General features: G+C 45.7%; 3 protein-coding genes across 4 annotated transcripts; 2 read left to right on the top strand and 1 right to left on the bottom strand.

Annotated features, from left to right (window-relative positions):
- Positions 1 to 18,843: 18,843 nt before the first annotated feature.
- On the top strand, positions 18,844 to 43,362 carry PAPOLA (poly(A) polymerase alpha). 2 transcript variants are annotated; one of them, XM_073638569.1, is made up of 22 exons: positions 18,844 to 19,054; positions 22,824 to 22,991; positions 23,615 to 23,681; positions 23,951 to 24,032; positions 24,186 to 24,295; positions 25,127 to 25,180; positions 26,560 to 26,671; positions 27,136 to 27,225; positions 27,304 to 27,442; positions 27,554 to 27,626; positions 28,205 to 28,325; positions 28,481 to 28,565; positions 33,552 to 33,605; positions 34,302 to 34,421; positions 34,511 to 34,620; positions 34,701 to 34,822; positions 36,612 to 36,754; positions 36,840 to 36,922; positions 37,011 to 37,237; positions 39,026 to 39,094; positions 39,657 to 39,716; positions 41,231 to 43,362. In XM_073638569.1, the coding sequence occupies exons 1-22, from the start codon at positions 19,047 to 19,049 to the stop codon at positions 41,324 to 41,326; spliced, it is 2,193 nt and encodes a 730-aa protein (XP_073494670.1). In that variant the 5' UTR covers positions 18,844 to 19,046; the 3' UTR covers positions 41,327 to 43,362. The 2 variants fall into 2 exon arrangements, with proteins under 2 accessions (XP_073494670.1, XP_073494669.1); XM_073638568.1 differs by having other exon boundaries at positions 36,837 to 36,922.
- Positions 43,363 to 49,383: 6,021 nt separating this feature from the next.
- Positions 49,384 to 50,741, bottom strand: RPS29 (ribosomal protein S29). Its single transcript, XM_073637506.1, has 3 exons — positions 50,585 to 50,741; positions 50,082 to 50,181; positions 49,384 to 49,505 (listed from the first exon to the last, which is right to left on the bottom strand). The coding sequence occupies exons 1-3, from the start codon at positions 50,644 to 50,646 to the stop codon at positions 49,497 to 49,499; spliced, it is 171 nt and encodes a 56-aa protein (XP_073493607.1). The 5' UTR covers positions 50,647 to 50,741; the 3' UTR covers positions 49,384 to 49,496.
- A 5,141-nt stretch (positions 50,742 to 55,882) lies between these two features.
- On the top strand, positions 55,883 to 71,079 carry LRR1 (leucine rich repeat protein 1). The gene is made up of 4 exons (XM_073638567.1): positions 55,883 to 56,229; positions 59,906 to 60,004; positions 64,745 to 65,472; positions 69,781 to 71,079. The coding sequence occupies exons 1-4, from the start codon at positions 56,044 to 56,046 to the stop codon at positions 70,034 to 70,036; spliced, it is 1,269 nt and encodes a 422-aa protein (XP_073494668.1). The 5' UTR covers positions 55,883 to 56,043; the 3' UTR covers positions 70,037 to 71,079.
- Positions 71,080 to 72,089: the final 1,010 nt, after the last annotated feature.

The raw sequence follows: 72,089 nt of genomic DNA, 5'->3' as shown, positions 1-72,089 counted from the left end.
ATGATGGGGTACTATGACCGGGCACTGCTTCTATGATGGGGTACTATGACCGGGCACTGCTTCTATGATGGGGTACTATGACCGGGCACTGCTTCTATGATGGGGTACTATGACCGGGCACTGCTTCTATGATGGGGTACTATGATCGGGCACTGCTTCTATGATGGGGTACTATGACTGGGCACTGCTTCTATGATGGGGTACTATGATCGGGCCCTGCTTCTATGATGGGGTACTATGATCGGGCCCTGCTTCTATGATGGGTTACTATGATCGGGCCCTGCTTCTATGATGGGGTACTATGATCGAGCCCTGCTTCTATGATGGGGTACTATGATCGGGCCCTGCTTCTATGATAGGGTACTATGACCGGGCACTGCTTCTATGATGGGGTACTATGACCGGGCACTGCTTCTATGATGGGGTACTATGACCGGGCACTGCTTCTATGATGGGGTACTATGACCGGGCCCTGCTTCTATGATGGGGTACTATGACCGGGCACTGCTTCTATGATGGGGTACTATGATCGGGCACTGCTTCTATGATGGGGTACTATGATCGGGCACTGCTTCTATGATAGGGTAGTATGATCGGGCCCTGCTTCTATGATGGGGTACTATGATCGGGCACTGCTTCTATGATGGGGTACTATGATCGGGCCCTGCTTCTATGATGGGGTACTATGATCGGGCCGTGCTTCTATGATGGGGTACTATGACCGGGCACTGCTTCTATGATGGGCTAGTATGATCGGGCCCTGCTTCTATGATGGGGTACTATGATCGGGCACTGCTTCTATGATGGGGTACTATGACCTGGCACTGCTTCTATGATGGGGTACTATGATCGGGCCCTGCTTCTATGATGGGGTACTATGACCGGGCACTGCTTCGATGATGGGGTACTATGACCGGGCACTGCTTCTATGATAGGGTGCTATGATCGGACCCTGCTTCTATGATGGGGTACTATGATCGGGCCATGCTTCTATGATGGGGTACTATGACCGGGCACTGCTTCTATGATAGGGTACTATGATCGGGCCCTGCTTCTATGATGGGGTACTTTGATCGGGCCCTGCTTCTATGATGGGGTACTATGATCGGACACTGCTTCAATGATGGGGTACTATGACCGGGCACTGCTTCTATGATGGTGTACTATGATCGGCCACTGCTTCTATGATGGGGTACTATGATCGGGCCCTGCTTCTATGATAGGGTACTATGACCGGGCACTGCTTCTATGATGGGGTACTATGACCGGGCACTGCTTCTGTGATGGGGTACTATGATCGGGCACTGCTTCTATGATGGGGTACTATGACCGGGCACTGCTTCTATGATGGGGTACTATGATCGGGCACTGCTTCTATGATGGGGTACTATGATCGGGCACTGCTTCTATGATGGGTTACTATGACCGGGCACTGCTTCTATGATGGGGTACTATGATCGGGCCCTGCTTCTATGATGGGGTACTATGATCGGGCCCTGCTTCTATGATGGGGTACTATGATCGGGCCCTGCTTCTATGATGGGGTACTATGATCGAGCCCTGCTTCTGTGATGGGGTACTATGATCGGACCCTGCTTCTATGATGGGGTACTATGACCGGGCACTGCTTCTATGATGGGGTACTATGACCGGGCACTGCTTCTATGATGGGATACTATGACCGGGCACTGCTTCTATGATGGGGTACTATGACCGGGCACTGCTTCTATGATAGGGTGCTATGATCGGGCCCTGCTTCTATGATGGGGTACTATGATCGGGCCCTGCTTCTATGATGGGGTACTATGACCGGGCACTGCTTCGATGATGGGGTACTATGACCGGGCACTGCTTCTATGATGGGGTACTATGATCGGGCACTGCTTCTATGATGGGGTACTATGATCGGGCACTGCTTCTATGATGGGGTACTATGACCGGGCCCTGCTTCTATGATGGGGTACTATGACCGGGCACTGCTTCTATGATGGGGTACTATGACCGGGCACTGCTTCTATGATGGGGTACTATGACCGGGCACTGCTTCTATGATGGGGTACTATGATCGGGCACTGCTTCTATGATGGGGTACTATGATCGGGCACTGCTTCTATGATGGGGTACTATGACTGAGCACTGCTTCCATGATGGGGTACTATGATCGGGCCCTGCTTCTATGATGGGGTACTATGATCGGGCCCTGCTTCTATGATGGGTTACTATGATCGGGCCCTGCTTCTATGATGGGGTACTATGATCGAGCCCTGCTTCTATGATGGGGTACTATGATCGGGCCCTGCTTCTATGATAGGGTACTATGACCGGGCACTGCTTCTATGATGGGGTACTATGACCGGGCACTGCTTCTATGATGGGGTACTATGATCGGGCACTGCTTCTATGATGGGGTACTATGACCGGGCACTGCTTCTATGATGGGTACTATGATCGGGCACTGCTTCTATGATGGGGTACTATGATCGGCCACTGCTTCTATGATGGGTTACTATGACTGGGCACTGCTTCTCTGATGGGGTACTATGATCGGGCACTGCTTCTATGATGGGGTACTATGATCGGGCCCTGCTTCTATGATGGGGTACTATGACCGGGCACTGCTTCTATGATGGGGTACTATGATCGGGCACTGCTTCTATGATGGGGTACCATGATCGGGCCCTGCTTCTATGATGGGGTACTATGATCGGGTCCTGCTTCTATGATGGGGTACTATGATCGGGCCCTGCTTCTATGATGGGGTACTATGATCGGGCCCTGCTTCTATGATGGGGTACTATGATCGGGCCCTGCTTCTATGATGGGGTACTATGATCGAGCCCTGCTTCTATGATGGGGTACTATGATCGGGCCCTGCTTCTATGATGGGGTACTATGACCGGGCACTGCTTCTATGATGGGGTACTATGACCGGGCACTGCTTCTATGATGGGATACTATGACCGGGCACTGCTTCTATGATGGGGTACTATGACCGGGCACTGCTTCTATGATAGGGTGCTATGATCGGGCCCTGCTTCTATGATGGGGTACTATGATCGGGCCCTGCTTCTATGATGGGGTACTATGACCGGGCACTGCTTCGATGATGGGGTACTATGACCGGGCACTGCTTCTATGATGGGGTACTATAATCGGGCACTGCTTCTATGATGGGGTACTATGATCGGGCACTGCTTCTAAGATGGGGTACTATGACCGGGCCCTGCTTCTATGATGGGGTACTATGACCGGGCACTGCTTCTATGATGGGGTACTATGACCGGGCACTGCTTCTATGATGGGGTACTATGACCGGGCACTGCTTCTATGATGGGGTACTATGATCGGGCACTGCTTCTATGATGGGGTACTATGATCGGGCACTGCTTCTATGATGGGGTACTATGACTGGGCACTGCTTCTATGATGGGGTACTATGATCGGGCCCTGCTTCTATGATGGGGTACTATGATCGGGCCCTGCTTCTATGATGGGTTACTATGATCGGTCCCTGCTTCTATGATGGGGTACTATGATCGAGCCCTGCTTCTATGATGGAGTACTATGATCGGGCCCTGCTTCTATGATGGGGTACTATGACCGGGCACTGCTTCTATGATGGGGTACTATGACCGGGCACTGCTTGTATGATGGGATACTATGACCGGGCACTGCTTCTATGATGGGGTACTATGGCCGGGCACTGCTTCTATGATAGGGTGCTATGATCGGGCCCTGCTTCTATGATGGGGTACTATGATCGGGCCCTGCTTCTATGATGGGGTACTATGACCGGGCACTGCTTCGATGATGGGGTACTATGACCGGGCACTGCTTCTATGATGGGGTACTATGATCGGCCACTGCTTCTATGATGGGGTACTATGATCGGGCCCTGCTTCTATGATAGGGTACTATGACTGGGCACTGCTTCTATGATGGGGTACTATGACCGGGCACTGCTTCTATGATGGGGTACTATGATCGGGCACTGCTTCTATGATGGGGTACTATGACCGGGCACTGCTTCTATGATGGGGTACTATGATCGGGCACTGCTTCTATGATGGGGTACTATGATCGGGCACTGCTTCTATGATAGGGTACTATGACTGGGCACTGCTTCTATGATGGGGTCCTATGATCGGGCCCTGCTTCTATGATGGGGTACTATGATCGGGCCCTGCTTCTATGATGGGGTACTATGATCGGGCCCTGCTTCTATGATGGGGTACTATGATCGAGCCCTGCTTCTATGATGGGGTACTGTGATCGGGTCCTGCTTCTATGATGGGGTACTATGATCGGGCCCTGCTTCTATGATGGGGTACTATGACCGGGCACTGCTTCTATGATGGGGTACTATGACAGGGCACTGCTTCTATGATGGGATACTATGACCGGGCACTGCTTCTATGATGGGGTACTATGACCGGGCACTGCTTCTATGATAGGGTGCTATGATCGGGCCCTGCTTCTATGATGGGGTACTATGATCGGGCCCTGCTTCTATGATGGGGTACTATGACCGGGCACTGCTTCGATGATGGGGTACTATGACCGGGCACTGTTTCTATGATGGGGTACTATGATCGGGCACTGCTTCTATGATGGGGTACTATGACCGGGCACTGCTTCTATGATGGGGTACTATGATCGGGCACTGCTTCTATGATGGGGTACTATGATCGGGCACTGCTTCTATGATGGGGTACTATGACTGGGCACTGCTTCTATGATGGGGTACTATGATCGGGCCCTGCTTCTATGATGGGGTACTATGATCGGGCCCTGCTTCTATGATGGGGTACTATGATCGGGCCCTGCTTCTATGATGGGGTACTATGATCGAGCCCTGCTTCTATGATGGGGTACTGTGATCGGGTCCTGCTTCTATGATGGGGTACTATGATCGGGCCCTGCTTCTATGATGGAGTACTATGACCGGGCACTGCTTCTATGATGGGGTACTATGACAGGGCACTGCTTCTATGATGGGATACTATGACCGGGCACTGCTTCTATGATGGGGTACTATGACCGGGCACTGCTTCTATGATAGGGTGCTATGATCGGGCCCTGCTTCTATGATGGGGTACTATGATCGGGCCCTGCTTCTATGATGGGGTACTATGACCGGGCACTGCTTCGATGATGGGGTACTATCACCGGGCACTGCTTCTATGATGGGGTACTATGATCGGGCACTGCTTCTATGATGGGGTACTATGATCGGGCACTGCTTCTATGATGGGGTACTATGACCGGGCCCTGCTTCTATGATGGGTTACTATGACCGGGCACTGCTTCTATGATGGGGTACTATGACCGGGCACTGCTTCTATGATGGGGTACTATGACCGGGCACTGCTTCTATGATGGGGTACTATGACCGGGCCCTGCTTCTATGATGGGGTACTATGATCGGGCCCTGCTTCTATGATGGGGTACTATGATCGGGCCCTGCTTCTATGATGGGGTACTATGATCGGGCCCTGCTTCTATGATGGGGTACTATGATCGGGCCCTGCTTCTATGATGGGGTACTATGATCGAGCCCTGCTTCTATGATGGGGTACTATGATCGGGCCCTGCTTCTATGATGGGGTACTATGACCGGGCACTGCTTCTATGATGGGGTACTATGACCGGGCACTGCTTCTATGATGGGATACTAAGACCGGGCACTGCTTCTATGATGGGGTACTATGACCGGGCACTGCTTCTATGATAGGGTGCTATGATCGGGCCCTGCTTCTATGATGGGGTACTATGATCAGGCCCTGCTTCTATGATGGGGTACTATGACCAGGCACTGCTTCGATGATAGGGTACTATGACCGGGCACTGCTTCTATGATGGGGTACTATGATCGGGCACTGCTTCTATGATGGGGTACTATGATCGGGCACTGCTTCTATGATGGGGTACTATGACCGGGCCCTGCTTCTATGATGGGGTACTATGACCGTGCACTGCTTCTATGATGGGGTACTATGACCGGGCACTGCTTCTATGATGGGGTACTATGACCGGGCACTGCTTCTATGATGGGGTACTATGACCGGGCCCTGCTTCTATGATGGGGTACTATGACCGGGCACTGCTTCTATGATGGGGTACTATGACCGGGCCCTGCTTCTATGATGGGGTACTATGACCGGGCCCTGCTTCTATGATGGGGTACTATGATCGGGCCCTGCTTCTATGATGGGGTACTATGACCGGGCCCTGCTTCTATGATGGGGTACTATGATCGGGCCCTGCTTCTATGATGGGGTACTATGATCGGACTCTGCTTCTATGATGGGGTACTATGACCGGGCACTGCTTCTATGATGGGGTACTATGATCAGGCCCTGCTTCTATGATGGGGTACTATGACCGGGCCCTGCTTCTATGATGGGGTACTATGATCGGGCCCTGCTTCTATGATGGAGTACTATGATCGGACCCTGCTTCTATGATGGGGTACTATGCCCGGGCACTGCTTCTATGATGGGGTACTATGACCGGGCACTGCTTCTATGATGGGGTACTATGACGGGCCCTGCTTCTATGATGGGGTACTATGACCGGGCACTGCTTCTATGATGGGGTACTATGACCGGGCCCTGCTTCTATGATGGGGTACTATGATCGGGCCCTGCTTCTATGATGGGGTACTATGATCGGGCCCTGCTTCTATGATGGGGTACTATGATCGGGCCCTGCTTCTATGATGGGGTACTATGATCGGGCCCTGCTTCTATGATGGGGTACTATGATCGAGCCCTGCTTCTATGATGGGGTACTATGATCGGGCCCTGCTTCTATGATGGGGTACTATGACCGGGCACTGCTTCTATGATGGGGTACTATGACCGGGCACTGCTTCTATGATGGGATACTATGACCGGGCACTGCTTCTATGATGGGGCACTATGACCGGGCACTGCTTCTATGATAGGGTGCTATGATCGGGCCCTGCTTCTATGATGGGGTACTATGATCAGGCCCTGCTTCTATGATGGGGTACTATGACCGGGCACTGCTTCGATGATGGGGTACTATGACCAAGCACTGCTTCTATGATGGGGTACTATGATCGGGCACTGCTTCTATGATGGGGTACTATGATCGGGCACTGCTTCTATGATGGGGTACTATGACCGGGCCCTGCTTCTATGATGGGGTACTATGACCGGGCACTGCTTCTATGATGGGGTACTATGACCGGGCACTGCTTCTATGATGGGGTACTATGACCGGGCACTGCTTCTATGATGGGGTACTATGACCGGGCCCTGCTTCTATGATGGGGTACTATGACCGGGCACTGCTTCTATGATGGGGTACTATGACCGGGCCCTGCTTCTATGATGGGGTACTATGACCGGGCACTGCTTCTATGATGGGGTACTATGATCGGGCCCTGCTTCTATGATGGGGTACTATGACCGGGCCCTGCTTCTATGATGGGGTACTATGATCGGGCCCTGCTTCTATGATGGGGTACTATGATCGGACTCTGCTTCTATGATGGAGTACTATGACCGGGCACTGCTTCTATGATGGGGTACTATGATCAGGCCCTGCTTCTATGATGGGGTACTATGACCGGGCCCTGCTTCTATGATGGGGTACTATGATCGGGCCCTGCTTCTATGATGGGGTACTATGATCGGACCCTGCTTCTATGATGGGGTACTATGCCCGGGCACTGCTTCTATGATGGGGTACTATGACCGGGCACTGCTTCTATGATGGGGTACTATGACCGGGCCCTGCTTCTATGATGGGGTACTATGACCGGGCGCTGCTTCTATGATGGGGTACTATGATCGGGCACTGCTTCTATGATGGGGTACTATGATCGGGCACTGCTTCTATGATGGGGTACTATGATCGGGCCCTGCTTCTATGATGGGGTACTATGATCGAGCCCTGCTTCTATGATGGGGTACTATGATCGGGCCCTGCTTCTATGATGGGGTACTATGATCGGACCCTGCTTCTATGATGGGGTACTATGACCGGGCACTGCTTCTATGATGGGGTACTCTGACCGGGCACTGCTTCTATGATGGGGTACTATGACCGGGCCCTGCTTCTATGATGGGGTACTATGACCGGGCACTGCTTCTATGATGGGGTACTATGATCGGGCACTGCTTCTATGATGGGGTACTATGATCGGGCACTGCTTCTATGATGGGGTAGTATGATCGGGCCCTGCTTCTATGATGGGGTACTATGATCGGGCACTGCTTCTATGATGGGGTACTATGATCGGGCCCTGCTTCTATGATGGGGTACTATGATCGGGCCGTGCTTCTATGATGGCGTACTATGACCGGGCACTGCTTCTATGATGGGGTAGTATGATCGGGCCCTGCTTCTATGATGGGGTACTATGATCGGGCACTGCTTCTATGATGGGGTACTATGACCGGGCACTGCTTCTATGATGGGGTACTATGATCGAGCCCTGCTTCTATGATGGGGTACTATGACCGGGCACTGCTTCGATGATGGGGTACTATGACCGGGCACTGCTTCTATGATAGGGTGCTATGATCGGGCCCTGCTTCTATGATGGGGTACTATGATCGGGCCCTGCTTCTATGATGGGGTACTATGACCGGGCACTGCTTCTATGATAGGGTACTATGATCGGGCCCTGCTTCTATGATGGGGTACTATGATCGGGCCCTGCTTCTATGATGGGGTACTATGATCGGGCACTGCTTCAATGATGGGGTACTATGACCGGGCACTGCTTCTATGATGGGTTACTATGATCGGCCACTGCTTCTATGATGGGGTACTATGATCGGGCCCTGCTTCTATGATAGGGTACTATGACCGGGCACTGCTTCTATGATGGGGTACTATGACCGGGCACTGCTTCTATGATGGGGTACTGTGATCGGGCACTGCTTCTATGATGGGGTACTATGACCGGGCACTGCTTCTATGATGGGGTAGTATGATCGGGCACTGCTTCTATGATGGGGTACTATGATCGGGCACTGCTTCTATGATGGGTTACTATGACTGGGCACTGCTTCTATGATGGGGTACTATGATCGGGCCCTGCTTCTATGATGGGGTACTATGATCGGGCCCTGCTTCTATGATGGGGTACTATGATCGGGCCCTACTTCTATGATGGGGTACTATGATCGAGCCCTGCTTCTATGATGGGGTACTATGATCGGGCCCTGCTTCTATGATGGGGTACTATGACCGGGCACTGCTTCTATGATGGGGTACTATGACCGGGCACTGCTTCTATGATGGGATACTATGACCGGGCACTGCTTCTATGATGGGGTACTATGACCGGGCACTGCTTCTATGATAGGGTGCTATGATCGGGCCCTGCTTCTATGATGGGGTACTATGACCGGGCCCTGCTTCTATGATGGGGTACTATGATCGGGCCCTGCTTCTATGATGGGGTACTATGATCGGACCCTGCTTCTATGATGGGGTACTATGACCGGGCACTGCTTCTATGATGGGGTACTATGATCGGACCCTGCTTCTATGATGGGGTACTATGACCGGGCACTGCTTCTATGATGGGGTACTATGACCGGGCACTGCTTCTATGATGGGGTACTATGACCGGGCCCTGCTTCTATGATGGGGTACTATGACCGGGCACTGCTTCTATGATGGGGTACTATGATCGGGCACTGCTTCTATGATGGGGTACTATGATCGGGCACTGCTTCTATGATGGGGTAGTATGATAGGGCTCTGCTTCTATGATGGGGTACTATGATCGGGCACTGCTTCTATGATGGGGTACTATGATCGGGCCCTGCTTCTATGATGGGGTACTATGATCGGGCCCTGCTTCTATGATGGGGTACTATGACCGGGCACTGCTTCTATGATGGGGTAGTATGATCGGGCACTGCTTCTATGATGGGGTACTATGACCGGGCACTGCTTCTATGATGGGGTACTATGATCGGGCACTGCTTCTATGATGGGGTACTATGATCGGGCCCTGCTTCTATGATGGGGTACTATAATCGAGCCCTGCTTCTATGATGGGGTACTATGATCGGGCCCTGCTTCTATGATGGGGTACTATGATCGGGCACTGCTTCTATGATGGGGTACTATGACCGGGCACTGCTTCTATGATGGGGTACTATGATCGGGCCCTGCTTCTATGATGGGGTACTATGATCGGGCACTGCTTCTATGATGGGGTACTATGATCGGGCACTGCTTCTATGATGGGGTACTATGACCGGGCCCTGCTTCTATGATGGGGTACTATGATCGGGCACTGCTTCTATGATGGGGTACTATGACCGGGCCCTGCTTCTATGATGGGGTACTATGATCGGGCACTTCTTCTATGATGGGGTACTATGATCGGGCACTGCTTCTATGATGGGGTACTATGATCGGGCACTGCTTCTATGATGGGGTACTATGATCGGGCACTGCTTCTATGATGGGGTACTATGATCGGGCCCTGCTTCTATGATGGGGTACTATGATCGGGCACTGCTTCTATGATGGGGTACTATGATCGGGCACTGCTTCTATGATGGGGTACTATGATCGGGCACTGCTTCTATGATGGGGTACTATGATCGGGCCCTGCTTCTATGATGGGGTACTATGATCGGGCCCTGCTTCTATGATGGGGTACTATGACCGGGCCCTGCTTCTATGATGGGGTACTATGATCGGGCACTGCTTCTATGATGGGGTACTATGATCGGGCCCTGCTTCTATGATGGGGTACTATGATCGGGCACTGCTTCTATGATGGGGTACTATGACCGGGCCCTGCTTCTATGATGGGGTACTATGACCGGGCCCTGCTTCTATGATGGGGTACTATGATCGGGCACTGCTTCTATGATGGGGTACTATGATCGGGCACTGCTTCTATGATGGGGTACTATGACCGGGCCCTGCTTCTATGATGGGGTACTATGATCGGGCACTGCTTCTATGATGGGGTACTATGACCGGGCACTGCTTCTATGATGGGGTACTATGACCGGGCCCTGCTTCTATGATGGGGTACTATGATCGGGCCCTGCTTCTATGATGGGGTACTATGATCGGGCACTGCTTCTATGATGGGGTACTATGACCGGGCACTGCTTCTATGATGGGGTAGTATGATCGGGCACTGCTTCTATGATGGGGTACTATGATCGGGCACTGCTTCTATGATGGGGTACTATGATCGGGCCCTGCTTCTATGATGGGGTACTATGACCGGGCCCTGCTTCTATGATGGGGTACTATGATCGGGCACTGCTTCTATGATGGGGTACTATGACCGGGCCCTGCTTCTATGATGGGGTACTATGATCGGGCCCTGCTTCTATGATGGGGTACTATGATCGGGCCCTGCTTCTATGATGGGGTACTATGACCGGGCCCTGCTTCTATGATGGGGTACTATGAACGGGCACTGCTTCTATGATGGGGTACTATGACCGGGCCCTGCTTCTATGATGGGGTACTATGATCGGGCCCTGCTTCTATGATGGGGTACTATGATCGGGCCCTGCTTCTATGATGGGGTACTATGACCGGGCCCTGCTTCTATGATGGGGTACTATGATCGGGCCCTGCTTCTATGATGGGGTACTATGATCGGGCCCTGCTTCTATGATGGGGTACTATGACCGGGCCCTGCTTCTATGATGGGGTACTATGATCGGGCCCTGCTTCTATGATGGGGTACTATGATCGGGCACTGCTTCTATGATGGGGTACTATGACCGGGCACTGCTTCTATGATGGGGTAGTATGATCGGGCACTGCTTCTATGATGGGGTACTATGATCGGGCACTGCTTCTATGATGGGGTACTATGACCGGGCCCTGCTTCTATGATGGGGTATTATGATCGGGCACTGCTTCTATGATGGGGTACTATGATCGGGCACTGCTTCTATGATGGGGTACTATGATCGGGCACTGCTTCTATGATGGGGTACTATGACCGGGCCCTGCTTCTATGATGGGGTACTATGATCGGGCACTGCTTCTATGATGGGGTACTATGACCGGGCACTGCTTCTATGATGGGGTACTATGACCGGGCCCTGCTTCTATGATGGGGTACTATGACCGGGCACTGCTTCTATGATGGGGTACTATGATCGGGCCCTGCTTCTATGATGGGGTACTATGATCGGGCCCTGCTTCTATGATGGGGTACTATGATCGGGCACTGCTTCTATGATGGGGTACTATGATCGGGCCCTGCTTCTATGATGGGTTACTATGATCGGGCCCTGCTTCTATGATGGAGTACTATGATCGGGCCCTGCTTCTATGATGGGGTAATATGATCGGGCACTGCTTCTATGATGGGGTACTATGATCGGGCCCTGCTTCTATAATGGGGTACTATGATCGGGCACTGCTTCTATGATGGGGTACTATGACCGGGCCCTGCTTCTATGATGGGGTACTATGACCGGGCCCTGCTTCTATGATGGGGTACTATGATCGGGCACTGCTTCTATGATGGGGTACTATGACCGGGCCCTGCTTCTATGATGGGGTACTATGATCGGGCCCTGCTTCTATGATGGGGTACTATGATCGGGCCCTGCTTCTATGATGGAGTACTATGATCGGGCCCTGCTTCTATGATGGGGTACTATGATCGGGCACTGCTTCTATGATGGAGTACTATGATCGGGCCCTGCTTCTATGATGGGGTACTATGATCGGGCCCTGCTTCTATGATGGGGTACTATGATCGGGCCCTGCTTCTATGATGGGGTACTATGATCGGGCCCTGCTTCTATGATGGGGTACTATGACCGGGCACTGCTTCTATGATGGGGTACTATGATCGGGCCCTGCTTCTATGATGGGGTACTATGATCGGGCCCTGCTTCTATGATGGGGTACTATGATCGGGCCCTGCTTCTATGATGGAGTACTATGATCGGGCCCTGCTTCTATGATGGGGTACTATGATCGGGCACTGCTTCTATGATGGGGTACTATGATCGGGCACTGCTTCTATGATGGAGTACTATGATCGGGCCCTGCTTCTATGATGGGGTACTATGATCGGGCACTGCTTCTATGATGGGGTACTATGATCGGGCCCTGCTTCTATGATGGGGTACTATGATCGGGCCCTGCTTCTATGATGGGGTACTATGACCGGGCACTGCTTCTATGATGGGGTACTATGATCGGGCCCTGCTTCTATGATGGAGTACTATGATCGGGCCCTGCTTCTATGATGGGGTACTATGACCGGGCACTGCTTCTATGATGGGGTACTATGATCGGGCCCTGCTTCTATGATGGGGTACTATGACCGGGCACTGCTTCTATGATGGGGTACTATGACCGGGCACTGCTTCTATGATGGGGTAATATGACCGGGCCCTGCTTCTATGATGGGGTACTATAACCGGGCACTGCTTCTATGATGGGGTACTATGATCGGGCACTGCTTCTATGATGGGGTACTATGATCGGGCACTGCTTCTATGATGGGGTAGTATGATCGGGCCCTGCTTCTATGATGGGGTACTATGATCGGGCACTGCTTCTATGATGGGGTACTATGATCCGGCACTGCTTCTATGATGGGGTACTATGATCGGGCCCTGCTTCTATGATGGGGTACTATGATCGAGCCCTGCTTCTATGATGGGGTACTATGATCGGGCCCTGCTTCTATGATGGGGTACTATGATCGGACCCTGCTTCTATGATGGGGTACTATGACCGGGCACTGCTTCTATGATGGGGTACTATGACCGGGCACTGCTTCTATGATGGGGTAATATGACCGGGCCCTGCTTCTATGATGGGGTACTATAACCGGGCACTGCTTCTATGATGGGGTACTATGATCGGGCACTGCTTCTATGATGGGGTACTATGATCGGGCACTGCTTCTATGATGGGGTAGTATGATCGGGCCCTGCTTCTATGATGGGGTACTATGATCGGGCACTGCTTCTATGATGGGGTACTATGATCGGGCCCTGCTTCTATGATGGGGTACTATGATCGGGCCCTGCTTCTATGATGGGGTACTATGACCGGGCACTGCTTCTATGATGGGGTAGTATGATCGGGCTCTGCTTCTATGATGGGGTACTATGATCGGACCCTGCTTCTATGATGGGGTACTATGACCGGGCCCTGCTTCTATGATGGGGTACTATGATCGGGCCCTGCTTCTATGATGGGGTACTATGATCGGGCCCTGCTTCTATGATGGGGTACTATGACCGGGCACTGCTTCTATGATGGGGTACTATGATCGGGCCCTGCTTCTATGATGGGGTACTATGATCGGGCCCTGCTTCTATGATGGGGACACTTTGGCTGTGATGAGGCACTGTGAATGTCATAGGGCACAGTATTAATAATGGGGGCGCTGTGTCTGTGCTTGGAGCACCATGACTTTGATAACGACACTGTGATTGTGGCAGACACTCTAGCTGGTCTGCTAATGGGTTACTACTTTTTACACGATTTTATTACTGAACCGTGTACATAATACCACAATCTATTACTCCTCTATGACCGACAAGCAAATGTCACACAAAAAGCCATCAAGGCCCCCGAATTACATTTCCCATGACTCTTATAAAAAACATATTCTAGAATCCATGCAGTGACGTCGCTTCTCCGGATTTTGTATCTGCAAACACTAGATGGCGACATAACAACTGTTTTTGATTGATGCACATTTTGGACCCTGTGCTGCCCCTGGTGGTTGATACCTTTAATGGCTAAGATTGGCCTCTTGTCTGCTGGCAGGTATCATCTCCCAAGGACGCTCAATTTTTAATATTTTTCTATCTACTGGCTGACACGGTGCAGATATGTTTTTCCTGGAGTCGGCACAGTGTGGACACTAGGTGGCGCCACAGTTTTATCTGTAACACCTACTAACTGAGAAGGAGATCGCCCATTGTGACCACTGGGTAGTTAAAGGGATTTCTCAGAATTTATTTTTTTTATTGTTTAACCCCTTCCGGACCAGATAATTTTTCATTTTGCACTGTCATTTTTCTTTCCATACAAGCTTGTGTTTTTTTTTTCCAGAACGACTTGTACTTTTGGTTGACGCCATTTATTTTATCATATACAAAAATAGTGAAAAAAGGGTAAAAATAAAATCCCAAATATGGAGAAATGGGGAAAAGTAAATGCAAGTGTTAATTGTACGGGGAACAGGAGCAGGTAACGCGAGTATGGCGCCCCCCATTGATGGCAGGGGGCAGAGATGGTCGGCCGAGCGCTGCGATCACGTTATGAGATCCCGGATTTACTACGTTACACATTATGGGATCAGCCGGACGCGGATCTTGTCGTCTCATGTGTGTCCCTAAGGGTTAAAGGGTAAGTCATCGGCTGGCGGCCCCTTAATGTGGATCTTGGCATCGCTGGTGGTCGCACCCTCAGCAGATAGAGAATAACTTGATTTGGGTGGAATAAGTGGAATACGCCTTTAATTCATGTAGCTGTATTTTCTTGGCTGCATTGGACCTCATTCACACACCATTTTATGCATACAAGAAAAAACTGCTTCGATTATCATCCACTTTCGGTCCTTTTTTACCATCAGTGTTTCATCCATTTTTTTTTCATATGCAAAAACAAATAAATACCCATCCAACTAATACCCACCTCCTCAGCTATACTAACAGGAGCTCTATGGAACGCTCGCTCTGTCTGCAACAAACTTTCCTTCATCCACGATCTTTTCATTACAAACAAACTCTCCTTCCTCGCCATCACTGAAACCTGGCTCACCCCCTCTGACACAGCCTCCCCAGCTGCCCTTTCATATGGCGGATTCCACCTTTCCCACACCCCCGCCCCAATGGCAAACATGGTGGAGGCGTAGGTTTCCTCCTATCGGAACTCTGCGCTTTCACCAAAATCCCACTGCCACCCTCCGTTACACTCCCCTCTTTTGAGGTGCACTGTGTGCGCATCTATTCCCCCTCCAACCTCCAACTGGCCGTCGTTTACCGACCCCCAGGGCAAGCCACCACCTTCTTAGACCATTTCACTACCTGGCTGCTTCACTTCCTTTCCACTGACATCCCCACTATCATAATGGGTGACTTCAACATCCCCATTGACACTCCCCACTCGTCTGTCTCTAAGCTCCTATCCCTCACCTCCTCCTTTGGACTCACTCAATGGTCTTCCACACCCACCCACAAAGATGGCCACACACTGGACCTCATCTTCACCCGCCTCTGTTCCCTATCTAACCTCTCTAACTCACCACTCCCTCTCTCTGACCATAACCTCCTCACATTCTCTACCCTCTCCTCTCCGGGTGCACAATCCCCACTCCACAAATTCACACACCCTCGCAGAAATCTCAAACACCTTGACCTACACTCTCTCTCTGAATCCCTCCTTCCTCTCACAGACATAAATTCCTTGCACGATGCAGACGTTGCTGCTGCTTCATATAACACCACAATAGCTGCAGCTCTAGACTCGATCGCCCCTCTCACACACACCACACCTCGCACATTCAACAGGCAACCCTGGCACACTAAACTTACCAAAGAACTGCGCCGGGCCTCCAGGGTTGCGGAGCGGAGATGGAAAAGGTCTCACTCCATCGAGCACTTCATCGCATTCAAGCAATCCCTCACTAATTTCAAGTCCGCACTCACTACAGCAAAACAAACCTACTTCTCATCTCTCATATCCTCCCTATCTCACAACCCTAAACAGCTATTTAACACTTTCAACTCTCTCCTTCGTCCCCCAGCACCTCCTCCCTCTTCTCTCATCTCAGCCGACGACTTTGCCTCATTCTTCAAACAGAAGATTGACACCATCAGACAAAACTTTGGCCTAAAGTCCACACAACCCCTCCTCATATCTACTCAACCATCCTCCTCCAAACCCCACTTCTCTACCATTACAGAAGGTCAAGTCTCCTCTTTACTCTCCAAATCACACCTCACCACCTGCGAACTTGACCCAATCCCATCCCACCTCATCACTAACCTCACCTCAGTCTTCATCCCAACCCTAACCCACCTCTTCAATCTATCACTAACAACCGGAGTCTTCCCCTCATGTTTCAAACATGCTGCAATCACACCCATCCTCAAAAAGCCCTCCCTTGACCCTTCCTCTCTGACCAGCTACCGCCCCATATCACTTCTCCCCTTTGCCTCAAAACTTCTAGAACAACATGTCCACCTTGAACTGTCCTCCCACCTCTCCTCCTGCTCCCTCTTCGACCGTCTACAATCTGGCTTCCGACCGCATCACTCGACCTAAACTGCCCTGACCAAAGTCACAAACGACCTACTAAATGCCAAATCCAAGCGACACTACTCCATCCTCCTCCTTCTGGACCTGTCATCTGCCTTTGACACAGTGGACCATTCCCTCTTACTCCAGATTCTCTCATCTCTTGGCATCACGGACTTGGCTCTATCTTGGATCTCCTCATACTTAACAGACAGGACATTCAGCGTCTCCCACTCACGCACCACCTCCTCATCTCGCCCCCTATCTGTCGGTGTCCCCCAAGGTTCAGTTCTAGGACCCCTGCTCTTCTCCATCTACACCTTCGGCCTGGGACAGCTCATAGAGTCTCACGGCTTTCAGTATCACCTCTATGCTGACGACACACAGATCTTCCTCTCTGGACCCGATATCTCCTCCCTACTAACCAGAATCCCACAATGTCTGTCCGCCATCTCATCCTTCTTCTCCGACAGGTTTCTAAAACTCAACATGGATAAAACAGAGTTCATCATCTTTCCACCCTCTCATTCACATCCCCCATCCGACCTATCCATCAACGTCAATGGCTGTTCACTCTCCCCAGTCCCACAAGCTCGCTGCCTTGGGGTAACCCTGGACTCTGATCTCTCCTTCAAGCCACATATTCAAGCCCTTTCCACCTCCTGCCGACTCCAACTCAAAAACATCTCCCGGATCCGTGCATTCCTCAGCAAAGACTCTGCAAAAACACTAGTGCATGCCCTCATCATATCCCGCCTCGACTACTGCAACCTCCTGCTCCGTGGCATCCCTTCCAACACTCTTGCACCTCTCCAATCTATCCTAAACTCTGCTGCTCGACTAATCCACCTGTCCCCCCGCTATTCCCCGGCCTCTCCTCTCTGTCAATCCCTTCACTGGCTCCCTATTGCCCAGAGAATTCAGTTCAAAACTCTAACCATGGCATACAAAGACATCCACAACCTGTCTCCCCCATACATCTGTGACCTAGTCTCCCAGTACTTACCTGCACGCAACCTCCGATCCTCACAAGATCTCCTGCTCTACTCCCCTCTTATCTCCTCCTCCCACAATCACATACAAGATTTCTCCCGTGCTTCCCCCCTACTCTGGAACTCTCTACCCCAACATATCAGACTCTCGCCGACCGTGGAAACCTTCAAAAGGAACCTGAAGACCCACCTCTTCCGACAAGCCTACAACCTGCAGTAAACACCACTGCACGACCAGCTCTACCCTCACCTACTGTATCCTCACCCATCCCTCGTAGATTGTGAGCCCTCGCGGGCAGGGTCCTCGCTCCTCCTGTACCAGTCGCTGACTCGTTTTGTTAAGATTATGTAAATGCTTTTGTTATGTATATCCCTATCACATGTAAAGCGCCATGGAATAAATGGCGCTATAATAATAAATAATAATAATAATAATAATAATAAATAAATCTAAACTTCTCCCACTCAGTGAAAATCAGACAGTAAAGAAAGGTAATTCCAGCAGGTGGCGGCAGGTGTCGCTGCTGCGCAAAGAACTACATTTCCCATGATGCCTGGAACCAGTCGTGGGCGTGGTCATGCTGAGGACGCACAGTCGTCACGACGTTGACGCCATCCAGAACGTTGCTGTGGTAGCGACGGGCGCCATGTTGGGACAGACGGGAAGCGTTTAGGCGGCAGGTTCCGGTCGCTCATTGTTGTCCTCCGAAGCCGGGTTTGTTGTGGCGGATTCCGGCTTCCTCATGCCCAGAGTCGGTGGGCGGCGGCGGGAGGAGTGAGGTCACCATGCCTTTGTGAGTACTGGGCTGTGGTGGATGAGCGGGGGTGACGTCATTCGCGGGGTGACCCGGCGCTGAGGTGAGCGGTCATGGCGGTCCCCGGAGGCCTCGTCATGTCTGTACCTGTGCGCTGAGCCGTGTGAGGGATGTGATGGCGGCTCCGCCCGGCTGCGAGTCTGCGGCCGCTACACAAAGGGCCGTTATCAGGAGATCAGCGCTGTCCGTGTGTGAGTTGTTAATAAAGCTTATTTTATTATGAGAGCTGTGTTTACCTCCTGCCGCCAAGGAATAAAGACACAATGGTGTGCAGAGAGCAGATCCCTCCTGTCCTGATGACTGCTGGCTCCAATCACTGACAGCATGCAGGGTGGGCGACCAGCTCCTTCCCTCAATCCGCTAAGATTTGGGGGGCTATCATTGTGCCCCCCACCTACCGCCACTACATTTGACTGTGATACTGTTCTTTGTTCACTGACAGCAAGCAGTTATATCCTCACATCATATTTAGATAATGTCACCATCAGAAGGACTGAGAATGAGGGGTCCGCACTACGTCGGCCCTGAGGATTGTGGGGGTCCCAGAGAATGGACACTCACTATTTATGAAGTGCTGGAATGAAGGGGGCGCTGTAGCCCCTCCACGTAGCCTCTGTTCACATGTCCAGTGATCACCTGTTAGAGCAGATCCCGCAGCAGCCGCGCAGGCTCCACTTATATGTCCGGCTAAAAAAAATGATTTTAAACGGATCCTTTATTTTTTTTTTAAACCATTGAAGTTGATGGAACATTGATCCAATAATTAACCATCCGTTTCAAATGAAAGAAAGCGTTTGGCTAATTAACGATTCCATTGTCCATAGACTTCAATTTTTAACAAAAAAAGATCCAGTTAAAAATCAGGGTTTTTTAAGCCGGACAAAAAAATGGTGTCTGCGCAGCTGCTGGATCTGTTGTGAACATAGCCTTACCAGGGATCTGCTGCCCCCGGCTCTATTTACTGGCACTGGAGGGGTGCAGTGCAGAATCAGCATTGCAGACCCTTCATTCTCTGGATCATTCAGACTCCCGCCAATTACATCACTTTATATGAAGGAAATTATCCCTTAGGCTTAGAGGTATTTTCTAGCTTTGCACTTAAGGATATATGAATAAATGTACCTTATTCCAATTCTCTTTTTGTCCTACCCAAAGTTACCCCCCCCCCCAGAACATTGGGCAGTAATACTGATAAGGGAACTATACGCTGCCTGAGGGGTCTTCTGCTGCAGCAACTGTACTTTTGCCTTTCTACATCTAATGTTAACGGGCTCTTTGAATGCATATAATTGTCCCATGGTGGGTGTTATTTAAAACAAAAATCAGCATCTGATAAGCCCTGTTAGCAGTTTCAGTTTCTTTCTGTTTTCCAGACCTTCACACAAACACAAGCACTTTCAGTGTAATTGAGCGTACATATGTTTTGAATAGTGAGAGGCGATGCCCTCCTCCATGAGAACAAAGCATGAGACATGTGGAAATCCATGTGTCTGATTCATCTATGGGAGGCTCCCACACATTAGTAGTTGTTTAGCCCACAGATGATCAACTTATGCATATTAAAAGGGTTACCTGGCCTTTTGTTATTGAGGACCGGCCTTTTCAATAGCTTTGTTGTATTCGCAGCATTGTGCTGTGATTTCCAGTCTCTGTTTGTTTACTTTTGGACTTGACTTGTTTTTTTTAGCCTTTTTCAATTGAATCTAGTCTAGGCCTCCTGTATATATACCCCATGCCCTTATCACCTCCAGAAAGGACAGAGCACAGCTCAGCATCATGTACCATTCACTTACTTGTTACTGTATTGGTTACGGATTTTTATTGTGAGAATCTGCAGGTAAAATCTTCCTAATTTCCAACAAGGATGGGTCGATTCTCATACTACGTTCCCACAAAGAGATTTTGGTAAGTTTTTGGTATTGCAGAACTTCTGCACCTATTATGTACATTAGGTGACTTGGATTTTGAGTGCATATTTTTTTACATGGGTTTTTGTCTGGTTAGTCATGGTTTATATAAAGTTGCTTTGTTGTTGCTGCTTCCTGGTATTTGGCTTTGCCAAAGCTTAGGTATAGTCATGTGCGGATTACATGTGTTTATGACACATTTTTGTCGCAGAAACGCACTAAAAGTACACGTGTTTTTTTTTTTTTTACTTGCGGATTTTTTGTTTATGGGGAAAATCTTCACATATAATTCAGTATCTCCGCAAGAGAAATTGACGACGTGGATTTGAAACACATAGTGGGCAGGAGATTGCTATAAATCCTATCCACTCTGCTGGAACTGTAAGATGTGTATTTTAAGCAGAAAAAATAGTGTCCAAAGCTCATCGTGATCACACAGCCGAAGTCTTCTGTGTTCTATTGATAAATGATCTATTTTTTGAGAGATTTTAGCAATAATAACTAATGTTGATTTTCACTTGACTTTTTTTTTTGACCAATCGGGACAACTCTGCAGTCGTATGTGGACTCTATCTGAAGCAATACGTCGCACGTGACCTTATGTTTTGTGTCTGGATTTTGTTGTGTCTGAGAGTGTTTCATTATATTGTATGTGACAGTGGAGACTTGTAATATGAAAAATAATAGCTTTCTGATTTATCAACTGGTGATAATGTGAGTAGACTGCCGAACGCACTGCATTGTGGATGGGAGAAGTTGGCTTTTTACCGCTTAGGACTTGGTCACGATGATTTGATTGCTTCTCTATGATTCCTTATTCTGGCATTTTGCCCTTTCAGTAGTTGAGGAGCTGAAGTTTCTGTTCTTTTATCTATTGGTTATTCACCTACAAAATACAATCCAAAGACTGACAATGATTATAGTATATGGGGTATATTCCCACAGTGTGGCTACTCAGTGGTACATGGCAGCACTGTATTTATATGCTTCTTATAACTGTATCTGTATAAAACAGAAAAATGTCCTAAAACACCTGTTTTGCCGTGGTTCTTGTGCAGGTGCAGCAATTATTTTGTAAATGCCTTTCTGTGTAGTTGCACAAGTCTGCATTTATACAACTTCTTTATTTAGTAAAGGCCTAAAGCTTAAAGGCTCTGCCATTTTATTGCCTGTGTAGTGTAAATATACTGACTAGTGATGAGCGAGCAGGCTCGGGTACTCGTCGGCGTGCTCGGCATTTCAGTTACAGCCGCTGCGGCTGTTACATCTGTGCCACATGTAGGGATTACCTGTTTGTCAGGAAATCCCTACTTGTGTAACAGCCGCGACACATGCAGCCGCGGCGGCTGTAACTGAAATGCAGGGCAGGCCAAAACTACTCGGCGAGTACCTGAGAGTGCTCGTTTAAAGGGTTAAACCCTTTTGTCACTAATACACGCCCCACATCATCTTTCCCCAGTTCCCAGCACAACTCTGGGCCTCATCTGGTTCACTTGACTTCTATTCAGACTCGCTGGATAACACAGGGTTTATGCCTGATCTTACAATGTAAGTCTATGGAGCCTTTTTCTGACTCTCCATCTACTTGCATTGTAAAAGTGACTTCCAGTATATAAACAGCAATATAACGAGACGGAATAGAAGCCATGTGAGAGGAGGACCGTGATCGGTGCGCATGTAACCGCACTTACACTATATTACATACACATCCTTTACAGTCTCATAGGGAAATTGCTGTATTACCAGAACTATCTACTATGGTCTTGTTTTGTTTTTATACCTTTGCTGTGTTTAATTCTGTTCTTGTGCTTTATTCTCTATTGTTGTATCTTTTACTTTAGTCCACTGACAAACCAGGGAACACAGCCGCAAGCGCAGAAGAACTTTGGCATCACCTCCCCGATCAGTTTAGCGGCTCCGAAGGAAACTGATTGCACCCTCACCCAGAAACTCATAGAAACCTTGAAACCTTTTGGTGTGTTTGAAGAAGAGGACGAATTGCAGAGGAGGTGAGATCGGTCGCAGTGCGACTTGTGCTGCTGCATATATGTAAAATATTCAGAAACTTATATTAGGACTTGGTATAATAAACTGTCGGGTCTAGGATGGGCCAGGGGAATCGTCCTGCATATGCTGGTTTAGGTAACGCTATAATAAAATTTGAGTTTTTCAAACATTGCAAGACCCCCTTCGTCCAGTAATGAGAAAGATTAAGCAAACCTCTGTTGGGATATATTCACACTGGCATTTAAAGTAGTTTCCAGGACTATATTATATTATTGACCTATCCCTAGCATCTGACCTTGGGGGTCTGACACTTGGCACCCTCGCTGATCAACTGATAGCCGGTAAAGTTGAAGCTGGAAGTAAACGGTGTACAGAGCTGAATGGCACAGCTCCATTCACTGTGTAGTGGCCGTTCTCACTGTGCTCCTATTGAAGTGAATGTGCCCAGTGTAGTGACTGCCCTCACAGCAATGTGAACAGTGCCTTATGCGAAGCAATATGTTTATACAGGTACATGATATAATCAGGCTATATGGTAAGTAGTGTCACCTGCTACTTGTGATGATTATTTTATTATAGACTATGCATTTGTCTGTGATTCAACAATGTTTTTTCTTTTCTACAGAATTTTAATTTTGGGGAAACTGAACAATTTGGTTAAGGAATGGATTCGTGAGATCAGTGAAATCAAGGTAAGGTCTAAGATTTCAGGTACCGCAATGTCAAAATCAAATGCTCTGGTGAGTCGTTTGCTTTCTTCTTCTACATTAATGCTTTCCAAAGAATGAGAGCTGGCAAATAGGCCACTTATCTTCTATAGTTTTGGCTGCACCTTCCCACTCCACTATGTTTGCATTACTTGACCGGTAGCAGAGATTAATGTGTCCGTTGTAGGGTACTTAACCTTTGCAATGTATAATTGCATTTCCTGTGTCTTAAGATTTTCTTTTTACCTCCCCAGAATTTACCGCAGTCTGTAATTGAGCATGTGGGAGGCAAAATATTTACCTTTGGGTCATACAGATTGGGCGTCCACACAAAAGGTCTGTACATTTTATTTGAAGCTGGATAACGACCACAAATGCTTACTATGCTATCTACAAATCTCATTAAACACTTACAGGTTGATGTCGTTTTCTACTATTGTATTCTTGAGTTCCCATTGAATCAGTATTGTGTATTCCTTCTGGTTCCAGGTGCCGATATTGATGCCTTGTGTGTGGCACCCAGACATGTCGACAGAAGCGACTTTTTTTCTTCCTTTTATGACAAGTTGAAGCTGCAAGATGAAGTCAAGGACCTTCGTGTAAGTGTGGCTCCCCTACTTTGCTATTATTAACATTTTTTCGATTGAATTTAGTTTAATGTATCTACCCCTCGTCTGATATGCAATAAGAAGACTCTTTTCTTTAAGTCTGGATTGTCCTTTTGGAAAAAGCTCTTTAGAGCAGATCTGTCTCCTGTTTTCGCAATACAAACTACATACATTAATAGGTCTCAGACCTGATAAGGCTGATGTATTTACTGTGAAAATTTGTCAGAATGATTGTAAAATCACGGTTGAAAGTTCAGACTTAGTCTCCACCCTCCTAACTGGATTGACAGCATCAGTGTCCTTCCTCACTGCTGCTGTTGCTGCGATCTAACTGCTCCGTACAAGCTGCAGCTGTCTGTCGGGCTGGGTGGAGATGATGGTAAGATAAAACAGCCTCTCTGTGCCTAAAGTGGTGACTGAACCCTGGTCCGGCGCCAGTCCTGTGACTGAAAGGGCGAGGCTGCGGGAGAAATAAAGTTAATTCCCTTCCAGCAGCAGGGCTCTCAGTGCGGGCGCTAAATGGTGTCAGAACGCTATTAACCTGCAGCTTAGCCCTGTATTTGCAGGTTAATAGCGTTGGGTTCCCTTTAGGCAGGTCTGTAGACTCACTCGGTGAATGCATGCTGCAGGATATGGCGGCTTTATAAATCAAAGATCATAAATAATTAGCGATCTTTGCTACTGGCAAATGTGCAAGAGATCAGCTTTAGTATTGCGCTTCTCAATCACTTGGTTTTTGGGCAGCTTTATACTATTGTGGTCACCATTAACGTCGCTACCAACCTTTATGGTTTTATTAAAAATGTTGTTTTCTGTTGTTAGGCTGTGGAAGAAGCTTTTGTACCTGTGATCAAGCTTTGCTTTGATGGGATAGAGGTAACCATTGTTATTGTCTGTTGCATAGTTATTGTGACTTCTGTAAATACAGAATTTTGATACAAATTTTTAAGCCAGATGTGTGTAATGATGAAACTGTTCTGATGCCTTATTGTAGAGATTTGCAGGACCCTGGTCCTGTGCCTACTTTGGTTGTCCGTTGCAGCTGGACCAGAAGTCTGTGAACCTCCTCCTACCTACTGACATAACTAGCGCCTCTTTGCATGAGACCTGGTGCAAAGTCGTCATTGTGGTGTGACGCATAACGTTATGCTGCGCCTACTAATCAGAACAAATACCAAATTAGGAAACACAGCAGCACCCAGTATGGGCCAAGATATATGCAAACACTGGAAACATGAGATTAAACCACATTGTTGCTAAATAAAATGTACTTACAAAAAATGAAGGTTCTTAGCGCATAAATTGGCCAATTCATGTATGCCCATCAACCATGGCAAGGTGACCTCCCTCTGATGGGTCCCTATCCTCATGCCACTCTTGGGCTATAAGCCTACAATTTTAAATAGGAATGGCAGGGACCAGCACTAATTAAAAGCAACCTTGGGCTGATTGATGGAGTGCACAGTCAGAAAAGGAGGCAGTCACAACCTCCAGTGACAAACTGCAAAAAAAACAAAACGTGACCAGCACCTCCATATAGTGTGAACAGGTGCACGCTGCAATGACTGCATAACTTACAAAAAGAGAACACAGCAGCACTCTGTATAGGCCAAGATATATGCAAACACTGGAAACATGAGATCTAAACTACATTATTACTAAATAAAATGTACTTACAAAAAAGGAAGGCATGAGGATAGGGACCCATCAGAGGAGGTCACCTTGCCGTGGTTGATGGGCATACATGAATTGGCCAATTTATGCGCGAAGAACCTTCATTTTTGTAAGTACATCCTTGGCCCATACATGGTGCTGCTGTGTTCTCTATGTATGTTATGCAGTCATTGCAGCGTGCACCTGTTGACACTATTTGGAGGTGCTGGTCAGGTTTTTTGGTGTATTTTTTTTCAGAACAAATACCGAGCAGGTGGTAGGTTCACGGGGCTCTTGTCTGTTGCTTCTGTGGCTGCTGGACCCCGGTGGCCTGTGACTTTTACTTAACACTTCAATATCTGCATCATTTGTAAAAGTTAGTCCGTATGCTTCCCTGAAAATATTCAGTTCATTTTGTAGTAATTACTGAGGAGTTCTAGTATGATAAAGGTTCTCCTGTATTATTGCTTCTCCCGTCTTATTCATCAATATTGTTCTTAACCGAACTGTGTGAATACGAATGTAACTTTTGATGCTTCATATGTACAATTTATATTTCATGAATTTGTTGAATCTTTGCAATTTTTTTTTTTTTTTCTCAGATTGATATTTTATTTGCAAGACTTGCACTTCAGACAATTCCTGAGGACTTGGACCTACGAGATGATAGCCTGCTGAAGAATTTAGACATAAGGTGTATACGGAGTCTTAATGGTGAGTCCTGTTAGATAATTATAAAATAAGCCTTTTTAATATTGTCAAGGGAAGAGTGATTTAACTATTAACCAAACATTGCTAACAAAGAGATGAGAGGAATAAACTGTCAAACCCGGGCGCTGGTGCAGGGCATTAAGAGTGCTAGAAGTGCGCTGGCAGGTCCCAATGCAGTTGCAGATAATGTGCATATACCTTTTTTTTTTTAGAAATTCCTTTTGACAAGTTTCCTTTTTAACTTTTGCAATAAGTTTTTAGTCTTTTTGCTAGAATTAAATGAATTTCAGTAACTCTTATCTCTACAATTTGCTCCTTTCCCTATTTAGTTAATTGACCTTACACAGTTTAAATATATTTTTTTCTTCAGTTTCCAAGTCCCATTAGAAGCGACTGACCGTGGACGCCCACATCAAAGCCCTCTCTTTTTCTGCTTGTAATCAGTTTCTCGTTTATTTTTTCCCCAGGTTGCAGAGTAACCGATGAAATCCTCCATCTAGTACCGAACATTGATAACTTCAGGTTAACTCTGAGAGCAATCAAACTGTGGGCCAAGCGTAAGTTACTCAGCCGAGCTTAATGTTCTTTGTACCGGCTGCTAGAAACCTTGATAATGTTGGTTTTCTTTTTTGTAGGCCATAACATTTATTCCAACATCCTAGGATTTCTTGGTGGCGTCTCCTGGGCTATGTTAGTGGCAAGAACATGCCAGTTGTATCCAAACGCAATAGCATCCACACTTGTCCATAAGTTTTTCCTGGTATTTTCCAAATGGTATGTGTTTATACACAATTACTTTTTTTTTTTATAGTTACACTGTTGTCATTGTTTGATATCTCTCCGTGTATTGTTATAGTGTGCTAATCTTTTGTTTTTGCAATGCAGGGAGTGGCCGAATCCAGTTTTGTTGAAGCAGCCAGAGGAGTGTAACCTTAATTTACCTGTGTGGGATCCAAGGGTCAGTAAACAATGCTAATAATTGTCAACAAATGGTTAATTGTGTTTTCAAGGTGGTGTTGTGCAGCACCTCTCCTCCTTTCCTGATATTGAGCATGCTGGCGCTCGCTGGGTGGGATAGTGATCTTCTGACGCTCAGCGGGTACTGTGCACTTGTCCTGTTTGGGGCGAAGGGCTGTTCTGTCGAGTCGAGCTCTGCTGCGACATTCAGTCTTGAATGCGGTATTTGCCAGCTTTCATTATTGCCATAGACTTTGAATGGAGTTGAACATGATGACATTACAGGGGTATTCACAATGTGAAAAGTATCACCTGTCCATGCCGTTCTTTCTCTGAGGAGTGTTTGTCTATCTCTGGCAGTCCAATAAACTGAATAGAGGGGGTCGTGTGAATGCTCAGCCATTCTGATTCGGCATTTACGAGCCCCCTTTAGGAATCGGTGGAGGGTCCTAATGGTCAGAGCTCCCACTAATCTGCAAGTCAGGATGGGTGGTAACTTTTAAATATCTTGGTGTTCTCCCAATTTAAAGGAATAGACTACTTAATGAACGCTTCAATTTTTTTTTTTGTTTAATGAAGGTGAATCCCAGTGACAGATACCACCTCATGCCCATCATTACACCGGCCTACCCACAGCAGAATTCCACCTACAACGTGTCTGTGTCCACAAGGATGGTCATGGTAGAGGAATTCAAGCAAGGTACGTTCAGATTTAATGATTCTTCTTCCCTCTGTAGTGGTTGTATTCCCCTCCTTACCCATATTCGTTCATTCATTCTCTAAAATCATTGATATTTGAATGACATCTTTTATTAATTTCATATTTATTTATTTTGTTAACTCCTTCTCCCCTAGGATTGGCCATCACAGATGAGATCTTGCTGGGTAAAACAGATTGGTCCAAACTTTTTGAAGCTCCAAACTTCTTTCAGAAATACAAGTATGTATATTCTAATCTGTCTGCCACGTTTGGTGGGGGCAGAAAAAGTGATCTCTGATAAAGCGATCGACAGGTTGTCTATCACATTTTTGTCTCACCCTAAAAAAAAAAAAAAAAAATCCCTCTAGTCAAGGCTGCTGGTGTCTTCCCCTCTTTCTGACTTGCTGTCAGTTGTCAAGTGTAATTTATCTGAAGCAGCAGAAACACAGAGGGATTGTAGGAAGTGGGGGCTGGGGTGGGGTTTTGTAACAATCCAGGAAGTGGGGGCTGCTTTTTTTGTAGCTCTACAGGAAATTGGGGGCAGACTTGTAGTTAAGGGTGGGCAATCCATTTAACTGGGAATGTAAGGAAAGAAAGTTGCAGCACCTATAGTGCTGGCAGAATGCTGATAGAGCGAAATCACCCACTCAAGACCAATGGATGTTAAGTAACAGAGCATAAGAATCTGGACAGTTCCTTGACATTAGATTGGTAGATGTGATTCCATCAGTGTTACCTTGTTGGGGGGCAGTAAGACCATGCTTCCTAAAAGCTGTGTGTAAAGACTGTTAACACTTCAAGGCAAGAGTACAGTAGTGTGCAGCTTCTTGTTAGTATTATTGCAGCTTGTTATACGTCGATGTCATGACACTGGTCCTGTCTCCGAGAACAGCGCCAGTGTGAACAGCGCCTGCAGTAAGCATAACCCCAGTGATCACTGAGCTGGGAGGCCAGTAACAATCAAATACAGTAAAACTTTTTCAAGCTGACCACCCGAATCTGTATTGAAAAGTGGTGCTGTGTTGGAAAGGTTTCCCTGTTGTAGCTTTTCGCCTAAAACACTAGCTAGTGCACACAATTTACATGATGCGTCACCTGGCAAATAATTATTGATTTTTCATTCCCAGTTGGGTTTCAAAGTTCGCATGAAAAATGCAATTTTACAAGGTGATTTTTGACTTCCAGCGAGCCTCACATGCGCTGGATGGGAGAAGCTTTTGCCTTAATTAAAAATACTGTACAAATCATTCTCCATTTTACAAATGCAGCAGTTCTGTTGCCCATGACTTCCCTTTGCCCCCTTGCATGCCAGGTTTTGTGTTCTGGATTTGGGTTGGTTTGTGTGTGCGGATATTCATTACCATTGTACTTTTTTTATCACCTGTATGTTATTAGCAAATAAATCTAAAAAAAATAAAAAAAAGAACAAAAAAAAAAATATGCAAAAAAAAATATACAAAAAAAAAAGCAAATAATGTGAATGTGTCTGATTTATTTTAGGTTTTTTTTGAACATTAAGTTAATAGATTGCTGACTTTTACTTGGTACATGCTTAAGGCTTAAGCCTTATAACTTGTGTTCTCTCCATCCAAAAGAATCAGTCAGATTGATGCGAAGCACACTCTGATCAGAGATTTATCAGAGTGGGATCTGATTTTTTTGGAGGTGGAGAGAGAGAAAAAAGTTTCTCCAACTTCCTCAATTATGTCAGTCCGTGAAAATTGGACCCATATATTTAAATGGTCGAGTGCGCATGGGTACGAGTGCTATCTGTCCAAGCCACGGATTGCCGTAATCTGAATAAACCGTTTGTCTGCACGAGTCCTTACTGTGTATCTTTTGGTTTGATTGACAGCACGTAAGTGATTTCTGCCTGAGCTCAGTCAGCGGCTCCGCACCTCCACAGTGACCCTGCGGGAGCCCGGCTCGCATCGTGCCTTTATGGGCCCTTATCACTGTCTCCTGTCTGATCGCTGCTCAGTACTGTAGACGGGAGGCAGCGTTGAGAGCTGACACTGAGTGCCGCTGGGCTCCTGCAGTGTCGGTGCAGAGCCGCTGATTTGCGTCTAGGCAGCACTCACTTCAGAGCTGTCAGTCAGCATGCAAACTAAAGGGGGCGTAACGGTTCACTGATCCCGTGGACACGCCAACGGTGCACCGAAGCCCCTCATTTGGATACTATTTATTTTTTGTCTTGCCACTAAAATCTATTCTACAGATGGATGTTTTTTTATAGTGGATAAGTTTCCTACATACTAGTGGTTTAATCAGCATTTTGGGGGTGACATTCCTTTTTAATAGTTAATGGAGAGTATTTACTTTGTGCCTTTATCTCATCCTCTGAAAAAAGATTTCTCAAGTGAAATGTGCAGTAGGTATCGTACCAATGACCTGTCCATGATTTGTGCTACGTGTCACTGATGTCTCGGGGTGCAGCGGACTCTTTACACCCCATGTCTGGTGGGGCAGAAGGATCTCTGCTTGTCTGTGGATAGAATAATTCTTGTTTACATCCAAAGTCACATGGTTCATGACTGATCAGAGACCAAATATTCACTGCCCTTTGTGCCCGCAGTATATTGGTGGGGGGGGGGGGGGTGTTTGTGTTTTGTTTTGTTTTTTACATTATGTTGTTAGGCTATGTTCACATGTCCAGTACTCATTCATTAGAATGGATCCAGCAGCAATCAATCCGTTTACAAAAAAAAGCTGCCAGAAACAACTGTGCCGGGGAAAAAAAAAAATTTCAACTGGATCCGTTTTTTTAACATTGAAGTCTATGAAAAACGGATCTGTTAAAAAGCAATCTGTTTTTCTCCCATTGGAAAAGGATCTGTGGTTTGTTTACTGGATTGGTTTCAAATGAGTGATTACAAGAAAGTTTACATTAGTGTGATTAAAAATGTATTTTTCCACCTCCAGTAAGCAAAAAACAGATCCTTTTCAAACTGGAGAACGATAGATGGCTATTTAAGTGATCTGTTTTCCATAGATGTCCATGTTAAAATATATATATTTTTTTTTTTCAGACGGACATTAAAAGTTCTATCTGTACAGCTATTTGTCAACGGAGGATTGCTGCTGGTTCAGTTGTAAGGATGATTACTGGACATGTGAACTTAGCCTTAGAGAGTCAAAATCTGCCTCCTAATACGGCTGCTGTCGGGGCACTCACACGGCCGTACAGGGGCTGTATTTTACAGGTCGGGGGACTCCTCACCTGAATGAACATACTAGCCTCATAGTTTAGTTCTGGTCTGGAGCTTCTGCAGCAGAGTGCGTACGGTCGGTGTATGGTCGTGTGAATTCACTCATATGGTCGCACATCGTGTTTTTGCCTTGAAAATACGCAGCATTTTACTATATCAGCTAAGCAGGAGTTTGTTCTGAGATCTCGTGCTTCTTGGTTTTTCCTTGCTGATTAGGAGCAGTTGCAAATGTTCAGCAGGTCAGTTTTTATCGGTTTTGTTTTACCTTCATTCAAATGAGTGTGGGAAAATAACTTATTTTACACTGTTTCCTGCCAGCACTCCAGGATTTGCAGCAGATTTTGGGACCTTTTTAAAAGGCTTATTCCGCTGCTTTAATGAACACACCTATTAAATTTAATTTAGCTGAAAAATAACCTGAAAGCCCGTTCTTAACCAGAGTAAATCCTAGAAAAAAAAGGTAGCCTGACTTTCTGTTCTCATTCTCCAGGAAAAATTTTCAAAACAGGGTTCTTAAAATATGAAACCGCCGCTTGTAATATTTCTGCCCAATAACCTATAATATACTACTCGCTGAAGGCTGCGGATTCAGATTTCCATGCCAGGAGTTCACTGTGGGAGATCTTCACACCCTAAAATCCCTCATCAGTTGTTTAGGATGCTGGAGCCAGTATGGCAGACTGGAAGAACATGTGAGAAGTCCGATCCATGCCAAGGAGGGTGTAAAAGCCCGAACCTTCAATGTTGCTGTTACTTAACTACTTATACATTAGGTCTGACCATTCCTTTGCCTCGAGTGCCTTGTCAGTCTTTTCAAAGCCTCTGATAAAATATTTAGAATACAGAATATATAGCTAGATTATTAGCAGAATGTTTAAATCTGTTGGCCCAGGATTAGAAAAACATGGATTGCAAAAAACTGCACCTCCCTTCTGTTCAGGCTGTGTATGGTATTGAACGTGCGTCATTTACTTCAATGGCTGCAATAATGGACATAAGTTGTAGGTGGGAATAGTGCTGTTTTTGGGTGAAGGCAGACATGTTTTTCAAATATTGGACCGGGGCTGTGGAGTCGGAGCCGCTATAAAATATACCGACTAACTCCTAAAATATATAATAAATTGGGTACAGTAGTTCAATGCAGTTTGTGGGGAATATTTTTTTCATAAGAATTTGGGAAAGTTCTGAAATGTCCTATAAATGTCTGTCCTATTCCTGATCTAAGGGTCTAGACTTTTAGCTGAGATGAGTCTGTCCTACCGTAAATTCATGACTTGAACATGAGCCATGTCGGAGTTGGAGTCGGTGTCGTGGAAATTGAGGAGTCTGAGTCGAAGGTTTGGCTTACCGACTCCACAGCCCTGTACTGGCCAGCCCCTTTAACGTAGTATTTTACATCCTCCGCGATTGTGAATTCTACTATTAGTCGTGACTAATTTATAGCTTGATAGTTGATCACCGCAGACGTGCTGGAACGTGTTGCTCTTCTGTACACCCACATATAGTGCTTTGCACGCAGAAGGTCAGGAGCCTGGCGTCAGGTCTTCTGTGGCAGCAGGATCAGGGCAGTCCTCACTTATAGCAACATTATAAAATAGATGGAGGGGAAAAGGGAATATATATGGAATTTACATCTGTGCTGAAATCCCGTAATGCTGGTACTTCTATCTTTCGTGTCCAGTCCTATGAGTCTTTTTTGGTTTGGTTGCGTCAGAACTTCTTACTGAGTTCTTCAGATTGTGAGCAGCTCTTAGTTTCCTGCCCAGATAATGAAAGCCGCAGCTCCGGCTCCTGCCGCGTTTCGGCTGCCGTGTGCAGGATTTGAAGGGTTACTACCAGCAAGAATACGTGACCTTTGTAAATAAAAGATTTCTATAAACTAGTGCAATGGAGTTGTCCAAACCGAAGCAATCAGTGGGGTCACTATCAGTAGCATTAGTTTGTCTCTTTCATCTTAAGTGAAAAACTAATTATTTATACTCTTTGCAATAAAACGGCATTGTCTTTATTTTCAAAGGCATTATATTATACTTCTCGCAAGTGCACCGACCGAAAAACAGCATCTTGAATGGTAAGTCCTCATCCAACAAGTGTAGTTTTGCCTGACATGTCCGCTATCTTTTTTTTTTTTTTTTTCAAAATATTATTTGTATATCAACTAAAGGGAATTGTCAATGAACTTTTCCCATACTTAAAGGGGCTGCCAGACCCCACTGATCTGATATTGATGTGATTACCTATCCTGTAGATAGATGGTCAGTGTCTTGAGCACATGACTTCTTTTAAAGGGGTATTTCCATGTCCCTATATGATTCATGGTGGTCCCTCAACAATCCTGCTGCCTGTGAATACAGCAATTCATGTTTACATCCAGAAGGTTAAAGTGTTGCATGATTCATTTTAAGAGATCCTTCCAATGGATTGATAAAAAATATATATAAAAACCCTTTGTTCTGCTGCCGGTAAGAAGCGATTTCATCTGGTCGCTATTGAAGGTACTGGTGCAAAGTGACAGATTAGACCTTGTAAATCCTGGCAGCATACATCAGATAATGAATGGATGTAGAAGCTCTTCCTTAACCGCTGTTGGCTGTTTCTGGGCTGCATTCACCAGAATAGGTCTGGGCTGCACGCTTGTCTGTAAGTGTGGCTATGTCCCGGCCAGTTACGGCCTTGTCTGAACAGATTTACAAGAACAGGGAAGAGGAAGATGAGTAAAACTCTTCTCTGCTGCCTGCATTCATCTATGCCATTCCTCCACTTACAGGGTGGGTCTAGTGGAGTCGAAGATCCGTATCCTCGTTGGAAGTCTAGAAAAGAATGAATTTATCACACTTGCTCATGTGAACCCTCAGTCATTCCCAGCTCCTGGAGAAAACCCAGAAAAGTAAGCCTGCTGATATTGCACGGGAGTAATGTCTATGCACACATGTCCTGTCCTTTATTTCTCATTTTCTTGTGTTCTCACATTAACAGGGAAGAATTCCAGACCATGTGGGTTATTGGACTAGTGTTCAAAAAGATGGAAAACTCTGAAAATCTCAGTGTGGACCTGACGTACGACATCCAGGCCTTCACGGACACTGGTAAGTCCTGCCGCTCTAAGGCGTCAATACGTTTTGCCTTCTCCTCTCATCCCCTCGTAACTTTTGGATGTTTTGTGTAGTTTACAGACAGGCAATAAATAGCAAAATGTTTGAAATGGACATGAAAATCGCAGCAATGCACGTGAAAAGGAAGCGACTACATCAGCTCCTGCCAACACACGTATTGCCGAAAAAGAAAAAGGTAAAGAAATCCTATAAAAAATGTCCCTTTATTAATTCAATTTCTTTGTTGTTTCCAGTACATTATAGTTCCTGCTTCATAGCCCATTAGAGGGGGTGTCTACCACTAGGGATTATTTATTCATTTTCACTTAAATTCATGGGTGAAAAAAATATCATTTTTGATTTAATAAAGATAAGATTTAATAAAATTAAGTTGCACCAGGTTATTTCCCTGTACGTTTGATGGTGGTCTGTGGTCATAAATCAGCTGAGAAAAAGACAGACTAGTTATAAACTGTCAGAGCGAGCTCACTGATGGATTCTCAAATAACTCCTTCTGCATCCAGTGATAGACAAAGAGCCTATAAAAGGGAAATGTTGCAAAAGTTTTAATGAAACTCAACTGCACAAATAATGAAAAATAATAAAGGCCCCAAATATGAACATCTTTAATGAATAATCATGTCAAATATAACACTAAGGCAAATTCACACGCGCCTTACACATTAGATAGCGGTCGCCCATTTGCAGGAACTCTGCTCGGCCTTTAACAGAGAATAAAGGATTGGATGTTGGAAATCCAGGATATCGGATCCTTCTCTTCCCCGATATCTGGCGGTGGAGAGCTGGGAGGACCCCGCATATATTAGACTATCGGCAGTTTCAGCCAGCATTTGTCTAATGTAGGGGGATCGCTGCAGTACCAACTTTGTAGATTTGATCTGGCGAAATGCAGATAAAATCCTCAGTGTAAAGCGATATCTGCATGATTTGCTATAAATGCACAGCTGACTGTGCCCCTGGTGTAGCATCCGGCCTCGGCCCTGCAGTATGACACCAGTGACATGGATTACTGTGTAATGAATAGGCAGCCATCCATTGTGGAAAGTGAGTTTGGACAAATGTATTTAGCCTCCGTGCACACTAGAGCGAGCGTGGCTGCTGATTCTAGTTATTTCTAAAGCGCTGCTCTGATCAGACAATTGCATTAATTCCCTAACACACTGTGCAGCATGCGACTTCACTGGGAAGTCACCGACTACAGCTTCTCCGTGGTTAACTTTGGAGCCGACAACCACAATTGCCCCCTAATGATGCGGACGTGTTTTAGTTTTTCCGCTTTCATTTATTCTTTTACAAATAGACACAATTCTTTGTTTTCCGTCCCCATAGCCGAACGAGGATATGTTTTTTTATGTTGGGGCGAGTCGTAGGAAAAAATCCAAGTGAGGGGCAATGTTGGGAGTGCTGGGGAATGAAATTCAACAGCTTAGTATTTAAGTGCAATAAAAATGGCATGGGAACGTGATCCTTCAGGTCAGTAGGATTATGGTCATAGAAATCTATACAGGTTTTTTTTTTTACTGCTTTTAACCCATGAATGACTTCCAATTTGTCTTTTTACTGACCTGAGAAATAAGTGAATAGCATTCCCTGATGGGTGAAAATGTAGCGGTTGACAGCTTTTATACAACCACAGACAACCTGCTCCATTAGCTATCAACCATGGCCGTTTAACCCCTTAGATGCCTTTGTCAATGGCAGCAGCATCTACAAGGTTAACTGAGGGAGAAGGCTCCCTCTTTACTCCGTTGGCACCGTAAGATCGTGTTTGTATGGTTGCATAAATATTAATTTTGGGGGTTGTCCAATATATAGGCCCCTCAAAGTCACTTCAAAACTGAATAGGTCTGTAACAGTGATTGACGGTGCGGGCTGTCTGATATTAAGCACCAAGTCACAATTTGTGCCGCAGTTTCGTATGGAAAGTTTAGTCTCTCTCCAATATTTTCTTTTGTGTTTTGCAGCATTCAATGGAAGGCGTTAAGCTCGTCTCCCTCAATGACAACAGCTTGGACTTATCGATGGACAGTGACAACAGTATCTCTGTGCCTTCTCCCACCAATGCCACAAAGAGTAGTCCTCTGAACGTCTCAGGATTGTCTCAGGGGTAAATACAGACTTTTTCCGAAATACAACACTTCTAGGATGTAAATGTACAACTTTAATTGTATATTTTGTCTTCCATCTAGTAGGAACAGTCCAGCGGTCCCAGTGAACACTTCAGCCACCGCTGAAGTCATTGCTTCACCGAGCAATCCCTGCGATATTTCATGGGGTAGGCTAGAAAAGCTTCATGTAATTTACATCCCTGGGTTTATACAAGCTTTGTTTTTTTTTCTCAATTTGTTGGAAATGTGTTGCAGGCAACCTCAACGAAAGCATTCCCGCCGATACTGCCATGCCGCCAGCCATTTCTTCCACACCAAAGCCTGTGGTGTCGAGAGTCGTGACTGCTACCCGTTTGGTGAACCAAGTCTCGAAGCCTTCAGCAAACATTGCAGCAAAATTGCCCAGTCCTGTATCTTCTGGTGTAAAGCGGGCTTCCTCCTCTCCGAAAGATGATAGTCCCAAGAAAATCAAACTCGAAGAGGTATTTTCTAACTTGTTAAATACAAGAGAAATTCCAGCAAATCTATATTTGAGAATTGTCACTCTTGCAACAATGGTGAAGTTACATGATCATTGTTCGTCTTATGTATATGTGTATGTAGAATGACTTTTTGTTAATACCTTTGGGTTGCACAGCACGATGGGCCATACCCTCACCTCCGACACTCGGCAGCTCTGCATAGATTGATGTCTTTTTTATTCCCCTTCTCCTTGTTCTCACTTTTTTCCTAAGTGTCTGCACACTTCTGCCTTTTCTATGCGGCCTTTACCCTTACAAATTCCTGCATTTCTAGCAAAGTTGGTGCCACTTTTGAGGAGACGTTTGTTCACTTAAGGGCCTTCCTGGTTTCCCCTATTCTTTTCTGGCCTACTCTTATTCGTGGGCCTTCCCTGCTAACTCCTGTGCCCATGGTGTCTGGTCAGTGGAAGACCCATCTTTGTCATAGGTATTCCACAATATGTGTACATCCCCCACAACTTTTCTCATCCCTGGACCCACCTGATTTGCTCAAGGGGTGTCTGAGAGTTGTGGCTTCTTTCAGCGCTTTGCAAATTGGTTTACGGGGGGGGGGTGCAAAAAACAGCGTTCTCTTCCCACCCTTTACCTCCTTGACCCTGTAGTCTGAGAACTGTTCCTTGGCGCCTGTCTTTTGCCAACTGGGGGACTCAGCCCTGATGCTGCTCCTGGTTCCAGTAGGCACCCTTCATGACTCTCCTCTTCCTCTTCGATCGTCTGGTCTCCTCCACTTAGACCCCCATAGGCAGCCCCCCATTGATGTGGACGACATGTGTGTTCACTGCCCTAACCCTGCATCTGTTCAGAACCCTGAGGTCTGTCTCGGGTACCGAGCCCCCCCACAAGGAGTCAGTCATAATCCAGCCCCTAGATACTAAGACAAGGCCGTCGATAAGAGGCTGAAAGAAGGGGAAAGACCTGTCTTAAAAAAAGAGGCCTTAATATATGCTAAGCTGACCAACGTCGAGGGGAAGGTATAGCCCTTGGTGCTGTCTCCCCCAATATATTAAACAAGAAATGGATTTTACGTTAAAGGGAATCAGTCACCAGGTTTTTGCTACCCCATCTGAGAGCAGCATGATGTAAGGGCAGAGACCCTGATTCCACCAATGTGTCACTTTCTGGGCTGCTTGCAGCACTTTTGATAAAATCCCTGTTTTATCTGCTGCAGATCTAGCAGTTCTCTAAAGGCTGAGCTGTGTGTAACCCCGCCCACTCCACTGATTGGCTGGTTTCTGTGTATACTGTGCATAGGCAGAAAGCTGCCAATTAGTGGTGGAGGGTGGGGTTGTACAGGGCTTGGGAATTTGGATGACTACATAGTAGCAGGCTTACTAGTCCTCTAGTGTTAATCTGCTGATAAAACACTGATTTTATGAAAACTACAGTAAGCAGCCCAGTATGTGACACAGCACTGGAATCAGTGGCTCTACCCCTACATCAGGCTGCTCTCAGATTAGGGGGCAAAAACCTGATGACAGATTCCCCTATAAGTTCAAAATTCCAATTGTCCTTTTCAGCCTAACACTAAGGTGAGGTTCTAGTAATTCTTCCTGGGTATCCGTCGAGGACTCTCCAGGTTGGGGAGGGGATGTGGATAAGAGACCCGCTCGCTTGTTGTGCCTGTGCTTTTTGTGGTTTTACAGAAACCCATGCAGCCATGGTTTAGGTACACGATGTAGGAGAAGACTGATGGCAATAGGGAGAATCGTGGAGATAAACTGAAAAATGGCGCTTTGTGTTTTTTTACAGGACGAACTCGACGACTGTTCAGCCAATGAAGTGGAGGAAATGCAAAAAGTTGAAATGGAAGTTATAAAGGTAAAACTAGAATCTTCATAATTTACATCAGCAATAGTTATCTGTAGGGATTGCATCTAGAATGAGACCCTCCTAGGTGAGCGTTACTGGTACAGCGTCTGCTCAGGCGCACAAATGTCTTGGATGGTGGTTTGGTACACACTTGGTCTGCTAATAGGAATATCTCTCGGCCACCGCACCCACTGTCATACTCGTACACGCTCGGCTCGGCCTTGCACACATGAGAGAGTAGGGAAATAATCCGGCATCAGGGTGTTCCCAGGAAACCGACAATTGGTCTGTGAAATGCAACCCGCCTGATGCTCTGGCATCTAACCCTGGCATCATCTGTGGGTGACACTTCTCAAAAGTGGCTGCAGCTTATCAGAAAACCATGTGGCCTAGCATGCAGCCCTATGGGCCAAAAAGCATGACGCAAATTCCTGGCACAGAGTAAATGGTGTAAATATTCTCCAGATTTATCAAACACCAATAACCACTATGCTAAACTAGCGCATTTCACGACTGTAACAATTAGCCGATGATAAATCTGACTCTTTTGTGTTTTTTTGTGATTTTGTAGGAGAACGAAGGTGAAGTCAAATCATCATCCCCTGTCCCTGGATCTCTGCCATCTACTCAGGTACCGGCCGTTGTCTGCTAAAACACTAGAGGCTAAAGTGTGTGTGTTATATAGTTGTAGTCATTATACTCCAGAGCTGCACTCACTATTCTGCTGTCACTGGGTACATACATTACACTCAGAGACTAGAGAAGTGTCTCAGCACCACACCATATCGCACACTGCTTGTGCTCTGAGGTAGCATGCTCCCAGATTCATCAGATGGTGAAATTGCCAAGTAAGTGAAAGTTCATTGCAACAAGAAAAAAGGAAAGGCAGCACTCACCGAATCTAAACCGTCCTTTAATGTTTGAAACAGGACATCATCGCTGTATGCAGGTAAAACAGAGAAACATGCGGGGGAGGATGACGTGGACATATGCCGTTTTGCGTTTTTATGCTGCTTCTACAGGTCTCGTAGAAGAGCCGCATGGACGCGAAACAGCCGTCATTACATCCTGTATTATACTTCAGAGCTGCACTCACTATTCTACTGGTGAGTCACCAGTGCAGCTCTGGAGTAGGATGTAACTCAGGATCAGTACAGGATCAGTAATGTAATGTATGTACACAGTGACTGCACCAGCAGAATAGTGAGTGCAGCTCTGGAGTATAATACAGGATGTAACTCAGGATCAGTACAGGATCAGTAATGTAATGTATGTACACAGTGACTCCACCAGCAGAATAGTGAGTGCAGCTCTGGAGTATAATACAGGATGTAACTCAGGATCAGTAATGTAATGTATGTACACAGTGACTGCACCAGCAGAATAGTGAGTGCAGCTCTGGAGTAGAATACAGGATGTAACTCAGGATCAGTAATGTATGTACAGTGACTGCACCAGCAGAATAGTGAGTGCAGCTCTGGAGTATAATACAGGTTGTAACTCAGGATCAGTAATGTAATGTATGTACACAGTGACTGCACCAGCAGAATAGTGAGTGCAGCTCTGGAGTATACTACAGGATGTAACTCAGGATCAGTAATGTATGTACACAGTGACTGCACCAGCAGAATAGTGAGTGCAGCTCTGGAGTATAATACAGGATGTAACTCAGGATCAGTAATGTAATGTATGTACACAGTGACTGCACCAGCAGAATAGTGAGTGCAGCTCTGGAGTATAATACAGGATGTAACTCAGGATCAGTAATGTAATGTATGTACACAGTGACTGCACCAGCAGAATAGTGAGTGCAGCTCTGGAGTATAATACAGGATATAACTCTGGATCAGTACAGGATCAGTAATGTATGTACACAGTGACTGGACCAGCAGAATAGTGAGTGCAGCTCTGGAGTAGAATACAGGATGTAACTCTGGATCAGTAATGTATGTACACAGTGACTCTACTTTTTATGTAGATAATATGTAGCTGAAAATAATTTTTAGGTGAGCCTGCATTTTATAATTTGCAGATTATCTGTGTTTATTAGGATCTTTTTGTCCCATGCACATGATAAATTACAGTTGTCATGAAGATAATTTTTCTTTCTTTTTAACCCCTTTTAATCCTGTCTTCTGTCCCTAGCGATCGTCCAGTACCGATCTGTCTGACGTCCCCGCGCTACCGGCTAATCCTATCCCAGTTATCAAGAATTCTATAAAACTGAGACTGAACCGGTAAAACTCCCCCTCCCCTCAGTCTTAGTACCTCAGGGTCCATAAACAATCTCTCCGCCAGATGAACAGTGGTCTCCTGGAAGTGCTGGAGAAGAAGAGGACGTGATGTTACTTTAAAAAAAAAATAATAATAATATAAAAAAAATGTAGATAATTGTATTGGCCTGTAAGCACCGATCTGGAAGTCCAGGTTAGTACGATGACTGGTGACGCACTGGTAACTGGTTGCCGTCTGTTCCATAATGATTTACCCAAAAGGACTGATATCTTGGGAGAACCTCACAGTTGACTGATAACTGTATCCGTACTCCACCATAGTTCATGTATCTCTCGCAGAATCGACAATACATCTGGCCTGAAATCTCTCAGCAGACGCACTTTTTTTTGTTTTTTTTTCTTTTTTAACCGTAGCGAGGAACTTTTAGATGGGTTTCTTTTTAATTGTATTTTTCGGTTTCATTCATGTGCTAGATTTTCTTTTTTTTTTTCTTTTTTGTTTTTGCATGTTGTATCCCAACACTGGACATGTCATGCTCCCCTTTCCCCACTTTTATAAAGAAAATGAAAGTGAAGCGTTAATGGTTTTGTCGTAATATCATTAGGATATCGTTTGTGTGAGTTCTGAAGGCCGATTGCGAGGGTCCCTTTAATTTTCCTTTTAACACGAATATTTCTGGTCGTATAATCTTAGTTCCCCTACCTTTACACAGACGTTCAGGGAGGCATTGCATCAAAAGCAGTAAAAGTGTGTGAATCCTTAGATAATTCCAGGTTTTGGGTTTTTGTGAGTTTTAGTCCTGCTGGAAAGTGCAGCAGAAACTTTCATGTACAAGACGACCATTATTTTTTTTCCTACTGTAACTCATTTGAGAAGCTGTGATTTGTCCTCTAAGCTGGGTGGGGTGCGGGACTAAAGGGGGTATCTATAGCATTGCTGTGGGTAGGTTGAATGAATCAATGGAAATGTTGAAAGTCTGAATACACTCTTAAACTTTTGGTTTCATGGGGTGGGCGGTGTGCGATTGCCAGCGCACGACTTGGGGGGGGGGGGGGGCACAACTCCGATGCGGTTTTTCTTCTCTGTACTTTGCTTTGGAGTTATCATTTGCAGTCCATTTAATAGGGGTTTCCAAGAATAGGACAAAAATGAACAGCGCCACTTGTGGTTGTGGGGTGGTATTGCAATGCATCTCTGTTTCAGTGCTGCAATTTTTCAGGGATGAAAAAAAAATCTTACCCAGGAAAACTCACTTAAGGCTGGGATCTCACAAGCTGGGTTTGGGGTTTTTTTTGAGCCAGAAGTCGATTTAATGGGATATATAATGGACAGATTTACAAGTCTATGTCTACAAAACGCATGTGATTCTGGCCTTTAGCAACATCTGGCCACAGGTGGTGTATTTCCATTTAAAGGCATGGTCCAGAACTTTTCATATTGATAGGTTACCCTTAGGATCAGATTGGTGGAGTGCCTTGGCTCAGACCCCCACTTACCGGCTGTTACAAGGTCGTATGGCAGCCGAAGGTCCATTGTACAGAGTTGGAGCTCCACAGCGCCACACACTTTGTAGTGGCCATTTATGGGTATTGCCTTTCTTGTAGTACCCAAGAATAGCCACTACACATTATATGGTGCTGTGCTATACACTGCATATCTGGCAGGTACAGGACCTGGGAACAGCTGATCACTTGGGGCGCCAGGTGATCGACTCCCGCCGATCTGATATCGATGTCCTATCCTAAGTGCAAGTCAGCAGCATGGTAATCCAGGACCACCCCTTTAAGCCCACGCAATAATTCCCGCTCATACTACATTTTAACAGCCCATCTATATATAAAAGCCACACAACAGGACCGGTAATGTCTATTCCTTGTAGTCACGCCAGCCACCAGGTTATAAGTCATTTGTTTACAGGATCCGGCCCCCCTCCCCCGCACTCCCAAGTCATCCTCCACAGCTTTCTAGAAACCTAAGATGTTTGTATATTTCTTTTCTTCTCCCCAGGACAATGTTTGGCCTGGTTTCTTCTTTTTTGTTTGCCCACCTTCTGTGTTGTAACTTTTCTCTCTAGTTTCTCCCATCCTGAAGATCAGACTGTTGCTTCCGCATGATGTATGTATTGTCTCATGACTGGAGTTTGCTTTGTTTTATAGTACCCGTTCTCCTTGTATTTTTCAGAAGCTATTTTGTAAACAGATGATGTATTTCTCAATTGAAAACAGAAAAAAAAAAAAAACACAAAAAAAAATAAAAACCGCACAACCCCATGTTACATGTATTGTGTCCTGTGGATTTATTTTTTTCTTATCTCATTACACATCCAGCCGTATAAGTAATAGAGCGGCTAATCAAATATTGCATGGCCGCCACAGCTGATGATGGGGTTGGCTGAAAATAGTCCAATGGACTTAAAGGTATGTCAGTCTCTTAAAGGGGGTCGGGAGAAATATTTTTTCCATGTGAAATTTGAAGTCAGGTGGCTAAAGAAACTGTTAACAGGCTTCTCCCACACCCCAATTCGGGTTCATGATGTCTTAAGGGGGAGACGGGAGGGAGCTGGGATTTCCCTTGCACATTAGATGGTCAGTAATTTCAGCCTACACTCATTTTAATTAACAATTTTCTAACATTAAAGTTTTATGCTTTGAAAATAGTCATACTCCACAAAATAGTTAATATTTACCATATAATCTACTTTGTCAGCATGATTTTGAAGGCTTAAAAGTTGAGTAGCAATTTTTCCAACACCATTTATAAGCCCTATTGTTTCAGGCACCGCTTCATTTTTGAAGTGACTTTAACCCCTTAACAACATTTGACGTACTAATACGCATCTGTGCCCTGGGACTTAAGAGCCAGACCCGTATTAGTACGTCATGGCGATCGCGCGCGCGCACAGGCTGTGCGGGCGCGATCGCCGCCGGGTGTCAGCTGATTGTCACAGCTGACACCCGCAGGGAGCGGTCCTGCACCGCTCCCAGCACATTAACCCCCGCGATGCTGCACTCCCATTGCGGGGGCAAGGGGAGGTGATTCGTAAAAAACAAAGTGTTGTTTTTTTCCACTTTTTCATTTTTACGAATCAATTTGTGAAGCACCTAGGGGTTCTAAGTGCTCACTATGCATCTAGATAGGTGCCTTGAGGGGTCTAGTTTCCAAAATGGGGTCACTTGTGGGGGAGCTCCAATGTTTGGGCACACAGGGGCTCTCCAAATACAACATGGCGTCTGCAAAATTTGCTTGAATAATTAGCGGTCAAAAAGTCAAATGGCGCTCCTTCCCTTCCGAGCCCTGCCGTGCGCCCAAACAGTGTTTTTTCCCCACATATTGGGTATCTGCGTGCCCAGGGGAAGTTGCACAACAAATTTTGGGGTCCATTTTTTCTTGTTACCCCTGCGAAAATAAAAAAAAATTGGGTCTAAAGTAACATTTTTGTGAAAAAAGTTAAATGTTCATTTTTTTTCTTCCACATTCCAAAAATTCCTGTGAAGCACCTGAAGGGTTAATAAACTTCTTGAATGTGGTTTTGAGCACCTTGAGGGGGCAGTTTCTAGAATGGTGTCACTTTTGGGTATTTTCTGTCATGAACACCTCTCAAAGTGACTTCAAATGTGATGTGGTCCCTAAAAAAATGGTTTTGTAAATTTTGTTGGAAAAATGAGAAATTGCTTGTCAATTTTTAACCCTTATAGCTCCCTAACAAAAAAATTTTGGTTCCAAAATTGTGCTGATGTAAAGTAGACATGTGGGAAATGTTATTTATTAACTATTTTGTGTGACCTATCTCTCTGATTTAAGGGCACAAAAATTTTAATTTTGAAAATTGCAAAATATTCAACATTTTCGCCAAATTTCCGTTTTTTTCACAAATAAACGCAAGTGATATCAAAGAAATGTTACCACAATCATGAAGTACAATATGTCCCGAAAAAACAGTCTCAGAATCAGGGGGATCCGTTGAAGCGTTCCTGAGTAATTACCTCATAAAGTGACAGTGGTCAGAATTGTAAAAATTGGCCTGGTCATTAACGTGCAAACCACCCTCGGGGCTTAAGGGGTTAAAAGGTTTTTTTTTTTTTTAAACTGCACCCCTTAAGATATGCTAACCCCGATTTTGGAAGTTTAACCCTTCAGGTGCTTCTCAGGACTTTATAGCGAAGTGTTTTTCACTAAAATGTTGCTTTTGCCCCAAATTTTTCATTTTCCCAAATGTAATAGGAGAAAATGCATCCCATAATGAGTTGTGCATTTTTATTTTTTTTTTTACCTGGGTTCGATGATACCTCATATGTGGCAAGAAGCAACTGTTTGGCAAACTGCAAGGGAAGCACGCCGCGTCACAATGCAGACTTTGCTCGCGTGGTTTGCAGGATCCATGTCACATTTGCGGAGCCCTTGGAAGTGTCAGGACAGCAATTACCCCCAGTGTGGATTTGATCTAGGAGTATATGGAGAGATCCCGTTTTTTTTTTAATTTTTACTGGTGTATGAATTTCTATATATGTAGGTTGTGCTCGGTACATCAGACTGTAATAAATGTATATCAGAAGTAATGGACATGTGATACTTTACATTATCCACCGTCCAGGTTTGTTGGGGCAGATGTTGCTCTGAGAAATGGTTGCCTTGTGTAACACGCTGCACTTAGATTATTTTTTTTTTACCTTCCTCTCCTTGCAGTTTGATGGATCTCAAGGGTGAAATGTTGCCCTGGTACGATACAGGCACTTAAAGTTCCAGAGGCACTGAGCCTTTGCCTTCCTGATTTCTAAATATTAGGGCCTTGGTCATTACCTCCTGAAACTGAAGCATTGTGCCAGTCTGGCCTGCACATGGTGAAAGCGCGTGAGCATGATACTCAGCCATCTGTTTGTACTGAGCTTTTGTTTTCTTCATGGCACTAATGCTGGAGCACTTTATCAGAGAAACTTCCATGTGCTGCTTGTACCCCTGGACACGGTCTGGTCTGGGGATCAGTGTAGTGGTACAGCGGTGGAGATGCTACTATTTCCAGTTATTGTGGTCAGGATTATCCTTAACCACCAGCAGGTTCTCTACACGGTGCAGTTGATCATTAGTGACCCATGGAAGTCCCTTATTTCTGTGATCGCTCTTGACAATTTTTCAACTATGCCCGGTCATTAGGGTTTTCAGGTGCTTTAATCCTGGTGTCCCTCCTTTTCAGAAACCCTAAATATTTGTGTACCCTTAAGTACTCTCACAGTGTCACTGTTAAAACTAGTGGATTTCATATTGTGTACCGTTATACACAACAGGTGATGCAAGGTTAGGAAACTTGCTTTTAAGCATGATGATAGGTTGGGCCACCCATCTTCTGGATTTGGATAAATTATGTAAAAACAGACATTGGTGTGAAGGGATTAAGTGTATTGTTCATCCCCATCCTACCAGCCATAGTGATTGAGTGTCGGCGCAAAGACTGAATGCTTGTGCTTGTACCCTTGGCTTAGAGGAGCAGCTCAGGTCACTGCTCAAGTTTTGATCCATCTTTGAGTTCCATAAAGTAGATTTTTATTTAACATTTGTTCAGAAGTTATTCCTGGCTTTCTGATCTGCGGTTACATTTAATAACCCTGCCAGATGAGGAAGCTATAAGATCAACCCATGCTGGATCCATCAATATCTTTGAACGAACACTACTTTGATATTGATGCCCTATCCTATGGATAGGGCATGAATATATGATTAGGTGCGGTCCAGCACGCAGCACCCCCACTGATCAGCCATTGTGTTGACCGGAAGTCCTTACCTGTGGTGCTTGGCCGTCCATCTGTTGTGGCCGTAGCAGGGTACAACACATCCGCTTCCCATTCAATTGAATGGGAGGCAGATGTACAGTTAGAAGCGGCAGCCACTACAACTTGAAGGCCAAGCACCGCGGGTAAGGACTTCCGGTCGACACAATGGCTGATCAGTGGGGGTGCTGCGTGCTGGACCCCGGCCAATCATACATTGATGCCCTATCCTACCGATTGTCAGAAGAAAAAACAAGATGGTACAGATATAGAAATATGCACACCTTAATACAATTACAAGCTTTATTAAACCTTTAAAAACACCCATGACTGTCAATATTCAAAATTCTTCTCTAGTAAATAGCATAGGTCCTTATGTTATCATATAAATGTCATATACAGTTATCCCAAAATAAGCACATTTATCACTGATTTGTCTGCCATCTCAGTACATATTGTGCACTCCTTATCAATGCCACCATTATATACCAGTCTGTGCCAAAACCAAAAACCTAGTATGAGAAGTCCCACATGACCATAGTTAATGCCACAATCAAATCATTGCACACACACAGCCATATCACCCCTTAAGGATCATGTGTGGATCCAATGACAAACCCCACTCGTATCGCTGTGAAAACACAGCTTAGTCAGGGAAAGTCTGTCATGTATTGATATGGTCCAGCTATATGCCAGACAGTATATTTATCACTGATTTGTGTGCTTATTTTGAGAACTGTATTTGACATTTATATGAAGATAACGTAAGGACCTATGCCATTTACTAGAGAAGAATTTTGAATATTGCCAATTAACTGGATTTGGGAAAGCGTGTGGTTTAGTGTTTTTAGAGGAGTTGAATAAAGCTTGTAAATTGTATTGAAGTATGCGCATTTCTATATATGTACCTTCTTGTTCTTTCTTCTGACATTGTAGTTGGGTACATTATTACGCACCCTAATCTATGATTGAGGTTGTGCATCCTTTGCTTTGACTACCCTACGGATTAGGTATCAATGTTAAAGCAGTGGACAACCCCTTTAACAGGTTTTTCTGTTGCATGGACATTAATACCTTCTTGGGTTCAGGTCACACCAGCATATAGTCAATCTGAAAGATTTGGGACAATGATATAAACCACACTGATCAGTGTCAGCAGATTTTCTCATAAGATGGGAAAAGAAAAAGTTATCCATTTGTCAGTCTATGGCAATCAGACTGCACTAGGATGACAATTTTACAGACTTGCATGGCTGAGTGTGAACCAAGCATTAGATCTACCGTATTTTTCGGACTATAAGACACACTTTTCCTCAAATTTTGGAGGAAAGTGGGGGTGCGTCTTATAGTATGAATACTATCTCCCTGTATATACTGTGGCTCAGCGTGGTAGGAGGTCTGGGGGATCAGCAGGGCACAGGAGGCAGCAGCTGACTGCTGCAGCCTTCGCTGTGCCCGTTACTAAAGAAAATGAATATTCCATGCTCCCCACGCCCATGGGCGTGGGGAGCAGGTTATATTCATTTTCCTTAACAGCTGTCACTATACTGCAGCATGGCTCCTGTTGCAGTCTGTGCCCACTATTAAAGCTCATGATTATTCCCTACAACCCACTCCCATGAGTCAGAGTGACTATCCATGGTCTTTAATAGCAGGCACACTGACCGCAGAGCGGCAGCAGGAGCCAAACTGCGGTAGTGTGTGTGTTCTCACACTGAGGGCGCATGGCAGGGACCCCATGCGCGGCTCACACTGTCAGCAGCAGAGCAGGACGGCGCTGGAGAAAAGAGGTGGATAGGATTGTTTTTTGTGGGCAGCAGGATGGAGGCTCAAGGGGTGCCATACATTCCAGAATGGGGATGAGGGCCACGTATACCAAGATGGAGGATATTTACATAATTGGGGGACATTACCAGTGTCAGCAGCTGACTGCCTCCCCTATAACAGGGCATCATGACCACATTTTTTTCTTATTTTCATCCTCTAAAACCTAGGTGCGTCTTCTAGTCCAAAAAATACAGTAATTCTGGCATTCAGCAGTTTTCAGTCAGAGGGTGGGGTGGGAGACATACAGCCCTACAGAATATTGGTCTGAGCGGGATTCAATGTCTTGTCAGATTACACTCAGACCAAAAATACGGTCATGTGCACAAGACTTTAGGGTTATCAATATTAGATCGGTCACATACCCAATAACTATCTTTTTGCATCAGACCTAATGTAGCCTAGCAAGTACTTCTGCGTTCCCTATGATATAATCAAAGTCTCTACCACTGGTATTGACAAATGGGCTGGAACGGAAAGTGAAGACTGGAACAGTTTATTGGTTTATGTACAATAAGTCATGTTCACTCAAGTATAGCTTCATTAAGGTGTAAGACATTACGGCCACATTTCTTGTCCAAACTGGAATATGCTTAATCCAACTGAAAGGCAAAAAAGAAAATACAAAATCAGAAATGCTAATATACACCCAGCACAATAGTAGAGGATAGAACTAGTGCTTTCCTTAGTGAGCGCATGTTAGTTTATGGTTGGATGTAAGCTGTATGGAGCTCTGTACAGTGAAGTGACTAGGAGTTGAGCAGCACAACCAGAACATGCTTCAGGGAACAGAGCCACCGCCAGGTGTGTAATCCTCACTATAATCTGATATTCACATTTTTTAAGTGTTTCCAGACTTCTGATAGTGATGACTTAAGTTGTTAGAATATTGGTGCATTATGTGCCCTGTTTACCTTCCGCCGAGATACATTTGGTATATAAGCTAAACCTGTGCCAGATGTAACGTCGTAGCCTGTAAATAACCTGCACCGAATAACATTGGTCTAAGATGCTGTCCACTGGCTATTGCACTTGGTCAGGATACCCAGTTCTGATAGATTAAGACGTAATAAACTTATATCTAGGAAAGTCAGTACAATGGCAGCAGCCCAGTGTGAGACGTTGCCAGTGGTTTTCCAGAGTGGATGTAAACAAGCGGCTTTAGTAGCTAAACTTACCTTAACGAAGCCAATGTCTTTAGCGTACTGCCTGAAGCACTGGCGGCACATGTTCAGTCCGTACTTGCGGATTAATCCGTGTCTGTTAGAGCAAACGCGGCTGTAAACAAAGCAGGACTATAAATTAAGGTCGTCTGCTACACCTCAATACATTGTTAGTTTAGTTTAAAAAAAAAAAGCTTAAAAACAAATTACAAAGATTTTTAGCCCAAAATAAATGTTCTATAGGGAGAAGATGAACAGTCTTAAGGTGATGTAAGAAAAAAAAAAAAAACTATGCTCAGAACCACATCGCTGGCCTGGGCCACACTTCATCTGGACAGGAGAAACTGCAGCCGCTCCATAGCGTTATATTAGAAGCCTCCACGGATATACAGCGCCGCAGCCCACAAGGCCGACGCCGCCATGATGCTTCCATGCGGCCTATCTACCCTATCGCCATGGAGTCACCGCCCGGCCACTCAACCTCCTCCCCACAGCACAGCGAGCCGCCATACACTCACCAGGAGCGGGATCCTTGGCCGAATTTCCTCGGGTGGCTCCAGTACAGCTGCTGGTGACCCATCTCGTCCGACAGTCTGCTCGCTAAAAGGAAGAGGAGGAGCCGCGCAGCCGCTAATCAACCCATGCAAAGGCTTCCCGGCATGCAGCGCGAGAACTTGAATGCGAGCGTATGTCCCAGATTACACTGCGGCGGCCGCGTTGTCATGGAAACGAAAGGAGCGTCATCGTAAACAGCAGAGGCAGTATTCAAAACGACAAAACTTTAATGACAACGTCATAACTAAAAACAAGGCTCTAAGACACATATGTCAACTACTGGCTCGCAGGGTGATAAGATTTGCCCCGCGACACTCCCCTGGCATTATACTGCATGAAGGACTATGTGGGCCCTATTATAACACATGGAGGGCTGTGTGGGGCCCATTATAAATGCATGGAGGGCTGTGTGGGGCCCATTATAAATGCATGGAGGGCTGTGTGGGGCCCATTATAAATGCATGGAGGGCTGTGTGGGGCCCATTATAAATGCATGGAGGGCTGTGTGGGGCCCATTATACTGTATGGAGGACTATGTGGGCCCTATTATAACGCATGGAGGGCTGTGTGGGGCCCATTATACTGTATGGAGGACTATGTGGGCCCCATTATAACACATGGAGGGCTGTGTGGGGCCCATTATACTGTATGGAGGACTATGTGGGCCCCATTATAACGCATGGAGGGCTGTGTGGGGCCCATTATAAATGTATGGAGGACTATGTGGGCCCCATTATAACACATGGAGGGCTGTGTGGGGCCCATTATAAATGTATGGAGGGCTGTGTGGGGCCCATTATACTGTATGGAGGACTATGTGGGCCCCATTATAACACATGGAGAGCTGTGTGGGGCCCATTATAAATGTATGGAGGGCTGTGTGGGTCCCATTATAGCGCATGGAGGGCTGTGTGGGTCATCATACTGTGTGTGTGGAGGAATTCACTGTAGGGGTATCATACTGTGTTTGGGGGGCAATTTTGCTAGCATCATACTTTATTATCTGTATTTATTCAAGGCTTTTTATCCTTTGTTATTACATATTTAACTTTGGCCATTGGGCCATATGCTTTTTACTGCTGTTCCATAACATATTATATTATTCCAGTATGCTCCATTTGTGATTATGTTTATTTGTATAAGTTGTTCTAAGATCTGTAAATTAAAATGTATTTTGTTTGTGGGACAACCCCTTTAAGTTTGTCTTCATTTGAAAAGGTTCATCATTATATTTGATAAGGAAAAACTTCCTCAATTGTAGACACTTCTTTAATATGGTATATATCAAGGTTGGCCCGCGACTTTGTCCAAGTTTTTTATTTTGGCCCTCTGTGTACTTGAGTTTGACATCCCTGATCTAAGGGGGAATGTTTCTTCTTGTGGAGAATCACAAGCCAAGCCTGACATGTAACAGTGAGGAGACTTGTAATCCATGCATACCCCTCTGGGAAATTAATATGCATTGCCTTTCTGAAGAGGCAATTGCATAAATTAGAACAAAGCATGTGTTTATTGTATTATCCATCCATACACCTAAGGCCACGTTCACACAGTCAGTATTTGGTGAGTATTTTACATCAGTATTTGTGAGCCAAAACAAGAAGAAAAGTATATTAGAAACACGTCACCACTTCTGCATTTTTCTCCCGCTCCTGAATTTTTCTTACAAATACTGATGCAAAATACTGAAGGTGTGAACGTGGCCTAAATCACACACATCTGCAGCTTAGATATGGGGTGTTGTTTGCAGATGCCGATCAGCAGTGCACCTGATGTAGAGAGTTCAGGGGAATAGAGGATGAGCTGAAATACTAGATACCATGTCTGAGAGTGGGGCAATGTATCCCATGGCCGTCTTGTTGGTTCTCACACCCTGTGGAATTCCAGTATTTGGCTTCCATCTATCATACATAGACTAGCCATGAATATTACACCCGCTTCCCGCCCATCAGTGGTTTTCTGGGGTCTCAGAGCTCTGGTGGTTGCAGCCTGTGTCTCATAGCACCGCACTTTCAGTAGAGCCTGTGCCTTATATTACAATTTACTGTGACTGGGATTAGATTGTAATATGAGACAAAGCTGCTGCTAGCAATATGGATCTGTGCTGTAACAGGGGCGTAATACTCACCAGAGAGCCACAAGAGCAGTCACACAGCTGATCAGTTTTAGGACTGTGAAACCCCTTCAACAACAGTTTAAATAGAGTTGGCCAGTATTTTACATTGATGACTTATTGGTATAGGATGAGTTGGGGTCCAGCATCCGGCTCTCCCACCCATCAGCTCTTATTACCTTTGGCGGCCAGATGTGAATAGTGTATAGAGCTGAGCACTACATACTCCATCATACTGTTTAGTTCCCAGCAGCAGCCAATAAAAAGCGTGATGGATCTGTGATGCTCCTCTCCATACTTGGTGGGGGCTAACTGTGTTATACAGCCAGCGACTGGAGAAAACTTCAATGTCCAGCATGGTGGCTCAGTGGTTAGCGCTGTTGCTTTGTCCACGGGTTCAAATTCCACCAAGGACGACATCTGCAAGGTGTTTGCATGTTGTGTGTTTTTCTTCTGGGTACTCAATTTTCCTCCCACATACTGATAGGGAATTTAGATTTTGTCCCTCAATGGGGACAGTGATGATGATGTCTGTAAAGCGCTGCGGAATTAATGCCGCTATATAATAAACAATTGCCACTGTTTAACCTTGTATATGCATTTAAATGGTTGTGATCAGGAGCTTACCACCCCGCCCATGATCACAAGTGCCAATGTATCTACGGAAGGCCACCACTTCATACCCTAAAAGGGTATGTGCACACGATGCAGAAATGAAGCAGAAAATTTCTGCATCATTTCTGCATCTCCCTGGCAGAAAAAACGCATGCAGATTGTGCATGCGTTTTTCCTGCAGAATACATGCGGATCCACATGCAGATTCACATGCGTTTCCGCATGCAGATTGACAAGCGCTTTCCAGGCGATTTTAGCATCACCTGGAAAGTGCTTGACAACTAGGTCACACTATATAAATCCATGCAAACAGCATGGATTTATATAGTGTGACCCGAGAGAGTGTATATACTTACCTCCGATGGCCCGCGCTGTCCTGCTTTACAAAGTTCCCGGCTGCCGGCAACTTTGAATTGAAAGACCTGCCGACGTCAGCGTCACGTGACCCGTCACATGACTCGGACGTCAGCGCAGGTCCTACAACTCACTGCAAGTGCCGGGAACCAAGCGGGAGCGCTGCGCGGGCCGACAGAAGGTAAGAATACATTTATTTTTTATTTTATTCTTTTTTTACAGCTTTTTTAATGGTACCTGGGTGTGGATGAGACTCTCCTCTCCTCCACGCTCGGGTACCATCCGCATATTAGAACGCGTCAATAGCGCAAGTACAGATGCTGTCTTGCGGAATTGGCGCGTTCTAATGCAAGTCAATGGCGGCGAAATCGCCGCGTTTCCGCAAAATTAATTGACATGCTGCGGATTTTTGACCGCAGCGTTCACGCTGCGGAAAAATCCGCATCATGGGCACAGCACATGCGGATTTCCATTGGGGAACATTGCTGCCCTTCTACCATGCGTTTTTCATGCGTTTCCGCGGCGTTTACGCAACTGCAAAAACGCCGCGGAAACGCATGAAATACGCATTGTGTGAACTCAGCCTAAATTTTCTGCTTCATTTCTGCATCGTGTGCACATACCCTAAGAGATTCAAGCCTGTGGCTGGACTTCATAGATCAGCATTTTGCCATATAATGCAGTACCAAAGTATTGCAGTGTGAAGGAAACCATTTTGCCTGTATCTTCCATCTTGTTCCTTGTATTAACAACTTGCATAGACTTTCATCCACACAGCGCCTGGATGACTGCAGGCTATATCTATTGTGCATGTCAGGACCACCCTGAATACAGGCCATTCATTTGTTTATCTGTCTATATAAACATGCCTTTCAGTCTAAATAAACAGGAATTTACATTGAATACAACTGCTGGATCTGTGTGTTGCTTCCTCTGAGCTGCTCCTATATATTCATTTATATTTAATTTGGCACAACAATGAATTGAAAGATGTTGATTTTGCTCACAGCCTTGTACAGATCAAGTAATCCCAGGTTCAATTCTCCCACTGGGACGAAAAAGGATAAACGTAAATGAATTTAAAGGGATCACCAGTTTTTTTTGGCTTATAATCTATCCCCATCACCATGTGAATGTTGCTTCTACAACCCCTTTGTATCCTCACAGGGGCCCCTGCAAAACTTTGAAAAAAAACATTTTATACATGTCCTGCGCTGCACGTAAATTATGTGGTCCGGTCTGACGGGTGCATTCAGATTGCGATCAGCGCCGCCAAGGTCCCTTCAAACGCTGACTCTTCCGTGGAAGTGGATGTTGTCTCTACATCATCCACACAGTGCTCGAAGTCTTGCACCTGCGCAGTGGAATCAGAGACCTGCGCAGGCGCTGGTGATGTACAAGTGAAGTCAGCGTCTTCGCATTACATGAGTTTGCGCTGACGGTCTCTGATCTGCGAGGCTTCGAGAACCGTGTGTATGATGTAGAGACGTCATCCACTTCCATCCAGATAGAAGAGTCGGCTTTTGAAGGGACCGGGGCGGCGCTGATCGCAATCTGGATTCGCCCATTTATTGACTTGTAGGGTAAACGCTATCAAGAAAAAAGTATTAAGAAATGGCGACGAATCTTCCAATCCAAGAAAACGGAGTGAAAAGTGATCATAACTCCATATATACAAGCCGTCACACAGCGCCACCCACAGGAGGAAAAAAAAAACATATCAGGTCTCGGAAAATGGCGACACAAGACAATTGAATTTTTTTACAAAGTTTTTTCTTTATGTAAAGCACTCAGATATAAATGCCACATATTGATTTGCTATCGCCGTAGTGGTTCTGACCCGGATAATCATTGTTATCGCACAGTAAACATCCTAAAAGCAAAAATATATAATTGCTTTTATTTAATTTTTTCACTATCTCATCCCCTGTTTAGCGATTGATTGGTGCCATTCACAACTACAAATGATGTCTATGGAAACAATGTAAAAAAAAATGATGGCTCTTGGAAGGAGGGGAGGAAGAACAGAAAAATCACCCAGACATAATGGGGTTAATATGAGTACGACCGGAAATAGAGCTTTAATTTTAAAGCTATTTTGATTGGTTGCTATTGACAACGGCCACATTTCCCCAGTATAGACAGGGCCCCAGCAATAACCATAGAGAATGCGGCTTTCTAGCCCGTCCTCTCTATCATGTTGCCGGAGTTGGAGGTGCAATGACGTCACGTAACTGATGAGCGGGAACACGAAGTTGCTGTTGCCATGGCGGGATAGAGCGGTGCGGAGCGGCTTCTGCTCTCTATGACCCAGGCGGAATAACAGCAGAGCTCGGCGCCATGAAGCTGCAGTGTGAGGTGGAGGTGGTGAGCCGGCTGCTGCCCACCTTCGGCATGAGGAATAGAGGGCGAGGGACCCGGGCTGTGCTGTCTGTGGGGAGGCAGGCGGAGAACGGCTGCGGGCAGCGGGGGCCCATCTACCTGATGGTCTGTACCATCAAGGACAAGGCTGGCTCCAGATACAAGGCGAGTGCCCGCTCCTCAGAACTGTGGGGGAGAAGAGGTTCTGCAGCAGCCAATGCCTGATGAGTGCCGGTTACTGACAGGCCATAGCTTTCTATGGAGGCTGTAACAGTCCTAATCCAGAATAGTGCCTGACTAGCGGACGGACCTGGCGCCTGACTAGCGGCTATTCTGAATTGGACATTGAAGGGGTGTTTTCATCTTTTAGGTGCTGATAATGGGGGCCCCATATCGGACAGGTGGTCCCCCACATGAGGGGCGGCCGGTAAAGCTTCCGCCTCCAGCTGCTGGCGTGGCCCCACGGCAGGGATCTGTGCATGACTCCTATTAATCACAATGGGGCTTGTGCTCCCTATGTGGCGGTGATCCTGATTCCTGCCGTGCAGCGGCCCCTGATGTGCTGCTGAGAGGCGCTTATAACCCATGTTGTGTCGCGGCTACACATGTGCTATGAGCAATCCTCCCACAAGTCGCACCACTAAAACATTGGTGCAGCGTGCTGCCGTGAGACTATCAGAGCTGTGGTTGTGCTGAATAATAAATTGCAGATAAATCACTTGCATCTTGCGCTGAACTCTGTGGTGAGTCCGGTGCCTCCAGCGACACAGAATGGATACATTTGTCTTGTGTCGCAGTAGTAGATTTCAGGTCCTAATGCGGCACCACAGGAAATCATTAGATGTGCCGTCCAGCCGTAGGCTGAAGGCGTTGTCCAGGGCTTGGGTGTAGATGGGCGACCAAGGGCAGGTGCGGACGGCAGCAGCTTCTGTCATCCGAGAGCATCGGGCTGATTATGGTAATGGCACTGAGCACAGTGCGACCCAATTCTATCAAATGAGAAGATGGAGAAAAATGTCCACCTTTTCCATTCTTTGCGTGCGCGAAAATTAGCCTACCCTCAGATGTCGTCCAGTGCCTTCCGATGTTTTCTACGGACTCACTGACTTGCATGGCCGACTGCTGTCCAAGTATCGGATCAAATCAAGTATCGCAGCCATATTAACTGTATAAATTGGACCGCTGGCAGGTCTCGTGACCTTTTCTTATATATGACGCCGTTATGCACAGGTTGGGAGACCCACCAACCAGTCCGTTTATTGTAGTCCATACTCTTTGATTCATATGGTCATCTGACAGCGCCCTTGGGATTGGTTGTCAATATCAGATCAGTAGCAGTCTGACGCCCGGCACCTTCCACCAATCAGCTTTCAGCAGCTCTCACTGTGGACAGAACAGCACAGCCCCATACCCTGTGTAGTGGCCATTCTCAGGTACTGCAGCTCACACCACATTCACCTCAACAGGAGCTGAGCTGCAGTACCTGAGAATGGCCACTATACAATGTGTGGAGCTGTGCACTTCCTACCACCTCAGGAGCTACAAACAGCTGATTGACATTCGGCAACTCCATCAATAACTAAATCCAGGACAACCCCTTAAATTTTGTAAAGACAAATTTTCTTATGCACATAAACCTGTGATGCTTTCCTTGTGTTGTTACTGGTCATGGAGGTACAGGTGTCTCCCGTGATTCAGCAGGTTGGGGGAGGCATTACCTGACTATACTGGTCTGTGTATGGTGTGTTTGCAGCGGTCGTCTTTATAGGACCTCCTGGTATTTGGTGGCCAATGTTAAAGTATGTCAGGAGCTTTTCCAGTTGTACACAGACTTATTCCCTCATTCATCAAAATGTTTTACCCAAGAAATCCAGCGAAAAGATGCCAAATTTTTGCGCAACTCAAAAATGGACAAAAATGTTGAAACTCTTGGTGTTTTCACGCTAGTCCCAGCCAGAATCCCGAAAGTGAACAGGGCATGATGATGCCCACCCAACAAATTCTTCATAAGTTATGCCACTTTAGTGGCACTAACTTATTACAGAAATGTACTCCAGTCCTGACTGCAGTAACTTTGCTGGTGAGGCTCATGCCGGTCACTGGTAAGTGTGCAATTGGGATTCCTTCAACCCCTTTATATCCTCATAAATGCCCCACGTACTTCCAACAAATTCTTTGTCTTTCTCACACTGACTGTAAATTGCTCCTTCCAGTATGATGGGTGTCTCCGGACCGCGATCGTCGCCTCCTTATTCCCAGTAAACACCGCTGAGAGTCACAAGTCTGCGCAGGCAAATGGGAGGTCTGCGCAGGCGAATGGGAGGTCTGCGCAGGCGCGCTGTGCTCTCTGCTAAGCAGTCGCCCATCGGACCAAATAGGGCAAGTTACATGCAGCACGGATCATGATAGAAGACATATGGAGGTATGAGGGACACCTCTGAGGGTATGAGGATGTTGTAGGAACCCCATTTACACTCTTTAAAGGTGACAGATTCCCTGTATCATGCGACTCTTAATGAATTAAGTGCATCTGACCCCTGCACTTCTGTCATGAATACTGCTGTGTCCATTGCCATTCCTAATGTGTTGTCTCATCTGGCCTTACACTTTCATTATATATGGCTGCAGATCTGCTAAATTAATTTTAGAACATTTATTATAGCCTCAGTATTCATAAGAGAATAAAACTCCTTGAACTCTTTACGGTACTGTCGATACAACATTCTGATAGTTTCATTCAGTCATCAGTGAAAATCCAAATGTTGGTGTGGAAGTGCACAATCCTGCTGACGGAGGACGGTCTGCCCAGCATAGCTCATCTGTGGCATAAGCCATTGCTTTAACATGTCCAGGTAGAAGTGACCAGATCCTCGGCTAAAAGGGACCACAGACTTTGTTTGATCCCGGGGTTTGTGGCACCTGTAGTTCCACACTAGTCATTCTGGCAGAGTTTCTAGTACTACACTCTTACACGGCTCCAATCCTGTTCACGGTCTCCTCCGAAGTTTTTGTGCCCCACGGACTCAAACGCTGAATGGGTGAATTGTTTCACCCAACACAGAAAGCAGTTTCTATGTGGAACACATTTTCCAAATTTATTCTGAACGTGTCCCAGCAGATCCTGGACTTGAAAATTGCAACACGCAAATAGCTTTTTCTCACTTTTATGTTTCCATCTCATGTCTTACTGATAGCTGCAGAAAATCGAAATGCGACAGGTAACTAAGCCGGTTTTGCTTTGCTTTTTCAGTCACTGCTATTTCCCTCTTTTGTGACTTTAACTGCAGACTTTTACTCTTTTTCTGAATCACCCTGAATTAGTATCACGTCCACTGCCTGAACATTCCTATTCTAAAATTAATTTAGTGAATCTGAAGATGTCAAAGTAATGAAAATTTATTCATAGCGAGTATACTGGATTTCACCACTAGGTGGCGCATGCACACCACAATCACGGAATTTTATCTGGTTCAGGTAAAATGTCTTCTGATCTCCTGATCAGCCTATGTGATCACTATGGAGGCGCGCTGTGATCTTCTTTCTTCTGTGCAAAGATATTACATCGAATCTGCAGTTTGGATTCCCAAGAAGATGACTGTTGTACTGAATATCAGACTGTTAGCCATCTAATAGGTTATTAATGACTGCTGATCAATTTTTCCAAAGACTTTGAAAGTAGAAAATAAGTTGTGAAAGTCAAAGACTTGTAATCGGCTGCACAATGTGACCCTGCTACAGTATCGCTCCTGGTCAATATACTTGGTGAATGCAGTTTTGCAGCTTTAGTATTTGCTTTATGTCGCCTCTGACACTAATCGCTCTTCTCTTCTCTCCCATACAGCTGCAGGAGAACATTGAGAATTTATTTTCCAAATTTGTAAGTGAAGGAAAGGCCACAATACGACTTAGAGAGCCGGCGGTGGACATATGTCTCAGCAAGGTACAAGTGTGAGTGTATTTATCACGGGGCACTAATAATTTGACATAGCAGGCGGGGGGGGGGGCGTAAATAGAGGTAACAGCTTTTATCCCTGTTTAATAGCATTCCTTTGCGCCACATACCAGGAAAATTCATTTAACCCCTTTAAAGCCCAAGACGTACTAATACGTATCTGCGCCCTGGGACTTAAGAGCCAGATATGTATTAATACGTCATGTCGATTGCGCCCGCACACAGGTTGTGCGGGCGCGATCCCCTACGGGTGTCAGCTGATTGTCACAGCTGACACCCGGTACTAAGTGCAGGGAGCGGTCCCGCACCGCTCCCGGCACATTACCTTCCGCAATGCTGAGATCGAAGTTGATCGCAGCATTGCGGGGGCAATGGGAGGTGATCTCGATACTCAACTCTCCTGCTGGCGTCTAACGCTACCTGCCGCGCTTCCTGGATGTTGCCATGACGACCCGATATTGTCATGACAACATCCAGTTCACCAGACAGCAGGAAGATACTTTGGTAATGCACTGCGCTTGACCAAAGTATCTTCTGCAGCGCTGACCGCCTGTATAGCACAGGGATGGTGCTCCATCCCTATGCTATACAGGCGATCAGAATATAAAAAGTGAAAGTCCAATAGTGGGACAAAGAATAAAAGTTTTAAAAAAAAGTGTTAAAAAATGAAAAACTAAATAATCCACCAAAAATAAAAATATAATGTACTCATCAATAAATATTATTATGAAAAAAAAGAAAACAATAAAAGTACGCATATTTGGAATTGCCGCGTCCGGAACGACCTGACCTATATAACTGTCCCACTAGTTAACCCCTTTATTTAACACGGTAAAAAAAAAGAAGCAAAAAACAATGCTTTATCATCATACCGCCAAACAAAAAATGGAATAACACGCGATCAAAAAGACGAATATAAATAAAAATGGTACCGCTGAAAACGTTATCTTGTCCCGCAAAAAACAAGCTGCCATATCGCTCCATCAGCCAAAAAATAAAAAAGTTATAGCTCTCAGAATAAAGCGATGCTAAAAAATATTTTTTTCTATAAAATAGCTTTTATTGTGTAAAAGTGCCAAAACATAGAAAAACAATATAAATGTGGTACTGCTGTAAACGTACTGACCCGAAGAATAAAGCTGCCTTATCAATTTTACCACACGCGGAGTCGAATAAAAAAAAAACAATTCCTGAATTGTTGTCTTTTGTTTATTCTGCCTCCCAAAAATCGGAATAGAAAGCGATCAAAAAATGTCACGTGCCTTAAAATGGTACCAATAACAACGTCAAGTCATCCCTCAAAAAACAAGCAGTCGCATCACTGTGGGCCGAAATATGGAAAAATTATAGCTCTCAAAATATGGCGATGCAAAAACTAGTTTTGACAAAAAAAATGCGCCTTTTGGTGTGTGATAGCTGTCAGTCATAAAAACCCGATATGATTCTGGTATCTCTGTAATTACACCGACCCGAAGAATAAAGTCCTCTAATCACTTATACCGCATGAGGAGCAGCGTAAAAAATAAACGTTGGGGTTGTATTAGGGTTGGGATGTTTTTCAAAAGTAAAAAATAAAAAGATGACGATATGGCGACTAGTGTTGAGCGCAAGTGCTCGCTACTTGAGTTTGCATCTGGTGCTCGGTTATGCACCGAGTATCGCGGATGTTCGAGTCTCCGCCCCATATGCTTCGCGGGCAAAAAAGACTTGTGGTGATTGCCTGCCATGCACGAGCGATCCCTGCATGTTTTTTTTGGGGTGTCTAATAACCGTGAAACATGCGGAGCAGGGACTCGAGCATGTCACTCGAGCTTCCGCGATACATGGTGCATACCTGAGTACCCGATGCAAACTCAAGTAGCGAGCACTTGCTCTCAAGAGTAATGACAACTTATTCAATATGATGACCTAATGTTATCAAATTCTGTGCCGTACCTCTGGGTTTAAAATGTTCACTATACCCCTTGATAAAATCCTTGAGGGGGCTCTCCAAACATAACATGGCATCCGCTCTCTATTCCAGCCAATTTTGCACTCAAAAAGTTACACAGTGCTCCTTCTCTTCTGAACTTTGCCGTGCAATTTCCCCTGGGCACGCAGATACCCCATGTGTGGGGGAAAAACACTGTTTGGGCGCACGGTAGGGCTCGGAAGGGAAGGAGCGCCATTTGACTTTTTGATTGTAAAATTTGCTTGAATAATTAGCGGACGCCATGTTGCGTTTGGGGAGCCCCTGATGTGCCTAAACATTGGAAACCCCCCACAAGTGACACCATTTTGGAAACTAGACCCCTCAGGGAACTTATCTAGATGTGTGGTGAGCACCTTGAACCCCCAGGTGCACAACAAATTTTGGGGTCCATTTTTTCCTGTTACCCCTGTGAAAATAAAAAAAATTGGGTCTAAAGTAACATTTTTGTGAAAAAAGTTAAATGTTCATTTTTTTCTTCCACATTCCAAAAATTCCTGTGAAGCACCTGAAGGGTTAATAAAGTTCTTGAATTTGGTTTTGAGCACCTTGAGGGGTGCAGTTTTTAGAATGGTGTCACTTTTGGGTATTTTCTGTCATAAAGACCTCTCAAAGTGACTTCAAATGTGATGTGGTCCCTAAAAAAAATGGTTTTGTAAATTTTGTTGGAAAAATGAGAAATCGCTGGTCAACTTTTAACGCTTATAGCTCCCTAATAATAATAAAAAAATTAAAAAAAATTGGGTTCCGAAATTGTGCTGATGTAAAGTAGACATGTGGGAAATGTTATTTATTAACTATTTTGTGTGACATATCTCTCTGATTTAAGGGCATAAAAATTTAAATTTAGAAAATTGCTAAATTTTCTAAATTTTTGCCAAATTTCCATTTTTTTTTTCACAAATAAACGCAAGTGATATCCAAGAAATTTTACCACAATCACGAAGCACAATATGTCACGAAAAAACAATCTCAGAATCAGGGGGATCTGTTGAAGCGTTCCAGAGTAATTACCTCATAAAGTGACAGTGGTCAGAATTGTAAAAATTGGCCCGGTCATTAACGTGCAAACCACCTTGGGGATAAAGGGGTTAATAACTATCCTGCGCCAATCAATTTAGTAGCCACTGTGCTTGGTGCCTCCGTTGCACCTACAATCATCGCCACTCCCGCCTTGGTTGATGTGGATGACTTCTACGTCATCCTCACAGCCTCTTGCATATGAGCAGTAGACTCGAGCTCTGTGCAGAGACACAACGGGCAGAGTGGAAGATGTCAATACAGGCAGATGCAGCGGCGACTGCAGGCCTACAGGAGGCGCCATGCACGGTCCGGAGACAGCCGTCTGACCGCTCTGTGCTAATCAGCATACAGTGGCAAGCATTAAAAAAACTCAAATGACAAAATTGTTTGTAACTAATACATCACAATGAATTACTTACATTTACCCCCAAATGGTTTTATTGAATAAAAAAAAAAAAGAAACACAAAATGGCAGAATTTTTTATTTATTTTTTCCCTTTCTCAAAATTTAGTTCACCTTACCGTCACACCTCTATGACTGAAAGCCAGAGGCTGCCTGGAGGAATAAAGTTTATTTCCTGCCTGTAGCTGCATTTTCAGTGCGGCGGCTGCACCACTTTGGAAGACTATTAACCTGCGCAGGTTAATAGTGTTTGGAGACATGATAGATTCCCTTTAAGAGATCATTTGCAAAGTCTAGACAGGAAATTTATTGAGGCTTTTTATTATTTTTGAGGGTGTGAATAACAGGTGTTAAAGAAGATGCCCAGTACTTTTTATTATTTCCCCAATGTATTTACCCTGTGCCCAAAAGTGTTTTTGTAAATACCTGTGGTTGTCCTTCTTGCCTGTGAGCGGCGCTATCGGTGACCGCTCACAGGCATCACGTGACCCCCGGCTGCAGCCGGCTTTCTTCCACTGATGTCACGTCAAGTAAGACCCCGGCCACAGCCCATCACTCACCGGGGAGCGCTGCAGCCGGAACTTGACGTGACATCAGCGGATGTCTGAGACTGCTGCCGCTGGGGGTCACGTCATGTTTCTGAGCGGCCAGCGATAGCGCCGCTCACAGGCAAGAAGGACAACCAAAGGTATTTACAAAAACAATTATGGGCACAAGGTGAATACATCGGGGATAAAATAAAAAGTACTGGACAACTCCTTTAATAATAGCCATATAGATGGCAGAGACATGGCAGGCGTACGGGACCTTGCAAATGAAGATTTATTTTTTTTCTGGACTTTAAAGCAGAGGTTTCTCGTATAGGATCATCTGAACTTCGTCCTCATTCAGACAGGTATGTTTTTAGTCAACTGACCGCCCACGGACTGCTCGCTGACCAATGCTGGCCCATGTGCTAGTGCAAGAGAATCGCAGCATGCACTAATGACACAGCGCTTGTATGTCGTCCAGCAGACGAGCGCAGCACCTGCACATGGATCCATTTATGGCCATCATTTTTGGCTATTATTTAAATGGATGGCTGAACTTGACCTCATAAGCTGGCGCACCCTTTAACTTCAATGCTGCAGTTTGGGGAGAGCAGCAGGAAATGACCTCCATCGTTCCCACCACAAGTCAGTGCTGTAGGCCCCCTAGCGGAGCCACCATTGTGGGCCCGAGCTGCCATGCCAGACATCGCCTATAGATTACAATACACAGTTCTAGGGGTAAAAAATCTACTCTCTAATTTCTGTTTTTCCCTACTAACATTTATGTATTTTCTTTGTTTCAGGCCGATGTTTGCAACCTGAAGAACTTCCTTTCTGCTGTGAGTTTAGCGCACAAGGGCACCGATGCCAGCCCTGTGCTCCTGTCCCGTCTGACTCCCGCCAAGACCTCTGAAATTGAAAAACCCCGAACCAGAATGATTATTACTTGCAAGAAAGACTATCCCCTCACAAAGAGCTTCCCCTACTCCCTGGAGCATCTCCAGGTCTCCTTCTGTAAGCTGGCTCGTCTGGACATGCGGATGCTCTGCCTCAAGAGACTTCAGAAGCTCGACCTCAGCAACAACCACATCAAGAAGCTGCCGAAGACCATCGGGGACCTGCTGTGCCTGCAGGAGCTCAGCCTGCACCGCAACTTACTAGAGACGTTCGAGGTCGAGCTGTGCGACTCCACCTGGAGGAAGTCTCTGAAGTCTTTGGACTTGAGTGAAAACAAGCTGAAGGCTCTCCCCGTCCAGTTCTGCAACTTCACAGAACTGGTCAACCTGAAGCTGGACGGAAACGAGCTGGTGCAGTTGCCATTTGCCGTTGGCAAGCTGAGTAAACTGCGCTTCTTCTCCGCCACCAAAAATAAGCTTCCATATCTTCCCAACAGCTTCAAAAAGCTGGCGCTGGAGAATCTGGATCTCTTTGGGAATCCCTTTGCGAAAGCGAATCCTATGGCTCCCGACATCCTGCTGAAGTTCCCACTTACATTACTGGAAACCGCTTCAAGGGCGACGCTTGGTTACAGGTAGGGTGTGACATGCAGGTTCTTTGGAGGTGTTGCAGGGGTTAAAACTTTCTTGACTATCGTCTGAATTTTCTATAGCTGGAAAAGTACGGGAATGTGTTTCCTTGAATAACTGTTTGCTGTCAGTGAATGGAAACATTTCCGCTTAAGCTATATTCATATAATATTGTATAGGTTATGTCACAGGTATATGTTGGGATGAATATTTGACTTGACACATCCCACTATATACATGGAGATGGATGCGTCTCCCATAAGTTCCCGTTGTAAAAACATATACCCCCTCGGAATACAGTATTTCTACTGTGTCTCTGAATAGAAAAGCGCAGGACACATAAAGACTGGATGTGTCCCTAAAGGATAGTCTTGGCCGCCTTCTGGGGGTGGACCTCTGTAGATTCATCTGGAGTATACACCAAAGGCTCTGGACCTGCTCCGGTCCTGCTCACAGCTGACACTTTGCTGCAGAGGTATCCTGGGGTTAGGCCATCAGACATCACTGCACAAGTCCCTCTCCTGCCCTAAAATGAAAGCAGATCCAACTTATTAGGACCATACAGGATTCCAGTCTTCACATGCAAACAAAGATCTTAAAATTGATAAGGAATACACAATGTAGAATGGAAAGTGGCAGAACTTTTAACACAAGTTTAAGCAGGGCATTAAATGTGGTCATTGGATGTGCCATGAATGTTTGGTGGTGTGACATGGGACAATCCTGATATTGGGGAGAGGGGTGGAGCGCCTATAGAAAGTAGGGCAAAGAAAGATCCTCCGAGAAAAGGATTGCCCCTGATATATTGGATCACAGCGTGCTCAGACCTGTTTGGGTGAGGTTATATAATGCAGAAATCATACTTGGGCTTTACCTTGATTGGCCAGGACTACAATGCTCAGTAACCTAACCATCGTAGTCCTGGACAATCCCTTTAAAATCCAAGTATGTTGTCTGCATTATATAACCTCATCAGTATCAGATTGGGGCCTTCTGACCTCCGGCAGCCCCTCTTATCGGCTGTATGCTGCTCACTGCAAGTATACAGTCTACGGAGCCGAAACATCACCGCTCGATAACTGTCATGGTCGCTCTTGGCTGCAGCAGCTCACTTTCTATTGCAGTGAATAGGAGCAGAGCTGCAGTACCAAGAACTGGCACCACAGTCTACGGAGCCGAAACATCACCGCTTGGTAACTGTCATGGTCGCTCTTGGCTGCAGCAGCTCAGTTTCTATTGCAGTGAATAGGAGCAGAGCTGCAGTACCAAGAACGGGCACCACAGTGTATGGAGCGGCTCTGACTCTGCACTTCCAGACGATGGCCCCATTTATCTGATAATCATCAATATCCTAGTCATGGAGAACCACTTTAAACCTATTTTTACCCTGATGTAGGAATTTGCAGAGCGTCCCCCACTGATCATAGTGATGGCATGTATCAGAGAAGGGATTACAGACGACATATGAGCTACAGTCTGGGATTACAAATGGCTGATATGTAAGGTGCTGGGCTGGAGCCAGGACCCTCCGTCAGTGGTTCCAGGGTGATTGATTTTCTGTCATTTAGTGGTCTTCTCTATTCATTGCAGAAGAAGGGGCGAGAGACCTCCGCAGTGACTGCTCCTCACATCACTAGACATCGGCTTCTTTTTCTAATTTAATTTTAGCCAGAAAAACGTCAGTATTCTCCCCGCAGAGCCCGTCCCGTCTGTGTCCGAACCAAATGATTTCAGCATCATTCAGACATCTGGGGGTTTTATGTATGGGGGAAAAAAAGGTCCTTTTCACCCGTGCCCTGGATCTAATTTTGGATCTGTTTTTGGCCTGTTTCCTTTTTCACCATCTGCTATAAAAAAAATAAAAAATAAAAAAGCTTTTCTGACCCATTAAACAGTAAAAAACCCAGAACTTGGATGACAGGAAAGTCATCATGTGCTGCCCGTTTTTGTCATGGATCCTTTCACTTGAGTGGACGAGTTTGTTCTGCAAATCATCTTGAAAACTGACAACTGGTCTGCATAGAAACAAATGTGAACACGCGCATAGACTGTAATGGTTCCATGTTTTGTGAAAAACCCATACAAGAAATTGTCTGGCTGTGATCTTCTTCTGGTTTCATTGCAGAAAATGTCAGATTCTTCATAGCCTTTTGCAGTAGATGTAAGGCAGTCGGCCCAAATCCTCTGTGTCCTGTTGGGGAGATTTTCCACTACCCTGTGTGCTGTGGGAACGCTGTGGGGTTTTTTCCTGTGTATGTTTCACTGTAGGGCACACGTTCCATTTAAAACCACAGGTCTCTTTATGTGGCGGTTACTTATGACTTCGTTATCACCTTTCAGGGTTCACCTTTCCCATTATTCCACTGAAGACAGAGAACGTGGTAACTTCAGAAGCCCTGTCCTCCCTGACACCGGCACAGAGTACAGAAGCTTCTGCTGTGCCGCTCCCGTCCCCTGCTATAGGAGCTGCACTCAATACTCTGCTCTCTGCCTTCATTTAGGTTTTGTTCCTCGTTTCTTGGAAAGCGGCACAAGCAGAGTCCTAGAAAGGGAAAGCCAAGCAGAAGAGCGCCGACATGGCTCCTGGCTCCTTTGTTCTAGGGTTAGGGTGTCAATACACAGTCTCAAAATGTAATGCCAAAAGGTTTGTTTTTAGTTCTTTTTACCTCCTAGAGATGAGACTCTGTGTCTTAAGAAAATGATAAAGGTATGACCGGAGCTGATGGCCTGTTACTGAGTGTCACAGTGTATCTGGGTCGGTCTTGTTTTTTTTTGGCCTGTGTGCCATCAGGGCTCTGGGTCCAGGTAGTCACTTAGCCAGAAACTAGTGACCACCCCTGAGTGCCTTATACCTGTGGTGGCGCAGGTGATCCATCTGCACTTATTTCTGGGGGTCCATCTTTCACATGATTTCTCTAGCACCCACTGACGCCCTGGATGGGTTTTCTCACCCATTCTAGATCCTTTTGTTACAGTGGATCGTGTATTGTTATGGCGCAAAGAAGCCCCCTATGTAGATAATTGTTTCCAGCGGCCAGGACGCCATTACGTGCTTACATAGAGACTTTTACATCAGTCCTTGGCCTCCTCCTCAGAATGAGGGGTCTCGTGGCATTTATCCTGGGGGGAATGACAGCAAAGACCCACGTGTGTGACCTCCGGGCTTGTGTGCGCTGGAGACTTGTATGAAATGTTAGACACTTGAATGATTCATAGATGGGAATATTCTCTCTTCTGTGAAGTCTTTCTGCAAGATTTTGGAGGTGTCTGTAAGAAGTTTTGCCCCTTCATCCAGAAGAGTCTTTGTGAGGTCAGTCCCTGATGTTGGGGACAGGTCGGGCTCACAATCTCTAATTACTTCATCTCAAAGGTGTTGGATGGGGCTGAGGTCAGGACTCCGGGTCATGTTCTCCCCTCCATGTCTGTATGGAGCTTGTGCGCTGGGCACAGTCATGGGGAACAGAAAAGAGCCTTCCCCAAACTGTTCCCACAAAGCTATAGCTACAATTTGTCCACAATGTCTTGTGCTAAAGACTAAGATTTCACTGGAACTAAGGGCCCATAGCATTATCCTCCTCCACCATCTGTACAGGGGGCACAATGCAGTCAGGGGGTAACGTCCTCCTGGAATCACCAAACCCAGACCCCTCCATCATAGAAGTGTGATCCGTCACTACACAGAACACATCTCCTCCAGAATCCGGTGCTGGCGGCTTTACACCACCCCATCCGACGCTCGGCGTTGAGTGATGGTTAAGCTGTGTGTCCCGATACTTTTGTCCATGTAGTGTGTTAAAAGTTTACCTGCCGCTCCAGTGAAAACTGTCCATCCCTGCAGTCGTGCCTTAAGGAGAAATGGGAGGAACTCTGGGCTCCAGAGTAATAAGACCCCCAGTGGGTTGTTTTTTATTTTCTACTATTATATGGATGAGTAATGGACAATAGTAAGTTTTATCCTTAGTGTAAATCTGCTCCTCAGAAAGCTGGGTCACGATGGCTGCCATTACATGTCATGTAGCTCCTGAGTGAGATGCATATAATTAGTTATTTTTTTCTTCCTAATAATGAGGTTGAGCGTTCCTTGACCTCTTTTCTATTCCACACTTGTGTCGCTGACCTAATTCTCAGCTGTTGTGAAACCTGAAGGTTATGATTACTGCTCAGTATTTTCTTGTGGCGTTGACTGTGCCCGAGGCGTGACCACATAATCAAATGTACAAAACACTGAGGTAAAAGAAATGGGGATGGGGTGAGGTGTTTGTTTTTTAAATCTCTAATATTGTGGTTTTTTTTTTTTTATCCCTTTTATCTAGAATCCCATACGGACCACAAGTGATCCCCAAGCACCTCTGCCAAGATCTGTCGGTGGCCAAGACGTGTGACTGTGGGGGGCCCTGCTTGTCGTCTTTCATCCAGACGATTGTTGTAATGAATCTGCACCAGGTGTCTCAGACGGTCGTCCTTGTGGACTCCATGGGGGGCACTGAGGCCCCCATCATCTGCTACTTCTGTTCCCTCACCTGCTACTCCATGTTCCTCGATAAATACCTGCAAAGCACCAGAGTGTAAAGTGAGGAGCTGCCCACCCCAGATCTGTCTCACAATCTGCTCCCTGAGCATTGCTATCGCAGAGCATGGTGCCTTGGCAGCGGCCCTGATACATAATGAATAGACAAGCTGCTTCAGAGTCAGAAGAGTGCAAGAAATGTATTATATAGAGCAGTGGTGACGGACTACAGGCCCCAGCATGTCATGACCCCCCTGCTGCAAGCAATGCAAGATATAGTTTTCCAAAAGGAAAGTCACACTGGCTACTTATAAGATGTCACACCTCAAGCGGCCGTAAATAGTTTGTAAAGTTGCGGTACAAGAGACTTCAGTTGTGCACCGTGGGCACAAAACATACCGGTGCATTTTTATTCCAGAATGCCTCATACCTAGTGCAGGACCTGAGGGGGCGTCAGGACAGGGGGTTCATGCCCTGCACATGGCATATCGTACACATAGTGAAGTTGCTTTACCCTCAGTTCCTATTAACCACTTGAATGGTTTGTAGCTGTGTTTGGTCTCGCACATGGAGAAGCTCATTGCATTCTTAGAGCTCTGTCAGGTTCTTAAAGGGTTATTCCCATCTCCAGGAGAACAAAGCAATCGGCAGTCCGAAATTGCACAACCCCAAGCGACACCTTCCCCGACTATCAGTCAGTCGCTCCCCCCATACACAATAATCATCGGCTGAACCTGCTAACATCGGCGGGTGCAGCCAACATTTGTATGGGGGAGGCTTAACTCTTGTCCCAGGCTGTACATGGTTGCTGTAAGCAGTAAATTGGGTGCTGTGGTGTACATGGACTACATGGTTACTGTTACCAGATGCTATATATGGGGAATGTACCAGATGATGTTCGGTCAGGTGGATTATGGTTTTTTTTGTAGAAGCATGGGGCATTATGCTTCACCCATATCTAATTTCTGGGGGATGGGAGAATACACCGTTGCCTATACTTCAGTAGACGTGCCTCAGCCATCGTAAGTCTTATCACCTTGTGTAAAGGGTTAACAGAATAATGATCAGTTCAGACTCGTGACATCACCTGGACGCGTACTAATGGAAAGTTAGAATATTTTTAAATTGTAATAAATTTTACTTTTATTTATTGAACCTGTTTTTAGAAATTTATATTTTTTTTGGGGGGGGGGGGGGGGGGTTGTGCGCCCCTTCCAGGATCAACGGGCACGCTCAGTGCGAGACATTTCTGTACGGCCATAGTTTCTGGGGGTCTCCTCTGAGCTCTCTCTCGCTGTATTGTGGAACTTTACAACTAAATCAGACCCACGTCGCTGGTTCAGGGTGAACAGGAGAAGCAGCTCAATGGCAGATGGCAGCAATAATGGCAGCAGCTGTCAGTGTCACAAATACCAGCGACAGCGGACACTTTACTTCTCTGCCATAAATGAACTGTAGCTGAAATGAAATAATTTCCCATTTCTCTAAATTTCTTCACCCTCATAGCAGCTGCTGAGACTGCAGGACATGAACGCTTTACATTTCTGGCTGCCCTCATTTACATTGGGGTGAGTGTCATTCATATCGAAAGTAACACGCGACCTAAAATAACACCAGGCAGGAAGCCGCCCCCTCCCCCATCCTAAATCACATCCTGCATTATACTCCAGAGCTGCACTCACTATTCTGCTGGTGCAGTCACTATGTACATACATTACATTACTGACCCTGTACTGATCCTGAGTTACATCCTGTATTATACTCCAGAGCTGCACTCACTATTCTGCTGGTGCAGTCTCTGTGCACATACATTACATTACTGATCCTGAGTTACATCCTGTATTATACTCCAGAGCTGCACTCACTATTCTGCTGGTGCAGTCTCTGTGCACATACATTACATTACTGATCCTGAGTTACATCCTGTATTATACTCCAGAGCTGCACTCACTATTCTGCTGGTGCAGTCTCTGTGCACATACATTACATTACTGATCCTGAGTTACATCCTGTATTATACTCCAGAGCTGCACTCGCTATTCTGGTGGTGCAGTCACTGTGTACATACATTACATTACTGATCCTGTACTGATCCTGAGTTACATCCTGTATTCT

This window comes from Phyllobates terribilis, unplaced genomic scaffold, assembly GCF_046119375.1.
Source record: "Phyllobates terribilis strain yellow unplaced genomic scaffold, ASM4611937v1 Scaffold_7__3_contigs__length_470593459, whole genome shotgun sequence".
In the NCBI taxonomy this organism is placed as follows: domain Eukaryota; kingdom Metazoa; phylum Chordata; class Amphibia; order Anura; family Dendrobatidae; genus Phyllobates; species Phyllobates terribilis.
This window is presented reverse-complemented; position numbering and strand designations above follow the sequence as displayed.

Excerpts from the sequence above, each read along its gene's own strand:
- PAPOLA (XM_073638568.1), top strand. Across the intron at positions 25,181-26,559 it reads TTTGCTTTGATGGGATAGAG|ATTGATATTTTATTTGCAAG; the intron begins GTAACCATTGTT and ends TTTTTTTCTCAG. Across the intron at positions 28,326-28,480 it reads GGTAGAGGAATTCAAGCAAG|GATTGGCCATCACAGATGAG; the intron begins GTACGTTCAGAT and ends CTTCTCCCCTAG.
- RPS29 (XM_073637506.1), bottom strand. The coding sequence starts at position 50,646 with ATGGGTCACCAGCAGCTGTACTGGAGCCACCCGAGGAAATTCGGCCAA. Across the intron at positions 50,182-50,584 it reads GGCCAAGGATCCCGCTCCTG|CCGCGTTTGCTCTAACAGAC; the intron begins GTGAGTGTATGG and ends CTTTGTTTACAG.
- LRR1 (XM_073638567.1), top strand. The coding sequence starts at position 56,044 with ATGAAGCTGCAGTGTGAGGTGGAGGTGGTGAGCCGGCTGCTGCCCACC. Across the intron at positions 56,230-59,905 it reads AGGCTGGCTCCAGATACAAG|CTGCAGGAGAACATTGAGAA; the intron begins GCGAGTGCCCGC and ends TCTCCCATACAG. Across the intron at positions 60,005-64,744 it reads TGGACATATGTCTCAGCAAG|GCCGATGTTTGCAACCTGAA; the intron begins GTACAAGTGTGA and ends TCTTTGTTTCAG.